The sequence below is a fragment of the Strongylocentrotus purpuratus genome, unplaced genomic scaffold, assembly GCF_000002235.5.
Source record: "Strongylocentrotus purpuratus isolate Spur 01 unplaced genomic scaffold, Spur_5.0 spur5_scaffold_9, whole genome shotgun sequence".
Lineage (NCBI taxonomy): Eukaryota > Metazoa > Echinodermata > Echinoidea > Camarodonta > Strongylocentrotidae > Strongylocentrotus > Strongylocentrotus purpuratus.
The window spans coordinates 13,239,858-13,311,946 of record NW_022145615.1 but is presented as its reverse complement, the minus strand read 5'-3'; the positions used below and the strand labels follow the sequence as shown (position 1 = coordinate 13,311,946).

At 37.9% G+C, this 72,089-nt stretch overlaps 1 protein-coding gene and 4 non-coding genes across 5 annotated transcripts; all 5 read right to left on the bottom strand.

The window, feature by feature from the left end:
• Positions 1-32,013: 32,013 nt before the first annotated feature.
• On the bottom strand, positions 32,014-32,086 carry TRNAT-AGU. Its single transcript has one exon. It is a non-coding gene; the product is annotated as a tRNA-Thr (tRNA).
• Positions 32,087-32,467: 381 nt separating this feature from the next.
• TRNAT-AGU lies at positions 32,468-32,540 on the bottom strand. Its single transcript has one exon. It is a non-coding gene; the product is annotated as a tRNA-Thr (tRNA).
• A 2,270-nt stretch (positions 32,541-34,810) lies between these two features.
• On the bottom strand, positions 34,811-34,883 carry TRNAT-AGU. The gene has a single exon. It is a non-coding gene; the product is annotated as a tRNA-Thr (tRNA).
• A 739-nt stretch (positions 34,884-35,622) lies between these two features.
• On the bottom strand, positions 35,623-35,695 carry TRNAT-AGU. The gene has a single exon. It is a non-coding gene; the product is annotated as a tRNA-Thr (tRNA).
• Positions 35,696-39,504: 3,809 nt separating this feature from the next.
• Positions 39,505-67,255, bottom strand: LOC592801 (translation elongation factor 2). Its single transcript, XM_030977275.1, has 15 exons — positions 67,142-67,255; positions 62,542-62,756; positions 61,917-62,104; positions 60,711-60,919; positions 59,216-59,449; positions 58,137-58,250; positions 53,513-53,651; positions 53,105-53,300; positions 49,265-49,403; positions 48,474-48,701; positions 47,115-47,258; positions 44,967-45,176; positions 43,021-43,203; positions 41,790-41,922; positions 39,505-40,770 (listed from the first exon to the last, which is right to left on the bottom strand). The coding sequence occupies exons 1-15, from the start codon at positions 67,142-67,144 to the stop codon at positions 40,577-40,579; spliced, it is 2,529 nt and encodes an 842-aa protein (XP_030833135.1). The 5' UTR covers positions 67,145-67,255; the 3' UTR covers positions 39,505-40,576.
• Positions 67,256-72,089: the final 4,834 nt, after the last annotated feature.

Genomic DNA, 72,089 nt, shown 5'->3' with positions numbered 1-72,089 from the left:
ATTGTCTTTGACAAAAAACATAAATCGATAGGAATATGAAGAATGAATTGAGCGAGTTTATCTAAAATGAAGTGAATCCTGTCTCTCTCTCTCTCTCTCTCTCTCTCCCTCCCCATCTCTCTCTCTCTCTCTCTCTCTCTCACTCTCCCTCTCTCCCTCTCTCTCTCTCTCTCTCTTTCTCTCTCTCTCTCTCTCTCCCTCCCCATCTCTCTCTCTCACTCTCCCTCTCCCTCTCTCTCTCTCTCTCTCTATTTCTCTCTCTCTCTCTCTCTCTCTCTCCCCCTCCCCATCTCTCTCTCTCACTCTCCCTCTCTCTCTCTCTCTCTGTCACTCTTCCTTCATGATCTATAATGCATATAGGAAACAACGTATTATACTTTTCAAATATATAAGGTAGTACGTACTCATCACTAAGCAGGTGACGATGCCACAAATGACCCTCAAATCTAGCTTCTGTTCGTTGCCCTGTGTTTCATATTATGAAGGAAAAACTCATATTACATGTACGCGTTAAAAACTCGTTAAATCATCATTATCATTAATCATGAATGTGAAAATAAGTGAAATTATTCGTCCTGAAAATTAAACGCTTTTTTTGCAGATTACCTCGCCCATGGAATTGCGGGGGGGGGGGGACCTGGAGAGAAAAAAGAGGGGAATGGGAGAGAGGTCAATATCTGGACCTATACGGTACAACACTGGGATACGAAAGTTGCATTCACTTTTCTTACCGTATATGAAACTCTGAATTACAATATCAAATGGAGGTTATGATAATTATATAGCGCACCAAAAATAATTACAACAAACACATGTAATCTAATGGTTGCAAATGATCAAGCTTTATGAAAGCTTCAAAAAACAAAAATCAGAATTGAAATCAGTCAATGCGTTGTGATTTTATACCATTTTTTTGATATCGCAAAATTACCAGAAATGGTCAAATTGTCAAAAATGGCATAATTCGACAAAGTTGACAACTTAATTCATCACTTTCTTGGACACAAATAATAAATTAAATTATCAGACACTAAATTATCATCTTTGTGGTAAAAAATACAAAAAAGAAAATTCATATATCTATTACCGTTTTGAAAACAGAAGCCAACAAAATAAGTCATTTTTGCCATTTTTGCGAATCTGCAGATATAAAAATGTTGTGAAAATAACTAAGTCCGCCTAATTAATATGCGCATATGTAATCAAATCAAAACCGAACATGATACATCAGTAAAACCTATGTATATCAGACAGGTATGGAAATATATTTCATTTGAAATAAAATAAAATCATGAATATTCATCAAATATGCAAATTAGGTCATTTCAGCTAATTATATATTCGCGCACTCATTATGCAAATTAGGAAAGTCAAACTTATCATTTTGGGGGCATTTTAAAAATCATATATTCATAGATCATATTTACACCAAATATTTACCTTAAATTCCTAATATTTTTGCAATGCCAATACAATATGGCGTTGGAAATTACTTGGATCACCGTCACAGCTATTTCCTCATATGTTTCACAAATTATTCAGAAAAATCGATCATAAATTATATGATAAGAATTTGCAGACTTTCAGCTACATCACAGTATATTTTTCATTTTAAAAAAATGTCAGATTTGAGGATTTATGACGATTTTCCGAGAAACCACTCAACAGGCCACAACATTCCACAGGGACTAAATTTCAGGAAAAAAAAACAAAATTTGGTGATCTTAGTACAGTTGTGGCTACCTTGAGTGTAAATAACAAATTGATTCAATGAGTGAAACAAATATGAGGATATTGCATTTTTGTATAGGGGAGTTTTATACATTGAGGTGCATTTTTTTTCACCACGCAGAATAGCAGCGCGAGTCAATGGGCGATCAGCGGGCCATGTCACACATGGCTGAAAAGACAATATTCTAATTCAATAATTAACATATTTCCCACATGCCTATAACAATGAAACTACACAGAATTGTATATTTGTGAAATAAAAATTTTAAAATATTGTTTAGTTTTTTTTTAATACATTTTCCATAATTGCTATTTCTACCAACTGACTGCTGTTGTGTGTGTGTGTGTGTGTGTGTGTTCGCAGGGCAGACTGTTTGCACAGGCAGTGTGATCACCCTATTATTAATAATAATGAATAATCAAAAATTCACTGCTTTTTTATCAATAAATGCTCACCATTTTGTTCCGTTACTGGAGGCTCCTTAATATGTTACCAAAGAAGCGTCCTTCGCCGAAGTCAACAACGTACAAAACAACCCCTATCACAGCAATATCTTTTCTGTCTCTCTATCTATATACTTCCGTCATCTCAGGGGGGAAGAAAGCGATGAAAATTTCCAGCGATGATTAAGAGGTATGATACGCGCACTAGAAAGCGGAATATATGAATAGGTTGTCCTGGAGATGCTACAATTCGGCGCTGGAGATCCAGACTATCATCTATTGAATTGATCGTCATTAGTTTGATTGATCCTTATGGGCTTTGTTCCCAGAGCCGTGATGCAACTGATATCGATGTCTTTGTTCTGGATAATAAACTCCAGCATTGGTAAAGCTACAGGCGGGACAGAAGGGTATGTGCCCCCCCCCCCCCCTACATGCGAATACATGTACATTTCGTATGGGAAGTAGCAGAGAAATCATAAGTCCACGCGCATGCGCACATGGGATTTTTGCTCTCTCGAGTACGGAAAAAAATTCGCCCCCCGCCTGCATCGAACGGTGTCGGTGCCAACAAGTAAAGAAGGAAAGGAAAAATAGAATATAGATAAAAGAGAGGAAAGCGGGAATGATGAGGGGGAAAAGATCATAGAACCTCCTTCCGCATTTCATCTTAATCAGTGGCCTCCTTTTGAATTCCATTTTATTTCAACGAGTATGACCGGTTCACCCCCCCCCCCCCAACAACAACAAAATAATGATATGTGTGCCCCCTCAGTTGATACACTCACTGTACGCCGCTGAGCATCATCCTGTGTCGAATCGAAATTAGTTGTTAGCTATTTATATCAAAGAGTATCTCTTTGATGTAGCTTTCATTGATATTAAGGATCTCTTTGGTTATATTAGCTAATTAGGAAAAGGGGTATCCATATCATTGTATTGTTTTATTAGGAAGGGACAACCATGCATGGGTGACCATTGCCTGTATAACCAACGATTCGTGAGTGAAGTTGCTATCCGTATGACGATTGATTTAGGAAATTAGCAAGAGTGGCACTATATTATCGGAAGAGAAATCAATTTCTCTCTGTACACTCATCGTCCACTCACCGCACTGTATAGAACATCAGCCCTTGGGCATCTGTTTTAATCTATTTTCAAGTTTGAGTCTTTCTAGAAATGGTTTGATTTGTTGACGTACCATTAACCTTGTACTGCGAGAATTATTGGCTTGACGTTGGCGTGGTTATCAATAAACAAGCAAGTTATGGTAACGAATGCAGGCATACTAAAGCTTTCTGTTTTGCACTCATCGGCAAAAATAAAATATATACCGCGTTCAATTCGATTTGTGATTTGTGAAGAAGAAATAGAAGAAGAATTTTCATCTATTTTCTTTGATACAAGGTTTCATGATTCCATTAGTTTAAATGATTGTATAATATAGATTATAGTCAGGTTAATGTTCCATTTATTGACGCATAAAAAAATTGATAAAATAATACAATTTTTTATATTGAGTGATTAAAAAAATCCATTATTCATGTAGCACGATGAGTGGGCGGATGAGGTTGTGACGAAATTTTGAGGAGAAATTTTCCTTTTTCACTCACGCTATCCTCTAAGCTGATTCCTTCCTCTCACTGGCTTCCCCAGCAATTTTGAACAGCGCCATCAAACACATTATGCAATTTCAATACCTCATTTCGTATGATGGACACTGAACTCTACACTATGAAATGGGGCACTGTACTGTTGAAAGGTGCCTTATGCCTGGATTACATTTTAGCCTGCGATTAGTCTACGGGGCTCGTATCTTGCCCGTATCTCCTTTTCCGTGCGGCCTCCGTATGGAAGCAGGAGGTGGCCGTGAGATTTTAGTACGGATTCACGGGCTCCGCGGGGCCCTGCGGCCTCTACGATTTTGTTTCGTAGAAAATAGTCCGTAGACATGTTGTAGGTGTCATTGCACAATTCCCGCACGGGCATCGCGCGGAGGACTCGCGCTGATCGTGCAGCAAACGCACGATTCGGGATCCGTACGATTTCCGTGCGGTATATTCAACCTCCAATTCCTCCCCGTACATCTATACATTATTCCTTAGCAGATAATACCAGCATGGTATACTACATAGCAGTTGCAGGTTAGTTGGATTGTTTGTTTAACCTGACAGCTTTGCTTCTAAGTAACATCCAGGGGACCGACGGCTTTACGTCCTCTCCAAGGGACTTAGTAATGAGGATAAATACCTTGCCAAAGAGCACTTTGGTTTCCAACACGGGACGTCCCGGTTGCGAGACCACTGCTCTACCACTGAGCCATCGCGCCTCATCAGTAATTCGGAACAACTGAGCGTTGTAGTTCACGTGTATGTGCCTTGAAGGGATTTGTCTGGGTAATTTATGAGTTATGATTAAGTGTTTCTTGAACATCAACCTATGAAACTCCTCCTCACATCAACGCTACTGAGAAGATAATGAGATTGGATACGACTGTTGAATATGCAGTGTCTGTTACAATAACGTCTCTGATTGTTACTACTGTCTGAACGTCAGGAGTGGAAATCTATTCCTGAGGGAGTCAGACTAGAGATCCCTTCTTTTTGGAGTGGAAATACACGCTAAAAGAGTGGAATTAACTCTAAAATCTATTATTCAACCACTGAATATAGTTGATTCCACTATGATTTGGAAGAGAATTAACTCCAAAGGAACATGAAAAAAAGTGGTCCCTAATATGATTCCCAAAAGGGCAGATTGACAACTACTATTACTACTACAACCACTACTACTGCTAGTACTACTACTACTACTACTACTACCATACTCATACTACTACTACTACTACTACTACTACTACTACTACTACTACTACTACTACTGCTGCTGCTGCTACTGTTGCTTATACTATTATTACTACTACTACTACTACTACTACTACTACTACTACTACTACTACAACTACTACTTCTACTACTTCTACTTTCACGATTATTGCTACTTCTTTTACTACTACTTCTACTACAGTACTACTACTACTACTAATAATAATAATGATATTAATACTACTCTTATACTACTAATAATAATACTTATACTTCTACTACTACTACTACTACTACTACTACTACTACTACTACTACTACTACTACTACTATTTCCGATATATTGCTACTATAATAACTACTACTAATACTTTACCTACGTATATTTCTGCTCATGCTGCAAATATTAAGTACAGTTTTCATGTTTTATCGAAATCACCATCCTCATCAATATTTTCTTTTCAAAATCTCGTCAGACTTCTAGATGGTTAAATGTTTGCCCATGTTTTAAGCGGTAACGATTTCCAGAATTATTTATATCTGTATATTGATCCCTTTGACCTGATATAATAATAATAATGCATATTAAGTTCAACACAGCACCTGCTTAGATGTCATAAATATTCACTGAGCCGCATTATACCCCTTGAAAAATCTTTATCATACGTTCTTAGTCATCGTCATATTGCAATAACTATATACACAACAGCTTTTCGAAGCCTTAGAACCCTATTCCATAATTCAGAATTATCCTATTAATGTGTAGAAACAGGTTGTACTTAGTTTTCTTTAACGTTTATTTGGCTCGTAAACGATGGTCCATCTGTTTGTGATTTTTAGTCAACACCATCATGCTCCTAATCATGCCGTACTTTATAATATATAAGGAAATAAACAATAAGCAACAAGTTATTGATTGGCGCAAATGAATAATAACATTTATTTCGTATTCGTAGATGGCACATGAAAAAGATGCTGTGTGGACCTTGTTTGCTAGAGTAATTTTATGAGCGCCTGTCATCTCAAAAAAAATTACATCCTACATAATTCAAACCACTTTTGAATTTTTGATAATTAATCTTTTCAGATCCACAGTAATATGATGTTTGTTCGAAGACATGTGTATAATACCGACCGGTGTGTTGGCTCAGTCAGTAGAGCGTCCGCCTCACAACCGGGAGGTCGTGGGTTCGAACCCCGGCCGCGTCATACCAAAAGACGTTAAAAGACGGGAGTTGCTACTACCTTGTTTGGCGTTCAACAATAAGGGGATAGAGCAACGTCGATATGGCGCTGCTCAGTGGCTGCCGGGCTCACGATCAATAGGGCAAAAAGAATTTCCATTTTCGGTTTAATAAAATTTGGAGTGGACTACAATATTATTATTATTATTAAAAAATTTAAATTGCACAGAATTATAATCAATCATTTGTTAATTTCCTTTAGCTACTCCATAAAGAGTTTTCCATTAACGATAAAAGGTTTGACACACCATTTCACCACGCAGCTTCCCTGTATGTTTACGTACAAACATTGATATGTTTACTTTGAGAAACTGCTTTGTTTTTATCAAAGGACGGATAGAATGGTAGACCCGAAATTCACAAACCTAAACAACAACAAAATCATTTTCCCAAATCTCTGGGTAGAACGCGTACGATTCGAGAAATGACACATGGTATCTATTATTGAAAAGTAGGACAACGATTTGAATGGAGCAGGTGGGAAGTGTGTTTTTATTGTGTCAATCTTCATGATCTTTGTAGCATCCCAATCGTAACGTTAACGAGGCTCAATTGCCATGGTAACAAATCTTAGGGACATGCGTGATTTCCAGGCGAGTCCTGCCCTAGTGCCTTCGAACAATATTCCATCCGGCAATACACAGGGGCACTCTAATTTTATCACGAATCAATTTCAATCTCATTAGTTAATAATCCCATCCACACGTATACGTGAATCAAAACCAGTCCTAGATATAAGGTTTAGTATTGGATACATAAAATATTGAAAATAATTGAGCGCAGGTGAATTTCGTTTAAAAGCAAAAATTTTTATACTGGGTAAAAATGTGCCACGGAGTTTAATAAGGGTATTTTTTTCTTTACCCAACTTGATTATTGGTCAATATTTTGCCAATTTTGAAGTAATTATTCTATATTTTGACCCTTAATGAACAATATGTTACTCAAGCTGGGCAAAGAAAATCCCCAAAATTAGTGGGATACCTGATTGCCCTCGTGTTGGGCATTTTATTACCCAATATATTTAAGAGTGTATAACGTGTATTTCGCTAGTTCGAGGTGGTCGGTATAACAATGAAGTTTAGTAACTACATGGCATAACTGGCCCATGTATGCATGCTGTCGTTTTAAGGACTGCTCGTGTTTAAGCTTTGACATTACATTTGAATTTACATATAAAAAACAGAAAATGAATTTACTAAGGTCAACATTTAGCCATGGAGCTAAGGTCTCTTGCCCGAATATGAACTTTCGATTTACTAATGGAGAAGTGGACTTCTCAGTAGTAAAAATGTAAGTTTGTGATCAAATTTATATTACGTAATATTTGAATATCAAGGATAATTAAGATTTACATACTACAAATTACCAATAGATCACCTTCGCGTCCCAATTGCCCGAATATTGGTTATTCTGCGGGTAGTGCTTTGCACATTGCCGTCGCAGAATTAACTGTTTAAAAGATATTTTCTGTGAACATTATGAACACGTATAAATTTCAATGATTTTGCCAGATTAATTTTGTCCCGACAGCTTTCCAGCTCTGTAACTTTTTATCGTAGTTACTTACAAAGTGGAATAGATTAATAAATGTTTGTTTGTCTCTGATACAATATACTCGCCATACAATCAATAATGGTTGAATTCAAAGCATATATGAATAGCATACTAATAAAATTAGTCGTCCGTGTACGCTGTGATTCATTCTTTCTATTTCCTCATTAACAATTAGTTTGTGACCTGCTAATTTCTAAGTTTGGAAACGTTGCCAAAATCTCTTGCACTTGTTCATGCAGCAGTCCTTCTTATCAACAATCGAAATGATAGCTAGCTAGTCTGTCAGTAGTCTTTATATATCTGAAGTGTTATAAAGGACTACTTCACACAATGATGCATACACAAAACATAGAATGCTAATCTGTCAAAATGGGGTATATTTGCTTGGCAGCTAGGCTATGAATGTGTATTTTTAAATAGCAAATGGTACATTCAGATCAGAAAACAATTCTCCAAGTCTTAACATTGTTTGTTAATGTTTACGATTGATTTTGAATTAAGTACCTTGTAGAATTCGCATTTTATTTCCTAGTAAAACCGGTGACCCCCTCCCTCCCCTCCCTCCCCCGCCCTAAATGGTGCCCCATTAATGACTAGACCAAAGTCTTGCCACTGACAAAGGCGGTATATGCCTCGGAAAACAGGTGTCAAATCCTTGCTTTATTCTTCGGTTTACCTCAAGACAATGAACAGCAAATAAGAATTATTGTAAAGGTTTGACGAATATTTGTCTTTTCCTGTCGTTCTCAAATAAAACATCGATCATAAGGCCGAGTAAAACTTATTTCTTGTTTCTCGTCCTGATTTTTTCGAAGATTAGGAGGAGGGGTTTCTTATTATTTGATATCTCATATTTTTTTCCTGTACACTCTAAGAAAAAGGGGTGCAAAAAAGGGTGCAAAATAAGAGTGCGCACCCTTTACATAAAAATGAACCCTATTGAAGGAAGAGGGGTTCAAAAAAGGGTGCAATGTAACAATTTGCACCCTTCCCACAAAAATGAACCCTATCGACCAAAAAAGGGTGCAAAATAAAAGTTTGCATATGCATGCATATTCATGATTACTTTCCACGTGTTCACATAAAAAATACATTTTTCATGATTTGTTAAGCAAATTATGACAATGTACATCAATTTTGTGATTTGTATTTTCCTTCGACAATCATTAATCAATAGATTATTTTGTCTGATCATGTTACAATTGCAATCACGTTTTAGCAATAGATATATTGATTATATGATTACTAACCAAGAAACATCATGCATGTTTAATATGTATTTGTGTACGAGCATATTCCACGAATATTCCTCGATGATGGATGCAGGATTGCACCTTTTAAAGGGTGCAGGATTGAACCCCTAAAGGTGCTGCTATTGCATCAGTTTCCACCCCTACTGGAGCAGGATTGAACCATTAAGGGTACTAACATGTCTCCTGAAAGGTGCAACCTGACACCCTCTCAAAGGGTGCAGGATTGAACCCTTAAAGGTGCTGCTAGTGTTGCATCGGTTTGCACCCCTTTAGGTGCATACTTGCACCATTTTTTCTTAGTGTGTACATACAAGTGTAATTGGGTCAATTTCAACAACGAATTATTATTTGCACTTAATTTTTCATTTCAGGGGTCGTATCAAGGTGGAATTGCAATATATTAATGGATTTTGTTACTTATAACTGTCGAGATGTCTTCAGATTCTTCATTTCACAACCAAAATAAGAAAACATGAAGATGGAGGGGACGAGAAACTAGAAATTACTTTTATTAGGCTTAAAAGCAAACGATGATGAGAGTCTCTCATGATCGTTGACCATGGACCACACCCCCTATTGCTAGACCACCCCTCTTTAAACCTGTCCCTAATTATATAAAAGATAAGAAGGTATAAAGCCGGTTGGTGCAGCCACGGGATCCATACTAGCTGAGCGGCAGTGAGTCATGGGTAAACTGCTCAGGTGTGTTATCGAAACCAGGCTCTAATTAAAAGAAAAATGAAACAACTAACGGGTAACCATCATCAAAGTGATCCTACCACTTCCCGAGCCCTTCCCATCTAGCTTAAACTAAACGAGACTGTTCGTGGTCACTTGATTATTATTAAGATGTCCGGTGGAGGTGACGCTTTCCCAGTTCTTTCCTTTTATCAATTTGATTTACTTTTTAATATTTGTGAAAGTCGGCACTTGTGGTTGAATAGCGGATAAATCAATTTTAAATGCTCGAAAGCAAACCCCCAAAGAGCTGTCACGCAAAACTATGATTATTGAATGTATTAAAATAGATTTTGCCATATTGTTACTATACGTTTTCTTGCTCCCTACGTTGTATTCTAGCAGTAATGTGCAGAAATCAGTCAAATTTAACGGAATATTAGTAAGAATAGCCTCCCTACACGCGTTTCCTTTTATCTGTCGATGCAATTTTATGCCAAACTTACCTTGCCTAATAAATCACGTTTGATACAAAAATCAATATTAAGCAAAGAGAAGAAAGAAATTTTCCGTTTTGGGCATAAAATTGCTCTAAAGTTGATCGGATGGATATTTGTCTATTATGTTTAACTAGAGATCTGTACTTTGCTCTATTACCTGTTTGTGTGTTGTGTTTTATTTTTTTTGTTTTGTTTTTTAAACGACGCTACGCCGAACTCTGAAATGAATCTCATCAGCGTTGCTTATTCATATTTCAAAGCACAGGGCGCCATTCGTCTCCCAGTTATACGTGGTGTTCGTCAATTCAATTTGTGACAAACGGGCCTTCGTTTCCGCCACCTTCAATTACAGGCTACACAAACCTGTCAAGTTAACATGTATCAAGGGTATAGTGACAGAGACAGGGAGTGAGAAGAGGGCGAGAGGAAGAGAGGGAGAGAGAGAGAGAGAGAGAGAGAGAGAGAGAGAGGATAGAGGGGAGAGAGATGTGGAGGGAGGGGTAGGTAGAGGTAGAGAGTATGAGAAAGTATGAGAGAGAGAGAGAGAGAGAGAGAGAGAGAGAGAGAGAGAGAGGGGGAGGGAGATAGATGTGGAGGGAGGGATAGGAGAGAGAGAAAGAGGGAGAGAAAAAAAGAGAGAGAGGGAGAGAGATGTGGAGGGAGGGGTAGGTAGAGAGTATGATAAAGTATGAGAGAGAGAGGGGGAGAGCGTATGAGAATTATGAGAGAGAGAGAGAGAGAGAGATAAGAGGGGAGGGGATAGAGGAGAGTGGGGGCTGAAAGCGTAAAACATTTCGTCGTATAAGATGGTGACGTTGTGACCCGAATAAGAGCTATTTATGGAAAATAACATGTACACAGGCCATGACAGATAACCTTATTTTTCGCATTATCTATACTAACACTTCGCAATGTACACATAAGGTGAATAATAAAGATATACTCATTTTGAATTTAGTAGTTTTTAGACTTAATCATATTGGTTTACTATCATGTTTTTTTTTAAAGATCGCTATTATCATTTGTTTAGTTCTTCTTCAGGTTTCTTCTAGTAGACGATTGGGAAGACATTAACAGTCTAACACAAAGCAAACAGAACGAAACTAATTTAATTAATACAAATAATCATTAACAACTAATAGAGGGGAACGCTTAGGTAATAAGTGCCTGTGAGCACTTTGCTATATTGGTGAATGATTTTGACTCTGATAATCGAAGTCCTGGTATGGGTTATTTTCATTTTTGGTGATTACCTCCTTTAAATCTTTGTATGTGGCGGTTTATTCACATTGCTGTCCCTCTCGACAGAGGTGTATTACGGGTTAACCGGGAAAAGTTGGCGTAATGATAATTGCAGGGATAAATAGTTTTATACTGGTACAATATCTTGGGTAAATAAGATTATATTTTTATGTTATCATTTTTATCGAAAGCATGAATAAAATATTATCCTGTTACGCTTATTAACGGGACAACTTGTACAATAGGCCTAAGTGTTAACTTGGCGATTTGGTCAACCACACATAGCACGTTGCCAAATGATTTTCACTTTGAAATAAAATAATTTAATGAAAATGAATAAAAACATAATTATAATTCTTCCAAGAATTCTTCCATTCATTGAATCCATACATCACTGATATTATGATGATGGGAAAAATTAATAAATAGTGAAATCATTCAAAAGTTTCTTATATCCCGGTCACCACCCTTCTATTTTCAACATTTTAAGTCAGCCAAATTCCAGCCAACAATCTCATTATCACATCAAGAAATATTATGAAATTGATTAAGATGGTTTCATTCAAAAGCTAAATAAACAGGACCATCTTTACATCCCTTCTTATCATTGTTGCCATTCTGTTTGTAATGACAGAAGAAATAAATTAGATAATTATCACCATGGGGAGGGGATTGGAAAGGGCGAGACATGAGGGACCTATCGTTGTTGTCAGACTTACATTGATATAACGGCTATTAACACTTGGCATGATCGTCTACTCCCAGGGCTGTGCTTGTCTCCTTGTGCATAAATTATGTGCGTGCGCTGATGATTAAAAAGGCGCACGCGCGGCGGCCCTGTGGATCTCTCAGGATAGAAGCATTGTGGAGTGTTAGTCGACAACTTGACTCGGTTATGAGTGATGCGAATGAATCAGAAGGGCGCGGACGAACAGAGACCTACTTAACACCAATCATATTCATCATTGTGAGTTCATACCAGGTTTATTCATCATAACGCAAGCAACACAAAGTCTTCACTTGCCTTGAATCAGAATTTTTCATTGTGATTCAGTTTCTTTTCAAAATGGCTCCGTTACGACAAATCCACAGATGCACCTTGATATTTATTTTGGAATTAGTCATGTGTATTTTTGTGAGGTCTGTGCGGCATCCAGGTTCGGCTCCTGATGGAGAGAGTACAGCAGGCAGCTTTGGACAATCAATAACATTAATTTGTAACATGAATGGTAGAACAAACGGACAGCAAATAATGTGGTTTTATGTGGACAGTGAAAGCTACATCAGTAGAAATGATCGGTTGTTCCCGACGCTAGATGAGGATAGATTGAATCGGTATTCAGCGTGGATCGAACCTGATTTTAATCAATACATGTTGCGTATTGATGGATTATTGATACGCGATGGCGGGAAGTACGTGTGTGGATATAATGATCAAATAAATACAAAATTTGTGCCTGTTTGGGAATCAACTCTGGTTGTTTTCCACCCACCTGAGGATAACACATTAGCTTGTGATGTAACATATCTTGATTCTAATCCGGGAGAAGACAGAGAGATGGAAGTTTCGTGTAGTTGGAATATAGAATTACTGAATGTGGATGTTGCGATGTACCAAGGTAGAACAATCCTACCTCCAGATATGGAACTCAATGGCAGGATGATTCGCAGAATGAAAGGGGCTCGATTTACAAGACTGAATAATTTTCGGTGTTTGATGGTCCATCCTGATCAGAACCGGCAATCCGCTCAATGTACCCTCCCACAGAGAGAGCCACGCCCTGCCGTACACATACAACCACTGATTAAAGCTGTACCTGAGGGAACCACTACTGAATTCGAATGCCAAACACAGAACCAAAGAAGGACTAACATTATTTGGACCCCTAATTGTTCGGATTCCCCTAATTTGGACGTTTGTAAACGTATCACCTTGGTTAACGGAGGTATAAAGATGAGAATAGCCAATCCGCAGCTAGGTGATGATGGGATGTTGATACAGTGCTCAGTGCTTTCACCTAACGGGTTAATGGCGGCCGGTGTGGCTCAGATAAACGTAGACGCAGTGCCTTCGACGGCTGCGGACGCTGGGTTGAAAGGTGGGCAGGGTAGGGGCACTGACCGGGTATGGACAAACCCACGTGAAAGGAGTGGTACTATTCCAGTAGTGACAACCCTTGAGGCAGAGCCATTCACTCCAACACAAGCCACCATACCTGAGGCCGAGTACTCCAACCAATCGGTTTACGCCACCATCATACCAGTTGTTGTCGTCGTAGTTCTCTTGTTATTAATTGGCTATACTTGCCTATCCAAGCTACAGACTTTATACAAGAGAAGGAAAAGGAAAGAGCATAGTGATTGCCTGGATGATCGCCTGTTTGATCAAGATGGTTCGTTGCTGTCAAAGGACAGGATGATGGATGCTGTTCGCTCCATTCCTAAGCTCCTCTACAAGGCTCGTCGATCAAGTTCAAAGCGTGGTAAGACAGCTGCACAGCGCCCTCCTCTACCAGTCAACACAGCTTGGGCGTCCAGAGGGTCCATTCCTCGGGCCATATCTCCAATCGCAATCACGCCAGATCTCTTCCGTACTACTCCCATGATGCCAACCTCCATCACATCCGCACCTGTCGTACCCCCTACCAAACCCTACCCCAGACTAGGACCAAGAGAGGAAGCACCATACCAGAACACTGGACCTCTGCGACAAACAGAGGTCCCCAGGATTGATCCTAAGCTTATCCTGATTACACCAAGTAAAAGGTACGACTTTGTCCGAATCTCTAATGATATTGCTCGGGGTTATACGAACTTGAGACCAGACGCAGTGCCCGCGAGGAGATGTTCCTTCGCTGAGGATGATTTTGGATATCTTGTGAAAAGTCCAAGGCGTACCAAGCGAAGAGATGTAATATGACTACAATCTTTTTCAGTAGTGTCAGACATATTGTCGGAGACAGTAACGAACCAAAAACCTTGATGTAAATTTGAGCGGGGAAGACTCGGGCTTGATGGCCAGATTAATATATTTCTCCTATATGTTATTAAGATCTCAAATGCTGTACGTCGTTTGTGTTGCAGAAATCCTTACCCATCCTCCCGCGCCTTCTCATTCTCTCTCTCTCTCTCTCTCTCTTTCTCCCTCCATATCTCGGAATGTATCTAATTTTCTTTATCTATTAATCTGCATCTATTGCTGTAGCTTTTGACGTATTAATCTTTCTCTCTCCTTAATTTGTATTTCATCTTATTTCTCTCCCACCCCTCTCTCTCTCTCTCTCTCTCTCTCTCTCTCTCTCTCTCTATTTCTCTTTCTTTCTCTCTTATCTTAACCTCTTTCTATTTTTTCTATTTGCGCCCACTCCCTTCTCTCTCTCTCTCTCTCTCTCTCTCTCTCTCGTTAATGTGTGTGTCTCTCTCACTCTGTCTCATTCGATCATTCGAGGATATTAAAGTGAGACAGGGTACAACTTTCAATACATTGTATTGTATAACATGTTTAAGGATATGTTTCAATCATTTTACCAAAAACAAACCAGTTTAATATCTCTACTTTGAATGCTATTGTATGATCGGAGGTCAGTTCTTTTATAACCGTCTCTTAAGTGTTCTTGGCTTATCATGAAATGTATGACTTTTTATTCACTGCAGTAGCTCGACTTTGTTCTGATTTCCATGATTATCTTTCATGAACATTGTAAGAATTTAGGATCATAATGATAATCATGTTCGCATGGTTAATGTGTGTCTAGTCCATGTGAGTTGCAACAATGGGAGCCTAATGATGTTAATTATAATTAATTATGATATTGATAATAATGACCATGTTTATATTGGACACCTATCCATCCCAGTGGATTCTCGAGGCACCTTACCTCCAAAGTAGTATTGTTACCTTGGCTTGAGCCCAGCTAAGTTAAAGCGCAAAACGTATTCAAAGAATAAGTACCTACTAAGTAACCATTTACTGCGCCTGGGTGGAGAGTGGCAAATGTAGATTATCTTGTCAAAGGCCATTAGTGCCACGGCGGGAGACGAAGTACGCAGCTGATACCAACTGTATATCTTTCAATACAATGGATATTGCACATGTTCGGCCCGCGACTACGACTAGATTTTACAAGAAATGGTAGCAAAACTTGATAACAACATTCGACAAAATTGTACTTCCTGATTAGAGTTCCATTGGATTGGTTAATAGTAAAGAGACTTGTTGCATAATTTAAACAAAGCAGCAACAAAAACAAGAACTAGAAAGGGCCAGACAATACCATCGTGGAATCGAGTAAAGAAGGACCTCGTGAAATTATACATTGAATAAGTGAAGGGTAAAGAGATTTTAGCATTTAGCACATTTTAAACAAAATATTGTTGATAACAAATAAATCAAACTAAATATGTAATTGCTATATCAGTTCATGTTAGAAAGTTAGAAAGTTAACGGATAAGAGGGGAGAGGCTTGGCCTTATCCCAGACGGGGAAGCTCGTAATACCCCGTAATTTCGATAGTACACTTCACATGACCACTTGGGACTTCAATCAGGAAGAATTTTACTTTTGAATATTATTCCTATCTCATGTTCTGTGACTTACTTCAAATCCAGCCATAAAGTCGAAACGTGTGCGGTGATGGTCATAACGAGTGGTGCAATGGCATAACTGCAAGGACATTACCATGACGTGTGTCTATCAATTTTAGATTTAAAAGAGGGGGGTTGTAAGGCTTTAAACAATAACGTTTCGATCTATTCATCATCATTAAGAGCTACAGTATAGGCGCATCCAGACATTGGTCCATGTTAATTGGTCATTTTGCAAAAAATCGTGTCTGAGGTTGCAAGACTATACTAAACCTTTACTCGTCTCTCGTGAGTGACCAGTCCAATGGCGAAGTCTAATTAGTAGAGGAAATCTCAGCTTACAACTTAATTCTATCTGCTAGCTTTAATCAGTCTTACATCTCCAAGATCAAAAGATCTTTTCATGGTGAATAATATTCACAGTTATTTTCAGTCTGCTACCAGAAACCTCGACATCAACCTTTTGTTTTTTCATCAATGATTTTCATAAAAATCAGTTGGGGTTGAAACACAGAAATTAAACGGTTGGAAGCATGGTTATTTTCACCAGTCATTCTTCATAATCGATATGGTTGAAAGTGTGCACAGCGAGGAGTCAAGATACAGTGGCGGGTTTGTTTTGGGGGGCACAACCGGCCTATACTCCCCCCACACCCCCACACCCCATTGTTGAAACCCAGTTGGCACACAGTCGCACTGATACTTCTCCCCTGATTGTATAATTTTGGGGAATTATGCCCCCCCCCCCCCTTCTTATTGACTGAACTTCACACTTAAATTGTACCTTAATTGTATTGTGTTTTTATTTTTATTGTGCCCCCTTTTCTTCAAAATCCTACATCCGCCCTTAGCAAGTTGTATAAAATTCTGATGGGAAGGAAACGTAATTATGCTGTAGTTACGTTTATTTCCATTATGATTTATCTTTCATCGTGTGCTCAAACAAGTTGATCCAGATTTCTTTGGGATATACAATAGGGTATAAGATGTCTCCTGAGGTAATTTCTCGAAAGTATTTGCGTTCGTATTGGTTAGAATCTGGTCATGATTACTTCAAAGTACCTAAACTACATACAAATTTCGAGACATGGTATGCTAGTAAGTTTTTGCTATTCTAAAAGAAATTATAGCATTTGGGCTAAGAGGGTAATTATGGCTATCCGTAAAGTAGACCCTGGACACACCAACGAGACCGACAACAAATCGACAACAGCGCAAACAAAGAGATTACATTACCTCGAAAGGCCGGGACTCGCTCAGTTTCGAGTCAACGTGGGAGGAGTCGGTTCAGAGGTGTGACCGAGGCTCACCAGACTTTGACATCATGTCGTACATACAGTGCGTCCCAGAAAAAACGAAACCGAGAACTATCGATGTTTTATCATAACTTAATCACAATTATAATTAATAAATAACACATATTTGGAAAGCTTAGATCCTCCTCTTTCAGTTGATGCAACTCATATGATTCATATCTCACGCATGAGTAATTAAAAGCAATTTGAAGAGAGGAAACCAAAAAGTCATTTGGCGGGCGGTATCTGAATTTCAAGGAGGAAATCACAATTATAAAAAGTTCAATTTCTTCTCTTTCATATGGCACCTCAATCAGGTAAAATGAGCCAGGAATAACAAAGTTCTGTTTATTTAAAGTAATGCTTGCATTTCCATAATTTTATCAAACGAGTTCGTTTTCACTGTCTGCCTGCCGTAGCAACTAACAGAGTTGACAAAAGATTTAACTCCGTTTTGTTGAAGATCTGCCATGCATCAGGTCTTTCGTCTTCTTTGTGCATGGCTGATCGTCAACGAAACGGAGTTAAGTCTTTTGTCAACTCTGTTAGTTGCTACGGCAGGCAGCCAGTGAAAACGAACTCGTTTGATCAAATTATGGAAATTTAATCACTTCAAATGAAAGAGGAGACTCTAAGCTTTCCAAATATGTGTCATTTATTGATCATAATTGTCATTAAGTTATGATAAAACATCGATAGTTCTCGGTTTCATTTTTTCTGGGACGCACTGTATAATTCGTCGTAAATAGAATACACCATGATCCTTGAAGGAAATTCGTTAATTAATGAGTTTACCTGTAAGCTACAATAAACGCGATCTGAGCTCTAAACCACTCGAGTAGGGAATTTATAGCTTCTGAACAAGAATTAGGCCTATATCTAAATTGTGAACAGGATGATTTTGCCTGTTATAATTTACTCTATGTTGTAAAATAAAGAGTAACATAATTATTATGAAATGATAAGAAAGTTAACATTGTGTGCTATGCTGTGTAGCCAAAGTACTATTTTTGTAAATAATAAGTAAGTGATATGATACTAATATGGAGGTGGTTTCGTGGCACATCAGTTTAGTTCCAATACAAGGGTTGAGGGTTCAAAACCCAATCAGGCACAAGCGTTCTTTGGAAATACATTCATCTGCATTTCCCATTCTCCAGGTGTAAAAGGGGAGGCTGCCTGGCAATTGTTTAGATAATAATAATAATTACAAGACCCACAAGAAGAATAGCATTGATGCTGGTGAGGCTTCCCTGTTTAAACAAATAATTATTATTAATTAATATTGTGAAATACAAGCCTGAACCATGGGTAGTCAATTACGTATGGGAAACTAAGGTAAAGTAAAGATACAAAACTGTGCTATAAATACTTATAAACTGTGAGATGAATGAAATACTTCCTGGCAATTCATCATCGATTCCATTGAAGCAACTGGGACATGGTTACGTAATGAAAGCATTGAGGAGTTCTTGGAGAGAATTTGAGGTCAATATTTTTGTCACTTTCGGACCTTCCGTATCTGCCATCTCTCACTCATCCACGGGAGGCAAATAGGGTGCACCAAATTTCTTTGACTTCTTTTTTCTTCTTTGTATCCGTACTCTGAGATCGGGTTGATATCGTGCCAATGACTCTTGATTTTAATGACGGGGTTCCAATTTCTTAGTAATTATTAACCAGTATTAAACCGATTAAACCAGTAAACTCTTTTTTTTAAGAGCTGAACTTAACTCTAAAAAGTGGAGTCACTTTTTTTTGTAATTATGAGACACGTTGTGTATTTTGATGTCAAGACCGAGCAGAACTGTATGTTTGAACTTAAGTTACGAAAGTCTTCAAACCGTCCTTTCCGCACGAGTAGCTAGGATACGGATAAGAGGATAAGACTTAAACTTGTGTTACTAACACTGAAATTAAACTTTGAACTTCGATATAGCATTGATTTGTCCCTCTTAATTAATTTTAAGACACTATAGTATGTGCATTCTATGAAGAATTTGGTCGTGTTTGTTTTGTGATATGTACATAACCATTGTTTAAAAATTAAAGAACATTTGCTGTTTCACTAACAAGTTTATTTAACGTATTATTATGGTATTGTATTGTGCTTCGGGTTGAAGTAGCAGAAATCATCCACGCTGAATTGGGTGATTGATGATTAGTGATGATGACGATGATGATGATAACGATGATAAAAATTATGATGGTAGTGGTGGTGATGATGATGATGATGATGATAAAGGAGATGCCGGGGTTTGTATTCATCAGAAGGAGGAAGTGAATATGGATGATCAAATTGTCGTTGGTGATGAAATTGATGATGATAGAGACAACTCCTGCTGTTGACGATAACAATGACGCTAGATTTGATTGCCATGATAAGATTGATGATGATGCTGATGATGATGATGATGATGAGGATGATACCGGGGTTTGCATTCATTAGAAGGAGGAGAAAATTAAAAGGAGGTGAATATTTATGATCAAATTATCGTTGGTGATGAAGTTGATGACGATAGAGACAAGCTGCTTCTGTTGACGATCAAAATGACGATATTTTTGCTTGATTGATGATAATGATGATGATAATGATGATGTTGATGATGGAGATGATCATGATGGTGATGATGATGATTATGACGATGATGATGAAGATGATGATGTCGGTGATAGTGATGGCGATGATGGTGGTGGTGGTTATTTGCTGATGGTGGTGATGATAGTGATGATGATGATATGATGATGATGGTGGTGATAATGAAAATGATGATAATGATTATAAGACGATGATGATGATGATGATGATGATGATGATGATGACGATGAAAATGATGATAATGATTATAAGACGATGATGATGATGATGATGATGATTATGATGATGATGGTGATGATGATGATGATGATGGTGATGATGATGGTGATGATGATGATGATGATGGTGATGATGATGAGGATGATGATGAGGATGATGATGAGGATGATGATAAGACGATGACGACCATGACTCCTATGATAACGATGAAACAGTTGATGGTGATTCTAATGATTCCCCAAAGCCAAAAAACCTGATCTGTTAGAAAGCGTTACATGTACATGTACAAGAATTTGCGACCGGGTTATCATCACACACAAATTAGTTGAGTTCCGACGGGGCATGATACAGCACACTGTCAGTGGGCTGAGGCCCAGATGATAGGATGAAGCCTCAAGATGTTCTTGGCCAAGACCTTGATTATTTCATCAGGAACACCTTAGACAAACATGACTTTTCCCCCTTTTAACACTAATATCAACATAATCAGGGCAGGACAGGTATATGGATTAGTCTCAATGACGATGCACAAGACTGGATCTCTATATATGTCTCTCCGTCTGTCTGCTTGCTCTCTCTATCCCTGTCTCTCTCTATCGCTCTCTCTCTCTATCTCCCTCTCTCTCTCTCTCTCTCTCTCTCTCTCTTTCTCTCTCTCTCTCTCCTTTTTCCAATTCAATTTGTTTATTTCAATTCCAGCAAATACATTAAGAAAACATACTAGGTAAATATATGAAAGATATACATCCATATACGAGTTTTATAAAAGATATGTAAATAGTTTGATACAGTTCAATATCTTTTTAACGGTATTATAGGAATTAGGATGACCTTAAAAAAAAAACGGGGTTTTGTCGAGATGGCCAACAGGAACAAAGTATAAATGAAGTATATTGCAAGACATATTTTACATTACACTAAAACGACCGCATGTCTTTTTTCCCCCAATATTTAATCATCCAAATACATCATCTTACAAATCCAATTCATTTATTTGATATTTGAAATCAGAGATGGCCAGTAAATATACCGCATAGCATTAAAAAAACAAAAAATACTGGGAAATCCTGAAAAAAAAAAATTACATTTACACTAAACACAAAACCTTAGGATGTTGAAATTCTGATTACTGATTTAATATTGTTAAACACCAGAAAGCAAAGAAAAGGTGTTTTAATTTAAGGTAGGGGACCATACTTTTGCATGAAATGATGAATGGTAACGCCTTGGCAGTCAGGCTTTGTTGAAGCTATGGCAAGTACTATCTCTGACGTGGGCAGTGCGAATTACAGTAAGTTTTGATTACTTTAAATTTAAACGTATCCCCCTTTATGATTAATGTGGCCCTGCACATGATTTGAATTATTATAAGAAATATGTAAAGTGTACAAACCCTATAAATATTCAAGTACTACGGTATTTGAACTAAATATTATTATATTTCAGTAGATGAATTGTCCCTTGTTACAATAATATTGTCTACATAATTGTGTATGATTGTAAGTTTTGACGAAATAGAAGTCCTTAAAAATCTTCTTTTTTCGTACATTGCCATTTCTATGACAATTGGTCTGTATACATGTTTGTTGGAATACATGCAATTCAATTTATTTCATCCAGCAATATATACTAGCATGATGTTGAGGATAGGGCGAAGGAGATTTATATGATGATGATGGTCGTGGTGATGAGGAGGAAGAGGAGGAGGATGATTATGACAATTTGTTTATTTCACCTGTTTGATATAAAGCATTTTTCTCTTGTAATATTAATTTACTACTAACATACTAAATTGATCCCTCTCTCTCTCTCTCTCTCTCTTTCTCCTTTTCTCCTTTCGTTCCTTCCCTCCCTCTACTACTTTCCTTCCCTTCTTTCCTTCTTTCTTCCATCCTTTCTTTCCTCCTTCCTTCGCACCCCTGCTTCCCTCCTTCCTTCCCCCCTCTCCCTCCCACCCTCTACTATTTTCCTTCCCTCCTTCCCTCCCTCCATCACTCCTCCCTACCTTCCCGCTCCCACCCCACCACTCATGTTTTCCCATAAATTTCTTCCATCGTTCGCTACGGCAAAATAAAATATGTATCTTGCTCTACTTCCAAAGCGAAATTCCCTATGTCGACGAACTTTGATTAGTACACGGAAATGGTCACTCTCACGGACACAAATAGGGTCTATCCGGTTTTGCATATTACAGATTATAATGAACCTAACTGTTCCTAACCACTTCCCCCCGAGGGTGTTCTAATTAAGTATCACTATCTCGTTACAGCTCGTTGTAAATATTCCGATCCCCTAATCTGCACTTTAATTGATATTGCACAAACCATTTCACGAGCAGGACGACAATATTCATGTTGCGTCTTCACTGGACCGGAAGTAAGGTGACTGCTGGGATATCCGCGCAATGGGTCATGGGTAATCACTTGTTGAGCGAAGGTTAGCGATACCTACGAGGAAGATGAGTGAAATGAAGTCCCTTGGCTATTTAACGGATATCGCTCCGATATTGCTAAAGTTCACTATTCCTTTTAAATCCTTATTTTGTGCGTACATTTTGTGGAGGTAGCCTATTTATTTTTAGAAGTCCTGACCCTTTTCTCCCATTCCCATAATAACTGACACAGTTTCATTACTTGTAATGTTACCGTTTTCCTTTCAGGTACAGTTATTAATAGGTTTGTTACTTCGGTATAATGTTCATTCTAAGGTTATATTTTGAACAGCGTACAAATAAAAACGTGTCATTAAAAGCATGATTACAAGGTCCTCTTTCGAAACGATTTTTAGCTTAGAGGTATGGTATTGCTCTCAAAATATCAGTATCCCTCTTGAAGACCAGTTTACAGTTCTTCTCTTTAGCGTATGAGCAATGCTTAGTCTGAAGAGAAACTTCGAAATGAAATGAAGTGCGCTTGCTTAGATGCTCGGCAGCAACACTTTTTTCTTTCTTTTTTCTAGAAGTTTATGATAATTCCTCTCTCAACGATCAAATTCCACGAAATAACTCCTTCCTCGAGAGAAGAAATAAATAAACAAGATCATTTATATAATTCTTTCTTGTTATTCGATTTAATTATCCCATTTGATTTTTAAAACCTTACTAGAGTACATTTCTTATGGTCAGCAAAAGAAATCCATAGCGACAGTAATATACCACAAACTAGTACTCTGATTATATATTATATTGTTGCTTTTACTCTGTTAATTTTTCAGAAATAACAATAAAAACATTTTTGTTAAACTATTTAAAAAAAAATAGTACTCTGATTTCCTACAAAAATAATTAGCCTATGTCTATTTGAGGACGCAAGTTTTTGTTTTTTTGTTTGTTTTTGTTTGTGTTTTTGATTGTTTACTTGTTTTTTGGTTTGTTGGTTGGTTTGATTGGTTGGTTGGTGGGTTGTTGGTTTATTTGTTTTGTTTGTTATTTGTTGTTGTATTTTTTTCTATTTGTTTTCTTTTTTGTTGAATTACCATTTCGTTATGATATGGAAAGCACGGAAAGAGACAGGTCACACTCGAGAGAGTTGAAGTATCGTGTTATCTGCCATTCCTACCAAAAGATAGGATTCTCTCTACTAAGAGCAATTCAAAAAAAAATGTCCATACCCGAAACAGTCTTGATCAAAGTCCATGCATCGTAAGAAAAGATGCAGTTTCTCTTCTGCTGATCATCTGACCTTGTCCTACATGTATAATAGTGACACGAGTTTTTGTTTCACGAAGCTGCTTTCAGAAATAACCTTAAATTGTCAGCGTCTAGACCTTCAAATCGTTGTTATATACCTTGACAAGAATCGTATATAGTCTTCGGGGACATGGGGACAAGTCGACCAAGGAAGATCCTGATTTCTTTGTTAAATACCTTGACAAGAATCGTATAGTCTTCGGGGACATCGGGACGACCAAGTAGGAAGATCCTGATTTCCATTCTCAAACGAACTTGACCCCTTAGTTTCTTCCTAAATTTACACCCCTTTTGGGAACTTGACGACCGGTTTCAAGTTCGCGTTAAGAATAACACTTCTGTTAATAGACGGAGTTAATTTTGTCTGTGTTTGTTCTTGGACACTCATGAGTAATAGTCGAGATTGTCTGACGCGTGTTCTATATAGTGCTGAGTAATTACATTAATAACAATTACAACATGAATGAGCACATATCCATCTTGTCCATAAACTTGCATGTGAAGACAACTAAACTTTCATTTTATTATTGTAGAAAACAATATATAGTATTATACTAGAAGAACTCAGCTGTCATCCTCAATTCGTAAATAAACGAGACATGATCGTATGGTTAATGACAAGGACATATCCAGGATGAACGAGGAATATTTTTTGTTGGGAGGGTTGCAATTTCGTAAATTACTGACAAGCAAAAATAAAAGTTATCAGATTATTGGTTCTTTTCTTTTTCTTTTGTTAATATTTGTTTTTACTATAAAGGAGGAACGGGCCGGCTTTTTGCCCCCCCCCCCCCAAGATATAATTATATTTTACTAAAGGCGTCATTAGAGGGACATTTGGAGTGAAAAAATGAGTCATTAAGTAGACATTGTGATTAGGAGGACAATTTGGTGTCCTCTTAACGTTTTTTACGTTTTATTTCTCATGGAAGGCCCAATTTTGTTATATATCTCTCTCTATATATGTAATTTTACTAAAGGCGTCATTGGAAGGACATTGGGAGTGAAAAAATGAGTAATTGAGTAGACATTAGGGTTAGGGTTAGGTTTAGGGTTAGGTTTAGGGTTAGGGTTTAGGTTTAGGGTTAGGGTTAGTGTTAGGGTTAGGGTGAGGATGTGTATGATGTCCACTTAATGTACCATATAGGGTTATATATATATATATATATATATATATATATATATATATATCTTTATATAATCTGGTTACCGTTGGGATTGTATTGTGAATTGTGATAGTAAATACCTTGACAGTCAGAAGAGGTTCCAGAGTTATTTATAGAGAGTGTTTTATCGTCCCTAGAATATAAAAAAATACCTGCAGTGATCATTTTGGCATTTTTTTTCAAATTTCAAATTAATAAAGAGTCGTTTTATTTGGATGCTCTCCGAACACGATGGCAACCACTTTAAAAAAAACTACCTTTCGAAATGTGATAACATGCCAATTATATATCAATTATGTAATCCGAACGTTGCTTCTATGGGACTTACAATAGGGTATTAAAAGTGCCCTTGGGTTAATTTTTTAAATATATTGTTTTCAAGTTGATGCGATAATGCTCCTGACTCATAAATCAAGGATGGCCATATTGTGGTGTATATTTGATGACTGCTGTAGACTCTCATACGACTGATGACAGGCCCTGTGTTCGATCTTTACTTGGTGCTTACATCCTTGGACAAGGTGATTTATCCACATTTTAGTGCACCTCTTGAGTAAATTGAATTAAATGCATGGGTGCCTAACCAATATTGAAGTTATGATGATTGCAGGCTAAGCCCCTGGAAGCAGTATTAATACAGTGATGAGGCAACCATGAGTAAACAATATGATAACATGTCACATCATCATCATCACAATCTATCTATTTCTTTTTGCCCTCTCCTCCTCAGCATCATATTGTAGTCGTTGGAAGTCATAGAATAAACTTTTGAATGATCTAGCTTTTGATCAGTTAATGCATGGATGAATTGAGTTGAAATGTAAAAGGTATTGACTGATGGGGAAAAATAAAAAATGTCACTTTGATTATTATAAGCTTGGCTTGTTAGAACTCTTGTGAGTAATGTGCCGCGGGATTCCATATCCTCAAACTGCTGGCGAACAGAGCAACAAGACCAAGCTCTGTAATTATTAGGATCTCTGTCCAGTAGTGCCGTGTTTGTGCCATCGAACTGGATCGACCAAATCAATTGATTCATAATATATATATGCAATATTGTTCCCGTAACATGAGATTAATTTTAATAGTTTCATACTATTTAATTAATGTAATGTTAACTGTTATTGTATAATTGTTTTAAATGGGGGCACGCTACAAGAGTCCTATCTCGCACCCCGGGGCAACGTGTCTGACACGGCCGGTTGTAGCAACTACTCCGAAGATCAAGATTACATTAATCTTGATCTAAGGAGACACGAACGAACGAATGATCTTCTTTTCTGAAATCAACTAATTTATTGGGAGAACGTTGAGTTCTGTCACTTATAAGGCTGTTTGGTTTCTGAAATCGGATCACTTAATTGGATAGGACACGGATTTCTGGCAAATGTGAAATAATCTGACCTCAAGAGTATTTTTGGCAAGTGATGAATGATAATCTCGATTGATTGATGATTTAACAACTAAACCAATTGTTCATGCGTGATTTACGGTATAGCAGCATAGTCATATAACTATTTTTTCAGGAAAGTGCATCCCACCACCCCCCCCCCCCCTCCCCTTCGACTATGCCACGGTGTCACATTAATTAAAATGTGATTATATTGTGTTATTAAGCACTTCAAAATCACGATGTTCGATTATAACAGAGTTGACAAAAGACTAAACTCCGTTTCGTTGACGATCAGCCATGCATCAAGTCTTTCGTCTTCTTTGTACATGGCTGATCGTCAACGAAACGGAGTTAAGTCTGTATAAGTCTGCATATATAATGTACATCATGTTGATTTTATTTAGTTACCAACATTAATACATTTCATACAATGAGTTTACATAATTTATACAAGAAACGAAACGATTGGTTAGTAAAAGGGGCCAAATAATAGCCCATGTGATAGTCGAGCCTAACCCCTCAAACAGCTAAACAAAGTATTTTGGTACAAATAAGTTTAGAAAACGTAACAAAACAAAAAATAATGAATTTACGTTTACAATCGATACTTTAAAAAATAAGAATAATCAATAATATCTTACAATATACAAACTAATAATGCAAAATATAATTCGTGTACATAATTTTGCAAATTATTTAACTTGATATTTCATTCATGACTCGTTCAAAGGATGACATGTAACAGAATTCCGAAACCTTTTTCTAGACCTTGTCAATCTGACATTAATAGGTAATCTTTTCCAAAATTCACTGCCCACAAAAGACAATGACATTGACCTTGTGTCGTTCTTAATTTTGGAATACGTAATTATTGTACACCTTTTCTTTGTCTTGTGGAATAGCTATGTTCTATAATAGGTTCATGGTGTAGCACGGTAGCAGCCCGATTGACGAAGACCAAATTTGTTACACTCTAAAAAAAAACTGCTCAATTTGAGTCAAATTGTTACTCTTTTGAGTAGTCAAAAGGGAACCACCCGACTTTTGAGTAAACTTTACTCAGCATGTGTTGAGTAACAAATCTACTCATCTGTTGAGTAAAAATATTACTCAATAAAAGACTAAATCTCTACTCAGGTTGAATGAGTCAACCTTTACTCAATATTTACTCCTTTGTTGAGCGGTTCCCTTTTTTACTCAGTACTGGGTAGAAACGTAATCAACTCATGTCGAGTAAAAAACCACTCATGAGTTGAGCCAAATTTTACTCAATTAACGAGTACATGTTTTGACTCAAATTGTTTGAGCAATTTTTTGCTCAAATATTGAGTATGATGTTATCTGGGTAACGCTTAGTTGCTCAATCAATATTGAGTAAAAACATGTATTAAGTTAAGTACATGTTTTTACTCAATACTGATTAAAACAAAGGTGGATTCAACTAGGGTTTTAACAGCTAATACACAACCGTAGTTTACTCAAAATTGACACAAACGAAGTTCTTACTCAATGTTGAGTCATTGATTTACTCTTTATCGAAGGTAACAAATTACTCGGGTGACGAGTACCACTAAAATTAAGGTCTTACTCCAGCTTGAGTACTGAATTGCTCATTTTGTTACTCAACTTGTTTTACTCGGCACAATTTACTCGCTGACATTTAGAGTGTACGAAGTGTCAATGAGAATGGCACCCATCTATCTGGGCGGAGTGTCGCCTTTCGACCCCTTTCGACCCCGGCAAAGCGCCAGCTAGATTAACGAGGTACGCAGCAGGCATGTTAACAAGTTGCAATTCCTGTCAATTTCCGTCAAAGCATAGTCGTAATTAGGAGTTCGATACGTCTTTAATCGTTCTGCTGATTAGCTTCTACTTACAATCATTATAGATGCGTCACTATATATTCGTGCCTATGATTCGTCATCATTACATGGGGCTCCACTGGAAAACTGTTCACAAAGGCACCACTTTCTGTTTTGAAAATTGTGGACGGATTATAATATAAAGAATAATGTTACGTTTTGTGTTTATTTACCTTTGAATTCGTTTGAATATTTCCGTTTACCCTTTGAATTTTGTTTTCCTTCTTCTTATCAAAATCTAAACGCAAAATGAGTATGAATGGGAAAATAGTTCAAATCATTTTATGGCGTGTCGTTTTATATTCTTTAATGGATTTTTGTACTTTTCAAACCTGGAAAGGATTCCAGCGTGGTCAAGAGAAAGTTTGCACAGAAAGCATGCGTGAGGATTCAAATGGAGGATGAAATGAAGCTTTTGAAGAAAGAGAAGAATGAAATGCCCCGTATTCTACTAAACAAGCTAAACTCGACCCTGGGTCTAATGAAAACTTAGACCTCAGACTAACTGCCTTTGTTAAACGTTATTTTTAATAAAAGCTTAAAGCTATAGTCGGGTTAAAAGCCCCACTGCACTACTTATAGCTACGTGCAACCTCAATATAGCAAACAATGCCTAATCGTTGTCTGTTGGTACCCCATGATCCCCTTTTTCTTATGTTGATTGAGAGCTGATTTGATGCCAGTGACCTTGCAGGGAGGTCTAATCGCCCTAATCGGCCAACTAGTACAGACTGGCTTTAAAATTTAGGAGAAGACGGGCCTTGATCAATAATTTGAGCTAGGGTCATGAACCCAGTGACTGTCGAATCATTCTCGCCATACCATCGACAACTTCACAGGCGAAATAGTATACAAATCTTATTTAATCCATTGTCCTAGATGTTGGGAACGTAGCGTAGCGCGTTCAACCGATCAATAATTTTACGATTGAGGTACATTTCCGCTAAAATTCATAAGATTTTGAGTCCCAGGATTAGTGGTCTATGCTTATTTGAAGTATATGGAATACGGGCGGGTCCGGTCGGTTGGTCTCCTGGCTAAGCCTTCAAAAATAGTTCTTTTTTTCACAAAAGAAGAACATTACCTGCATACATTTTCCACATTGACCACATACATGTAGGTCATAATCCTGACCGTGCATTCTATAGGAGTATAGGGAACAATCTGCCACCGGACATTCGGGATGCTCCTAACCTCCGAATAATCAAGAGTCTCTTGAAAACACACCTCTAATTACCATCCAGTCATTTTAATTCAATTTGATAATTATGTTTGCAATAGCGTAGAATATCCAGTAAAAATGTTTTGCTTTGCTTTATTATATTTTGCTCTGTTCTGTAGCCTAATACTTTGTTGTCGTCATATTTTGTTGTATTTTTCTTAATTCATTTGGTTATTATCACAGACCTATAGAAGTGTTGTGGTCTAATGCAGGGGATTATCACCCGACTGTAGATCGCAAGGTACGGGGTTCGAGTCCCGCCGCGGCACTAATGTTCTTTGGCAAAGACGTTAGTCAACATTTGCCACTCTACACCCATGTGTTCAATGGGTACCCGGTAGTAAAATGTAAAATGTAAAATGGCGACTGGCGGGAATGCTCCCCAGAGAGTGGAGAATGTGTTCTTTTTTGTGTGTGTGTGTAATCATTTTGTTTTATTCCCCCAAATGTGTAATACAAACAAGAACATACAATTTAATAAAATATTAGTTGCTTATACATAAACATAATTAAACAAAAACTTATTTGCAGTATATATAACTGAGCAACAAAATGAAACTCAGAGTACAAAAACATAATTTATAAGTCAATTGTACATGTCATTCACTTAAATATAAAAATATATAAAAACAGGAGGTTATTGACTGGTACAAAGTCCTGCTCCCCCCCCCCCTCACACACCCACACATACACCCACACATACACACACACTACTCACTCAATGGATGTCTGCTAACATTCTCAACTCAAGAACAAATTACTAAATAAGTAGGTTTGTTTAACCAGGCTGCACAATACATTGTTTGCGGGTGAGCCTGAATCCGATGACCGGGTTATAATATGTACTGCACCTAGAGACAAAATAGTAGGCGCATTATAAATGTGAGCTCTTATTATTATCATTAATGTATTTTGGTAATTTATTATTTATTTTCTTATACGTTTGTATATTGTATTAATTTTCCCCATTCAATTGCAGTATAATGTCTCAATAAATATTTTTATATTTGCATTTGTAATTTTCTTTCAAAATAAAGTTATCAACATGATACACTGATTTATAAAGCGCACATGGACTTAATGATCATATAATGTCCTATAGATAATCTACTTATTATTATTATTATTATCATTATCAATATTTTTATCATTGTTGATGTTTTTGTCATTGTTATTATTATTGTTATTATTATTATGATATATATATATTTATATATCAAAAAATATTTTTTAAAGATAATGATAATAATGATGATGATACTACTGATAATATTGATAATGAAATTATTAAAAATAGCAATGATAAGAATAATTAGAGTAATAATATTTATAATAAAAATAACGTGTCAGGACAATTACACCCGGGACAATAACCCCCGGGAAAGTACCCCCTTAGGACAACCACCCCGCGGGGACAATTACCCCCAGAAAAATCCCCCCTAGGACAATTAACAGCCCCTTCCCCACCGCCCCACCCCTGAAAATTATCCCTTTGGAAAATCACATCCTAGGACAATTATCCTCACCCCTGAAAATTACCCCACCCCTTCCTGAAAATTACCCTATTGGACAATAACTCCCCCCCCCCCACCCCCAAGGAAAACCAAGGACAGCCACCTCGAGGACAATTACCCCCAATCGACCTCTGTTCTTAAAGGGGAAGTCCTTGGTTGTCGTTCTATATTATACTCCGGGGGTAATTTTCCTGGGGGGGGGTAATTTTCCAGTTGGTGATTTGCCGGGGGTGATTGTCCAGGGGGTAATTGTCCTAGAACCTGATAATAGTAATAAATATAATAATAATAGTAAGGATGATGATGCTGCTGGTGATGGTAATGATGATGATGAAATGATAACGATATATATGCATGGTTATCTTATTTAGCAATTACGATATCGACCTATAATTCTACCGTTCAGTTATTTTTTACTTGTGAGATTGTTCTCGCTCCGTAATCATTTTATTGTTTTGTTGTTTTACCATTCCAGCTAATGAAGACATGGATAGTTGTACAAACAAGTAAATATACATGGACTAGCTATGATAAGCTTCCCCTGCTTCATCTTAAGCCGGCTGGCGTCTTATTTTTTCTAACCACAGCGAGCCCAGATTCCAGTATGAACTCATTTTCATACATAACAAGCTACGAGAGCTTGGAAAGAGGTCACAAACAATTAGACTTTTATTATTTATTGCTTCGCCTCACTATTCATAAAGGCAAAAAAATTGAGCTAATACTGAGACTCAAAACCTCAAGTCAACTCCAAAGTTCTATTAGTATAACGTTGTCCTTACCGAGTTGAGCTAACGATGGTTTGATGAAAGGTATAATTACTATCACCCTATTAACAACCCTACCGGATTCCATATGCACATGCGATGGTTTCTTTCGCGAGCTCGATCTGGGCTCGCTAGGGTACGAAAATATAAGACGCAGCCGGCTGAGTATAGAGCAAACTTGATGGGAAATTACAATTAAGTATCAAGTAAATGCTATAAACCCCTAAAAAAGGCACTGCCCGGATTTGAACCGGGGATCTCCTGTTTACTAGACAGGCGCTTCACCAACTAAGCCACAGCGCCGTTCACGGACTAACCAAGTTCTTTGTCAAACTCTATCCAGGTAACAATTTAGAACCAAAATCTTGATTTGTGTATTTACTTTTATGTTAAAACTGACATGACATCCTCCGGTGGAGATGCCAAGTCAATTGCTACAAACAAAATCCTGTCGTTTCTGTTAATTTTTACTTGTTTGATTTTTCTCACTCCGTATAAATCATTTGGTTTTTGTATTACCAATCAAGTTAATGAAGACATGGATAGTGTACAAATAAGTACATGAATTAGCTATAATGAGCTTCCCCCTGCTTCATCTTAAGCCGGCTGAGTATAGAGCAAACTTGACGGGAATTGCAATCAATCAAGTAAATGCTATAAACCCTATAAATTGATTTAAAAAAAAGGCACTGCCCGGATTTGAACCGGGGATCTCCTGTTTACTAGACAGGCGCTTTACCAACTAAGCCACAGCGCCGTTCACGCAGGTTCTTTGTCAAACTCTATCCAGGTAACAATTCGAAAAGTGGAAATCTTAATAGGATTTTTACTTTTATGTTAGAACTGACATGACAGTCTCCCTCAAGTGGAGACGCCCAGTCAATTGCTACAAATTAAATCCTGCCGTTTCAGTTATTTTTTTACTTGTAGGATTGTTCTCGCTCCGTAACCATTAGATTGTTTTTGCATTACCAATCAAACTAATGAAGACACGGATATTTGAACAAACAAGTAAATATACATGTACTAGCTAGGTATTATGATAAGCTTCCCCTGTTTCATCTTAAGCCGGCTGAGTATAGAGCCAACTTGACGGGAAATTGCAATCAAGTAGATGCTATTAATGCTATTAATGGCTAACCCACGGATCTCCCGTCTAATTCCTCATAATCCAGGCAAGGCGTGACAATGAATCTGGGATGTCTTAACCGTTCTTCATCGGTGCATGCATGCTCCGACGTTATTTTGCTCCGGCAAGAAAAGACCAGTTCACTAACATATACTAATTGTATATACACACTTTTAAAACAAAGGTGTTTTTTGACAACCTGAAAGCTTGTCCGAGGCATGCCCGACATAGCAACAAGATATATATATATATATATATATATACTATGCAGACCAGGCGCGTACGCAGGATTTTTTCAAGGGGGGGTTAAAATTTGAAAATCACGCCGAAAATTTCGCAACGACTCAGCCAGCCGCTGAATAAGCGGAGGAGGGGGGGGGGGGGGAGGGGTAAGACATTTTTTTGTTCTTGGTCCCAAAAATACCGAGTAATTTAATTCGTTCGTCAATAACAGGTAAATTAAATCACTCGTCACAAGGTCCCCAGGAAAGAAACACACATAAATATGAATATATGAATATGTTAGTAAACCGAGCTGTATTTCGTCATAGGTCTCAGGATAGATTTAGGGTTGCAATTGGGTTTTAATTTTAAAAGGGTTAGAATTATAGTTATAGTGATCATTGTAATGGGGTTTTATGTTAGGTTTAGGTTTGAGGGTAATGGTTCATGCCTCAGTCACACCAGAGAGATCGACTCTATCTTGACAGAAGACCGAACAAAAATATACATTACACCGAATGGCAAAGAATAGGGCGGATCGGAGTCGGCATGGTAGGTGTGAAGTCGGTTTTGAAGGTGTGACTGAGGTTTTAATGTAGTAGTGTTGGGTCCAGGGTTGAAGTTAAGAATTCGGTACGTGAAGGAAGTTACAATTTTCGCATACGCATGTGTCGTACATCTTTCATCATCACTATCTCATTCATTCATATATCCATCTTCATCACAGTATAGTGGTTGCTGCAACTTCGAATTTGAAATCAGGGGTGCATATATTATATTCAAATTGTATCTAGAGTCTCCTCGTGTATTAAACCTGTGCATGATGTTCTTAATTTAATGATTAGAACAAACATTTTGAACTATGCCGAGGTATACCGAGTTATGCCGGTAGCATCACACTTTGAGGTTGTATTGTTGTTGTTTTAAGGAGGTGAACCAGTTTATCTCTTGAAATGCGAAACTACCAGTCCTATTTTCTTCAGCCGGGTAATTTTATAAACATCGTGATCGGGGCGACCTCTATGTATGAGTAGATAGCGATACAAAGATAACTTCTCGCAATCGCTAAATTAGTGAATATTCGGAGAAGAACACCAAAATATACTGAATGGAGGAATATTATGTTAGTGGTGTCATGGAAATGATTGGGTTTTTACAATTTGGTTAACGATATATTTTTTGTAATGGTCTAACTATAAGCAAATAAGAGTTGAGCTAGAGAAAAGCCAATGTTGAATTCCAATGAGAACGAGTAAAATTTTATTCGTACAATGCAATGCCACAAATAAATCTGAATTGATAAATAACGTTTAATTTTTTGTTAGAACTAAGGAATTCAATCTAAAGTCTCCGTCGTATCACTTTTTAAATCTCTCTTTCCTATCAAAGTTTGACCTAAAACCATAAACTTAAAAAATAAAAAAATGGTTCAAATCCTTGGCATGATACAGGGGAGTTTATCCTAGAATAATGCCTACAAACGTTGATAAAAGAGATACTGCAAGTTTTCGTAAACGTGTACTTACCTCACGGAGAGATAAGACGTGTAAAAGGAGAAGAGAGAGTTCACATAAATCTACTGAAAGTTTCCGTGACGGTTCAATTAGAGAGTTCACATAAATCTACTGAAACTTTCCGTGACGGTTCAATTCTTTAAACCCCCTAAATTGATAAAAAGGCACTGCCCGGATTTGAACCGGGGATCTCCTGTTTACTAGACAGGCGCTTTACCAACTAAGCCACAGCGCCGCACACGCACAATGTAAGTTTTTTTTTTGGTCTCGAAATTTGAAAATTTGACATTTTGCTCCGTTGGGGGGGGGGTAAGGTCAGCTTTTTTAGGTCAACCATGGGAATTTGTTTTTTTTTTTTTTTTTTTTAAATTAAATTAAAAAAACAAAAAAAATCCAAAAGGGGGAGGTTTTAGAGAAATTTAGGGGGGGGGTTTACACACAACAAATTACCAAATGGGGGGGGGGGGGGTTTTACCCCCCCAAACACCCCCCCCCCCCCCCCCTGTGTACGCGCCTGCGTACAATGCAATGCCACAAATAAATCTGAATTGATAAATAACGTTTAATTTTTTTTTAGAACTAAGGAATTCAATCTAAAGTCTCCGTCGTATCAATTTTTAAATCTCTCTTTCCTATCAAAGTTTGACCTAAAACCATGAACTTAAAACAACAAAAAATGGTTCAAATCCTTGGCATGATACAGGGGAGTTTATCCTAGAATAATGCCTACAAACGTTGATAAAAGAGATACTGCAAGTTTTCGTAAACGTGTACTTACCTCACGGAGAGATAAGACGTGTAAAAGGAGAAGAGAGAGTTCACATAAATCTACTGAAAGTTTCCGTGACGGTTCAATTAGAGAGTTCACATAAATCTACTGAAAGTTTCCGTGACGGTTCAATTAGAGAGTTCACATAAATCTACTGAAACTTTCCGTGACGGTTCAATTCTTTAAACCCCCTAAATTGATAAAAAGGCACTGCCCGGATTTGAACCGGGGATCTCCTGTTTACTAGACAGGCGCTTTACCAACTAAGCCACAGCGCCGCACACGCACAATGTAAGTTCTTTATCAAACTCTTTCCAGGTAACAATTTCGAACCAATATTCAATTCAATTTAATTCAATTCATTTTATTAAACCATTTAAAATCAAAAACAGTATACAAATCATGCGTGTATGAACATTATTGATACAGTGTAAATGGCCAGGGTGCCCCAGTATCAGTAGAGAGATATACATAGAATAAACATGAGATACAAACAAACTTAGTTTTTAAAATGACAAACATTAAACCATTAAGCACTAAACATACAGGTAAAGGGAAATATGAAAAGGCGAAATAAGAAAAACGTAGGGAGGAGAGATCAAATTACATGTTTATTTGGCATAGGTAGTTATTTTTGAACGTTTGAGTTTGGTTTTAAATGAAGTAACATTAGTGCTGGAGATTACATCAGAAGGGAGGGAATTCCATATTCGAGGACCAGCAGATTTAAATGCAATAAGAGTTTATTGATTAAGTGCTAATGGAATTTGAGTGGGAACGGGTATCATTTATTAATGGTAATCTTTATTACACTGAAATAGATTTATTATATTATAAATTATGTTTCACGTAATATATCAAAAAATTGTCAATGTGTTTAATCTTGCAATTATTGGGCGTGACGGAGCTAAGTAAGGGGAATTCGAACATAACTATGCGTATAAGGCCTTTTTTTTTTTGCAGTATTTTACTGAAAAAACAAAAGGGGAAATCTTGATTCGTGTATTTTCTTTTTTTACATGATGACAGCCTCCAGTGGAGACGCCCAGTCAATAATTGCTACAAATTAAATCCTGTCATTTTGTCTCCTCAAAGGAGTTTAAGAGAAACCGCGAGGGCACAATGCATTTGCTTTGGTTTGAGGATATGAGAACACATGAAACGACGATCGCGGTATAGATTGTTTCTAGTACCGCTGCCCTACCGCAGCCCAAATCTCCCACACCCAAAACCGACTGCAACCAATCGGTTTAAGACCAGGGGTGTTTCACAAAGATCCTAAGTCGAACTTAACTCTAAGTTAGACTTAAGCATTATGGAGAGCCATTTGTAGCCTTAAAATAAAATATATTAAAAAGCGAAAATTCAAGTATTTTAGACTTTTATATAAATTCCACATCAAGAACATGAAATCCCCATAGGTAATAGAAAATAGCAATGATTTGAATCAACATGTTATGCCTTTTAAAACTTTTTTCTAAAATCTTTACAAAATATTTGTATAGATGCAAAGAGCTTTCCATAATTGTCAAGTCCAACTTAGGATCTGAAACACCCCCCATGCAGGTTTCTTCGTCTATTTCTAGTTTGCATGATTACTGATTAGTACTTATGTGTTTAACTTATTCACACAGGTAACCTTCAATGTGAACCCCCCCCCCCCCCCCCACCCCCAGTGATATTTAGGGCACACGTATGCATGTTCCTCCTTTTGAAAACACCCCCGAAGTCCGGTGTGTAAAGTCAATACGGGCCGGATTTTTGTGTACTACGAGCCGGACTTTGGTGCGTGAAAAGTACCCCTTCACCGGACATTTTGGGAACACGCATGCGGTACAGTATCTACTCTTTTGGTGGTTGCATGCACGTACACGAATAAGAAGATTTCTCTTTCAACCCCTCGTTCTGACTTAGCATGATGGGCCGGGGTCAAAGGGTCATATTCAAGTGTGGTAGAAAAGACGAGGGTCAGTTTTAATTTCAATACTCAAATCATTATTAAAGTCAACGTTTTACTTGGCGTTTAGCTTGGTGAAGTAGATCACATTTAGGATTGTACTTTGTACGCAAACTTTCAGTCATGAAACTTTTAAGTTTTAGGATGTGAAATATAGCCGGTCCAACTATGCGCATCTAGTCTGCAAGCACAAACCCTGGTCAGTCGTAAAAGTGAGTCTGCATTATAAGACTACCATAGGCCATGTACTATAGCTGCTCCTGACACAACCAGTAGGTAGCTGGGCTAGAATTCTCCCAAGGCACAATGATTTTTAGATTAAGTGTCAAATTAGGGTCTGTGCCTGCAGACTAATGCGCATCCGTCATTTACTTTCGTAAATGTAATCACATTTAATGCATACGTCTTTCTGAAGTGCCTCGATCGTTACACGTTACTAACGTTGACTTGTACATGTAGTATCTTACTATGACTCAAGAAAATAAACGGTGGTTTTGTTTACACTCTGAAGCTGTTGAACATTATATATTCAGGTTTTCTCTCGCGCTGTACGTCAGCTAAATGAGATTAGTTTCATCTCTCCTTGTGGTTTTCCTACCACGAGATGGCGCTGCACTTATTTAGTCAGAATGTAAATTAAATACATTACATGGTGTTAGGTATAGGGCAAGATGTCAAAGTATGCAATTTGTATTACATTTTTCTATACCGGTATAAATAATCCATTCAATACTTGTACTTTCTCTCTTTCTCTCGTTCTCACTTCTTCACAACTAATAAATAATTATAATATATTTCGATAGTCAAAATGAAGATTAACTACATTACATGTCATGGTGTTAGGTAGGGCAAGACATTTTGTCCAACTTTAAGGTACTTTGTCCCATTTGCAGGCCCGAAAAATGAAAAGTGTAAATTTCAACGGCATTTTAAAGATACTAATAAAGAACTTCCCTCGATATGAAAGGCCTTCAAAATGTCTCGTTTAGTAGGAAAATAAAAAGCATTAGTTGTTGAATCGTCTTGAGTGATTGCAATCAATTTAGTAATAGTCCGATTTTCAGACCCTTGTACCGAATGGTCGTACGTTTTTCTCCTATGCAAAGATTCAATAAATTTAATTTTGGCCATTTAAAGAAGTAGGTTATTGATGTAGACAAATTCTAATGTACCTTTACACTTTTACAGATAATTTTAAGTATATTATCACCAAAGAAAAAAAGGGTCAGTCAAATACTCAATATTGTCTGACAGTGAAGTCCAGAAAGTAAACGGGTTTCCTTGCATAAATTGAATAATAGGACTCTGCCGTTTAAATTTCACAGATAGGACAACGCGACATATTCATAATTCCTGCAAAGTTCTACAGAATTTGATGTTGATTGCAAATGGGACATAGTATCTTTAATATCAACCAAAAGTATGCAGTTTGCATTACATTTTTCTATACCAGTAATCCATTCAATACATACTGTACTTCTTCTCTCTCTCTCCTCTCTCCCTTTCGTTCTCACTTTTTCACAACTAATACATTATTATATTATACTTCGTTAGTCAAAATGCAAATTAGACACATTACATGGTGCTAAGTAGGGCGAGACACTATGAACATCACGGACAAAGAAAGCGGACAAAATATACAGTTTCTCAGGTACACAAAGGAACATCCCTTCACTGCTATTATGTAAATAGGTGAATATGCATGTGGCACCTGTTCCACACATGTTTACATAATAGCAGTGAAGGGATGTTCCTTTGTCTACCTGAGGAACTGTATATTTTGTCTGCTTTCTTTGTCATTCATATTCATAGTGACATGTTTGTCCTACTTCATATCAACCAAAATATGCAATTTGCATTACATTTTTCTATACCGGTAATAATCCATCCGATACATACTGTACTTTTTCTCTCTCGTTTTCCCCCAACCTCAAAGCACAAGGGGGGGGGGGGGGGGAGAATATGACATCACTTGAAGACATTCGGTGTGAGAATCAAAAGCTCACTATTCCGGTGGTTCAGACCTACTACATTCCTGCCTTGCCTTGTCTCAAATCTTTGGTCCACATAAACAACATTCCACGCTCTGCCTGCCACTCATCCACACCATTTAAGCAAGTCTAAAAACAATTTCTAAGGTTGGTAAATATCTGGTGTTTATTTCTGTAGCATTCTTCTTCTTCTTTCCCACGATGACATGACATGGAATGAAACATTCAACTTTATTCGACTTCGTACCTTGACAATGAAGCCAAACCGTCTCTGAGGCTCAAATCAAAAAGGGGAGGGTATGTTAGGTTGGAGTCGCAGACAGACAGACAGACCAATGTCTGATTTGATTTCAACTCAATAAACATGGCAAATTGATAACTATGAAATGAGTCAAATCCTTTGTGGGATTGCAGTAAATATTCAGAATACATTAAATAGTCACATTACATATCTAATATAAATGCACGGCATACATGAACTCTGCCCAAGAAGACTTGACTATCCTAAGGATTTTAGGTCAATGGTGTAATAGGCTTACTGGCCCATTGGCATGCATCATGCATGCTTACATGTATGAACTGATAAAAGTTATCTAAAATATTGATCATTTTCATAAAGAAATACTTTTCAAAAAATGGTAGTTTGTAGCAAATGCCTTTTTCTTCTGCATTTGTGCTTTTCTTTCCAGAGCAAATATTGCAGTTATTAAATAAGTTAAACATCAATTGTATTTTAACCCTGATTCATATACTATACCATGTGTATTTTCACTTTGGAAAAACATAGCATCACATCTGGTAATTTCTTAATATACTTAATATATATATCCAACGAAAATACCTAGACTCATGGCACATATTTATTTGTTTAATCACAAAAAGAACAAATAGATCAAACAAACTAGAAGTATAGATTTGATTATTCATTCACAGAAAGTGATTTTCAATTTGACGATCTTACAGCATCACTACAATTCTTCTGGTCTGAAATGTCCTTTGATACATTATTTTCTACATGAAATTGAAAACGGAGTAATTCTTAATAAAATTCCATAAATCCTGATTGTCAACGAATGCTTCTGCTAAAGAGGGTTGGTATAGCACTGAAAACAAGGGATTGTTGTTTAAGCTGGGGGTAAAGGAAAATCTGAGAATAACATCTGCTCTTCGAAATGCCATGAAAATAAAAGATTGTTGCCCTGCAGCTGCCTTTACATCTTGTCGAGGTACTTTTCGAGATGGGGAACTTCTTCACTGAGAGCCTTGCGTTTCCTGATGCCAGTCACAATTATGCCGGACTTGGTAGTGGGGTCAATGGGATCATCGCCCATCACTTGCCAATGGTCAAACACGCACTGTGGGAAGGCTTGACCACCGGTGTTGGAGCGAAGATCAGCAGTGAACCCTATTAAAACAAATCACAATCACACATGCACCATCATCATTCATGCATACTTAGTTGTGTATTTAAATTAGATGAATGCAACTACAATTCCCATATAAACCCCCTCCTTCATTCAATCAATTGATGAATCCTTGACCCCTTAAATTAAAGGCCAACAAAATGACAAGTTTAAATTCCAACAGCATTTCAAAGATAATACTCATTTAGAACTTCCCTCAAAACAAAAGGGCTTGAAAATATCTTTTAGTGGGAAAATAACAAGCATTAGTTGTGAAATCGACTTTAGTGATTGCAATAATGGCCATTACAAGAAGTGGGTTATTGATGTAAACAAATGCTCATGTACTTTTGCAGCCCATTTTATGTATGTTATTACCAAAGAAGAAAAAAAGGTCAGTCAATCACTGAATAGTGTATGACAGAAAAGTATAGAAAGTAAACAGGTTTCCTTGCATAATTTGAATAATAGGACACTGCAAACTTTTAAATTTCACAGATAGGACATAAATGACATAGTCATAATTCCTGCAAAGTTCTACAAAATTTAAAGTTGGCTGCAAATGGGACATAGTACAATTAACCCTTTCTAACCTGGGCTATTTTGAAACTGCATAGCCCAAGGGGGGATTCTAAGCCGCCCCCCCCCCCCCCCCCAAGTAGTAGATCATTCCAGTATTTTGAGCATACATATGTTGATGTTTTTTTAATGTTATGTGAACGCAATACATCGTGTAATGTCATAACTCATATTCATTCTTATTTTGACATCATCCAGAGTTCATATAGCCCTAATAATAATTATGTAATATGTATCAGAATTGTCTCATTATACCAAATAAGCATTGTCCTTTTAAAAGATTTTACCTTCATCCTATATAAACGCAAACATTGAAATTGATATGAATTCATTTAATTATGGAATCAATTCCTTTTGAATCACCATCTTGCTTTTTTGAATGTTTCGTTCAAAGTGGCATAATCGCAGCCTGATACATGATCATGGAGGATTTTATACTTACCAAAGGACTCATTGACTGGCAAATAGGCCTTGACAAAGAACATGGGAGTTCCTATCTTTTGATTCTCTTCAAAGACATGGCCACGACGTCTATTCAGAACTCCATAGATTCCACCAACTGCACTCTCGGGACACTAAAGACAAACAAATATTGAACAGTCATTCCCTTAAAAGTGAAGTAAGCATCGCACACATGACCATGTGTTTATTGTCTTGTAACCATTCTCTCTCATTGGTAGTCATTGGTGTTTTTTAGTATTATTTTTGTAGATTAAAAAAGAAGATGAATGTGACTTTGTCTCTTATATTCCTCTGCCTATATGTCCGTTCGCTAGCCCAGTTTGGTCAAAATCAGTTCAAATTTTATGGAGCTATTAACCCTGGGTGTGCCGGTTTCGAGGGTCTAGAGGTAGTTGTGGAAGCAGAAGGCCTTACACAAGACTATTAGCAAACTTCGGGAGAGGGAGGGAACAGATGGAAAGTAAAAAGTTTATCTAAAAAAGATCTAGATTACAACGCTTCTGTCTTCGAGGCATGATAACAGGCAAACTACCTCTGTGGGTATGCAATTAAGGTGTACCGTACAGCATGCCTACAGTTTTGCATCAAATCGCAGAGCTACATGTAGAGTGACGAGTGTATGTGCTGCACGTATTGCATGCGAGCACGGCGCAGCAAAAAAAGTTGCGACACAGTCCATTGCCCATTTCAGCACTGGAAGAGTTGTGGGGATAAACAGCTGTGGCACTTGCTGGACTGGTACAAATTGTTATGCAGGCAATTTCAGTCAAGAATTTTCAGTGGGGATGCCACAATCCTGTATTCATCATTCATTTTCTTACCAATTGCGAGATGTCCGGCTCTGCAAATTAAATGTCTGGTGAATCCTTATTCATCTAAAGCAAGGCATGAAAAAATGGCAACTCGCCCCCCCCCCCCCCCCCCCCCTCCTAATTTTAAACCAGATTTACATCGATTTCAGGGACTACCCACTTTTGGAAGAAAAACACAAGATTGACCAGCAGGGGCCCGTTTTACACAGCCTTTTTTTCAATGACAAATGACAAAAACCAAACAAAGTGACAAATCTGCTGACAACCAATCAGAAGCAAGGATTTCAGTAGCTTATAACAAAAACTGTCATTGTCATTAATGACAAGTTTTGTGAAATGCCCCCCAGTGAGGGCAGTCTGTCATGTAGAGAGACCGAAAGGCAAGAGGTCTGAGTTTACCTGGATCTCCACGAGATAGACAGGCTCCATGACCCTGGGCGTGGCAGTAAGTTGACATGCCAGTAAGCAACGACGGGTGGTTGGGATGATCTGCCCACCACCACGGTGTATGGCATCTGTATGAAGGGTCACATCATAGATGTTGTACCTTACACCACGCAAGTTCTCTTCAGAAAGCACACCCTGCAATAAAAGGATACAACACATTAAACAAAATTCACAGCCACATTACTTCTTTGACGCATCATGCAAACATCTTAAATTTTGAAGCAGATACAAGATCACAGAAGGTCAAACGAACTCTTCCTTTAACAAAAATTTAATACGAAGTGGATTCTATAGCCTTCAACACTTAGAGATTACCCCTCGATAAATTGAAGAAAACCTATGGCAGAAGATAGGTCATTTGTATACAGCTAGTATGAATAAAACCAACCCCAAGATTTCACACTGCATTCTATCGAGTATGAAGAAATAACATACCATTAAATTTGTGTAGTGCATAATTATATTAATCTATTTCTGTAAGTGTTTTGCATTACCAAAGTGGTTAACATAATATACATATTGAAGAAAATATAACACTACTGCATGGAGAGGTAAGTCTTCAAAGCTTTCCAAAATGTATTGAGAGAAGATACATTTCCAATAGAGTGGTGAAGTGTGAAGTCATCAAAAATCTATTTTGGGAATTTCTCAATTTTTTCTTCATTTTACGAAAGAGCATCAAAAATAATGTCCAAATGTTGAAAACCAATTGAATATGGTAAGTACGGGCTAAGATATGATCATCTGAATAAATAGATGTCCTAAAGGAACTCAGTGTTATATTGCTCTGGTTCATAACATTACGAGCCAGAGCAATATAACACTGAGTTCCTACAGAAAATCTTTTTATTCAGATGGTCATATCTCAGCCCATACTTAACCCTATTTAACCCGGGCTATTTTGAAACTGCATAGGGGGGGGGGGGGGGGGGGGGGGGGGGGGGGGGCTAGGCCCCCCCCCCCCCCCCCCCTCTTTGATCTAGGCCATGAAACGCCTGATCGTCACGAAAATTTGCATACATATCAAGAGAAGTGTATAGAATACAATGGTGATTTCAATTTTTTGAAAAATTCACTCATTTGCATATTTATGGTAATTTATGCAAATAAGGTCATAAAATTCACATTTTTGCCCATAAATCAGACATTCATATTTAAGCATTCTTTCTCACTACATATTTGTTAGACCATTTGGAATAATAATACAACACACAAAATTTAAAAACCAGGGTTATTCCTTATGTTATCTATTGTTTTGATAATTTCTTATGTATTTCTCTGTTTTTTTAACTTACGTATTATATTGTTTTTGTTGTTTTATTTCATTTCCAACTATAATTCAACTATTTTGACCCCAAAATAAACACCTAAACACCTATAAACAAGACCAAATAACTAATGTTTTATCTCTTTATTTGAAAAATGAGATTTCCATGTTTTGTACACAAATCACAAAAATGAGCAATTTTCGGGCTGACATGCAAAGACAAAACGACACGTGACTTTGTAATGGTAGGTCCGATTTTCGAAAAAATTTCTTTCAAAAGATGCGCAAGACTCTAAAGAAAAAAGTAAAACAAATTTCAGTGCAAGAATTTCTTGCGTTAAAAAATTATCGCGAAAAATTTAAGCCATTATTTTTTATGCTCTTTCGGAAAATAAAGAAAAATTAAGAAATTCCCAAAATAGATTTTTATGATGTCACAGCTTCGGTACTCTATATAACCTTCATCCCTCACCCTTCCCCCTCTGTCCCTTATCCTTCCTCCTCCTCCCAGGCTCCCCCTTGCCTCCTTCATGATCCTTCCATTGCTCTTTCCCTCGCTATTCTTCCCCTCACTGCTCTCCCAAGAATAGAACATTAAATGTGGTCAAGAGATAAAATGGCTTTCACTGACCTCCTTCGAAGCCCACTGGAATCCTGCAATGACGCTGTCTTTGATCTCGTTCAGGTACTGCACTCCCTTGGCACAGTCGACCAACAAGTTGGGACCGGTTCCCTCTGGCCCAAAGCACCAGATCTTACGGGATTCTTGGGCCTCAAAGTTATATTTGTCAATCAAATAACGGCTACGGAGTTTGAAATCTTGCTTGGAACTGACTTCTCCCTGTAAAGCAAATAATATTGGAAAAGGTAACATGTGATACAAAAAGAACTTTTTATTTGAGATTGGTTCCACTACATTCTGACTGTAACTACCATTAAAGGGCAATCCTACCCTCATAATATGATGATTTGTATGAAAGCAGAAAAATAACAGAAACAAATAGACCAATAGTAAGGAATTATGAATGCTTGAAATATGAGATCACTAAAAGTCTATGCGAATCTCAAATTGGTAGTTTGGTTAGTGGATTGTGACGTAGGACGAGGGTAACTCTACCATTTACCGTCTACAAAAATATCACCAATTTATGTTTTTTTGTTAGTTCCTTCTCCCTTGGTGTACTACTTAAAATATATTGTAGATTACATTACTATAGGTCCTCTAATAAGAATAGACCCTCCTGAGCCCTGTATCTAGGAAAAATATTAATTTTAGTCATTTGATACATTGGAATAGATGGGAAAGACACTACCGCTTAATCTAATTTGAAGTGCCCATACGTATAGTGATTACAACTTTTTAAAAATAATGACTTTCTTATATTAAGTCAGATTTAATTGAAACTTTCATCAGTTTGCTTCTCTAATTGTTCTGCTTTTGTTTAGAGTAGTTGTCTATTTGGGTTGGATTTCCCTTTCATATTACAGATTTCAGTCTTCATTCACATTTCCAAAAATATGACTAGTCGCTACTTACAATTAAAAAAGTATGCTCGTCAAATTCTAATGCATTGTACCATTATACATTACAGTCACTGGGCACTAGGCCAAAGTCGAGATGGTTTTCCTTTCAACCGGGGCCCCTAATGACTGATAAATTAATATGAGTGGTTTCCTTCTATAACATTTAGGTTACTTGTGCATTCACAATCATAATTGCAATTGGTAATTTATGATCGCAATCACACACAAAAAAACACTCGGGACATTCACTTTTTTTTAAAGCCAAATGGTCTCTTCAGGAAATCCCCATCTGTGAAAATCTTTAAATAAATACTGAAAGCACATCATTTCAATTAACTGAAAATCTAAGCATATCAGGAGCTCTTGTAGCGCAGTAGAATATCGTCGGTGGGGTGACAAAACCTTGTATCTCAAAAATCATGAATTTTCAGGAGAGCAAAAAAAATTCCTGTCTCAAAAAATTTAGTGCTGTGACACCGTCCTTTCTTTTTAAAACTGGAATATTTATCCAACTTTTAATGTCATTGTTGAAATACAGTAAAATAATTGTTTTTATATTTGAAAGTGAGTTACAAGGTTTTTGCTTTTATCTACATTGAGATACGAGTTTTTAGTTTTTATTCAAATTGAGATACAAGTTCTTACTTTCAACTCTGAATGAGTTACGAGGATTTGGTTGAATAAGTTACGAGGATTTGAATACACTAACTTCGATACTGTTAGGCCGTGTGTGAGTTACAAGAAGAAGGAATAACGTATCTTATGTTACGAGGTTTAGTTTAAGGGTGTTTGTGTGGAATTTGTGAAAAACCGAGACAGGAGGCGTTCCATGGATTTATCAGGTGGTAAATTAGGTACAAAATTATGCAAAAAAATCAAAATCTAAAAAAATTGAGATACAAGGTTTTGTCACCCCTGGACGATATGTACTTAATGTTGGGTAGTTTCTGCGCTCTATAAATGTATTATTATTATTTTATTATTATTACAGGATCCCAGCTACAGATAAACTAATATATTTTATAGAATGAACTGAAATATATTTTCCCCTTACAATTTGACAACATATGGCACATTTTCAAAACTTCTCGAACTGAAAATCTGAAACAGCAAAACTGGATAGGTACAGTACTTTTTTAAAGAGGGTACTATTGCCTAAAATATTCACTACGCAGGCGAGATAAAAACCATTGTTCACTCTTGGACTAAAAAATATTCAGGATGATATACAACAGCGGTATTGTATAATACTTACATTGTCAATATCTTCGGCCAGGCCGTCTGGCAATGGTGCTGCTCTCATGAAGAGACGATTGTGCTTGTTGGGTGACTTGGATAGACACATTCGGTCTGATTCCGCAGTGACACCTTCACGGTAAGACACGACTGGGTCGGATTTCTGCCAAAGAAAGGAGGATGGTTAAAGATAAAGACCAGTTATGGTCATGCGATTGCATTGTGAAAGAAACGTTGAGGAGTCGATCAGAAAAGGTTGATCATCTAGCATTGTATTGGTATTGGTGTGTATTGGTGTGTACTGCAAGGTTCTGGAATCGTCAAAATGATAAGAAATTTGACCCAGTCTTGATAAAGTTACAAGCACTGTACACAGAAAGATGTATATGGGACTACCCCCACACGTGCGCAATACATGTGTTATATCTATCAGGTCCAAATAGATATAATAATTTACCAAATATATCAATTAGTAGGCGGTTTCTCAGCAAAATTTGTATGATCACGTTTTAGTCAAAACATTCTTTCACATGATTGGTAACAAGAGCTTTCATTTCATTTTTTGAGAGGGGGGGGGGGGGCATTTTCAAAACTGGTCTTTACCTTGAACACATATGTTTAAAAAATCTTTTCATTTTGTATATAGGAATGTATAATGATAATAAAAATATTCCCCTATTACGTAGGGCTCAAAAAATCGATACAAGGATGTGTCTAAGTGCTTTAGAGATATATTATCAAAATTATAAAATGTTGTATCTAACACTACAAGGATTGGACAGGTTTTAGCGTCAGAAGGAGGTGGGGATGGAGGGGGGGGGGGGGGCGGCCATGCCTATCCCCAAAGGCAAAGGAACATATAACATATATCGCAGCAAAATTTTGCATGAAGCTTCAAACTTATGCATGGACCTGACCAGTAACTTATTTTCATTATTTATCAAAATTTATGCAAATTACATTCAGAAATAATGATTCACTAAAGGAAAAAGAAAATTACAGTTTTCTACACATGTTGTACTCTAAACATTTAAAATTTTGGGGCTGCCAAAGGGGTCACACAAGGAAATGTGACTCTGTAACAGTATGCATGATTCTTACGTATTTCATGTCAACAATTTTCGAAACCATGTGATAAAATGTCATCGCATCCCAAAATTATCGCTCGTGCCATCTTATCAGGGTTGTGAACGGGAAAAAGAACTTGTATTTGTAACTGAAATTAAATTACAGACTCCTTCAACAAAAAGACTTAGCTATGGGAGACGTAGTAAATGAAGGAGATATAAAGCAGACAGGTATTTTAGACTAACACAAAACAAGGTGTGCTATGGGAGATATAGGGAATAAAGAAGAAATAAAGCAGAGTGGTTGTTACCTTGAGAGGAATACCAGCATGATCTTCCTCCAGATCCTTGAGGCAGATCTCAAGATGAAGCTCGCCAGCTCCAGCCACGATGTGCTCTCCAGACTCTTCAATGGTACACTGTACCATAGGGTCAGACTTGGCCAGACGCTTCAGTCCTTCGACAAGCTTGGGCAACTGAGAGGGATCCTTCGCCTCCACAGCTACACGTACCACAGGACTCACAGAGAACTTCATGGTCTGTCAAACATTGCACAAGATAAATGCAATCAGTACATCAAATCTTTAAAAACTGACATTTTCTCTAGCATTCTCTGACCATTTCCCCCAGAGTGAATGTGAATTTTCACATGTATCTTGTTACTTGTATGAAATGTAGTTCAACCCCATTCTAAACTGGGCTTTTTTAATTGAAAGCTTATCCCTACAGACGGGTGAGGGATCATTAAAGCCCCTCTAAAATGTTGTGAGCCCCAAAATTTGATGGCAAAATTTTGCTTAAATTTATCATAAGGTGAAGGAGGATGTCATTTAAGACACATTTCTGCAAGGATTTTCAAAACAAAAGTGTTAGAAGTCGAATATTGATGAAAGAATACAAAATTTAGGTTTTCTGCGTACAAAAAAAAAAAATCCATATTTGTCTTCAAACACATTTTTTCTACTCTCTCTTTTAACCAACACTTTGATTAAGGAACTTTAGCAGCTTTAATCAATTTTTTTGCGCACTATGATGTTGAATGTACAGGATTTTCTTTAAGTGTTGGGACACTAATTTCAAGGATCTAGAAAACGTGTCATACCTTGATGTTGTGGGCATATTCATAGGTGGTGATGGTTCCGGTCTTCACTAAGAACTGATCAACGCCAACCAGACCACAGATGTTACCGCATGGTACATCTTCAATAGCCTCTTGGTAGCGACCCATCATGAGAATAGTCCTGTTACACAATAGAAACAAAGAGATTTAATTCATATAAAAATAACAGTAACCATAGTTGCCACTTGCCACTACTATATGAACAAATATCACGTTTTTTAAAGATACTATGTCCCTTTTGCAGACAACCTCAAATTCTGTAGAACTTTGCAGGAATTATGAATATGTCATGCATGTCCTATTTGTGAAATTTAAATGTTAGTGCTGTCCTAATATTTAAATTATGCAAGGAAACCCGTTTACTTGCTAGACTTCACTGTCAGACACTATTGAGTGACTGACAGGCTTTTTTCTTCTTTGGTAGTAACATACATAATACTAGAAATTTAATTCGTCATGGGGACGAATTAGGTGGTCTGTCTTCAAGTCTTATGAGAGATTATAATATTTACTATATTGAGAAAGGGAGAAGTTATATAGACATGTAAACAATGATGATCATGATGATCATGATGATGATGATCTTGATAGTAATGGTAATGACGATGATGATGATCATGATGATCATGATGATGTTGATGATTATCATCAACAGACCACGATGACATCAGACTGAACAAAATTAGAGAACATTTAGATAGCGTATAGTCTCAGCTACAACATACTCAAAAATCAACAAAAACCAAGTCGAAATAACGGCGATATTGCTCGCAAAAGACAAGAATGTAGAATCCAGATTTGAGAAAAAGTCATCTCCCATAAGGATTACACGCCAAAAGTAATGGATCTAGTGATAATAGGGTAATAATAAAGTAAATATGGTTTTTTATTACATTATTTGCGATTGTACGTGTTTTAATATTCAAAGGAGATGGTAGAGTGAAAGGTCAAAAAGAAAAAAAAGTGAAGAAAAAAAATTGTTGGAGACGCCCGGACTCGAACCAGGGACCTCGAGGTCGGAAGTCAAGTGCGTTACCAATATACCAAAACATTTCCCATAGAGATTACACGTAAACGGAAAATGGAATTATCAAATCCCACTTTGTAAGTGAAATATGAGCATGATCCCGGCATCTGATCGAAAAATAAAGGACACATTTGTGATAGCTTATTTTCTCAGCTACAACATACTCAAAGCTCAGCGTAAACAAAGATAAAACGACGGAGATATTGCTTGCGAAAGACGAGAATGTAGAATCCAGTTTTGAGAAAAAGTCATGTCCCATAGAGAATACACGCAAAATGTGAAAAATTGACATGCCTCCTTTAATCGCAAAAAAACGCCATGATACCTTTGTCAAAATGAAATTTTGTGGGAACTGCATTTGTAGAGAATATTCTCAGGTAGAACATATCAAAATTTGAAAGAAAATTGATCAATATTTACAGAGATACAATCAATTTTCCAAAAATCTGCTGACGTCATAATATGCAAATTAAAATTATGAGTTTGGAGGCCATTATGATGACGTCATGAGTTAATTGAGGGTCAAATGACACATGAAATCATATCTCCAACTCATGCTTTTTCGAACCATGATATAAAAGTTGGGGTCAATTGACTTTCTGAAGAGGTATTTTGATTTTTAAAATGGGATGTTTTTGATCTAATTTGCATTATATTGCCCATAGCAGCATGCGCAGATTTTGAACTTTGACGCGCGCTCATGGCCTTATGAAAGGTCAAGGGTTACTGAAATTAATGTAAATTGTCATTTACGGTAAGAGGAATCTAAATCATGTAAAAAAATTGAATTTGACCTTTTCCGCGCGTTGTGAGCGCGCGCAACGCGCGCGGGGACACGTATGGACGGAAAATTTTGAAATGCTTAAAATGACCTGATTCGTACTCTCCTTTAATAGTTTAAGGATTTTGAGCATTTTTAAATTTTGACGCACGCGTACGCGCGCGTCGTGACCTCTATGTGACCTTTGATGACATGACCTGTTGACCCTTGACCTGAAATATATGTGATATGAATATGAATGACCTTTGCTGATGCATCATGAAGATATGATGGATAATCAGGGCTCAAATTAATTTTTTGTCCATGGGGGCTCTTCCCCCCCCCCAAAAAAAAGAGCCCCCGTGAGCCTTCTCACGGGGGCTCTTTTAGTACTGACGGGGGCTCTTTTTGTATACAAAAGTCCATTGAATTGGTACCTATGATACTCCTCAATTATTTGCTATTTCATCATTATCATTTCAATCAGCATTTTCCCTCTTACAAATTTACAAGCTACATAGCTGTTACTGGCCTGTGTATATAATATATACGCATACAACACTGATCTTTATGATGTCTTTAACGTGACATATCTTCTTCTCCCCTTGCAAACGAGAAAGAAAACAAGGTCATTAAAAGGGATTAAGCGACAAATAATGATTGTGATTCAAATTGATACGAATATTTGTTTGAATAAGCACTGCTATTCACCCGAATCTTCTTTGTAAAAACAACTTTTACAAATCTCAGCCATGCTTACTGAGTTGAGACGTTCCATTCAATACACTTCTCCTAATCTGAAAGTGATCTTACAACACAGTGGCAGATTTGCAGGGCTGAGATTTGTAAAAGTCGTTTTTACAAAGAATATTCTGGTGAAAACATTGCTTATTCGACAAAAAAAATCCTTGCATCAATTTGAATCACAATGATTATTTGTCACATGATCCTTTTATTAAATAACCTTGTTTTCTTTTTTTGTTTGCAGTGTTTGCACTGCGAGCTGAATCGGTAATAACTAGGCCTACTCATAAAACGAGAAATCTTGCACGCTAATCTAAGTTCCATTTCATTGGTTTAAGGTTTAAAAATTGAAACTCAATATTGTGTTAAAGTTATAACAGAAAAGATAATCTTTGTTCTATAATTCCACGGGGGCGATTTTTAATTTTGCAATCGCCCCCGTGAGCAACCTGACGGGGGCGATTATGTAGCTCACGGGGGCGAATCGCCCACCGCCCCCGTGTATTTTGAGCATTTCACAAAATGGCGCCTGGATGACGTCACGATGACCTGATGACCTTGAAAAGGTTACTGTCACGTCTCATGACAATGACCAATGACTGTGTCAAAATTGAAAGAAATTAACACAACCGATCTTGAGTTAACCGATGAACAAAAAACGGGGAGAAATAAAAAATAAATAATAATAATAATAATAGTAATAATAAAGAAAGAAAATTCTGACGAAAACAATAGGTGATCTGTCATCGACAGACCACCTAATGAGCTGTAAAGGATTTGCCTACATCCATAATCCACTTCTTGTGATGGCCAAGATTAAACTGATTGAATCTTTGCGCAGCATAAAACGTATGACCATTCGGTACAATTGTCTGAAAATCAAGACTATTACTTTTGGGCTCTATAGCCCTAAAGTCGATTTGACAACTAATAGTCGTTATTTTCCCACTTGAAGACATTTTCAAGCCCCACCTTTTTTAGGGAAGTTTTAAATTAGTATTATCTTTCACATGCAGTTGGAATTTAACTTTTTCATTTTTTTGGCCTGCAAATGGGACAGTACCTTTAAATGTAAGAAAAGATGTTTTAATCCCTTTTTACATGATTTAATCTTATCTGGTTCTAAAATTTGTTGCCAGGTTAATGACAAAACATACCATCAATGCAAAATGTAAGATTTCAGCACATTTTCTTCCAGTTTACACGCAACAAAAAAATTTGGGGGGGTTTCCAAGAAGATGGAATTTTAATTCTAGCCTTTCAAATTGGCAGAGGGAGATTTTTGACCTACCGCTGGATGTTCTTTAGGTACAAGTCCTCCTTCTTGCCTGGTATGAAGTTGGGTCCCATGATGCGACATTTCTGGCCAGTGCCGATGGTGCCAGAAAAGACACGACCGAAAGCGAAGAAGCGACCTTTGTCTGTGGTCGGCACCATCTTGGAGACGTACATACAGAGAGGAGCCTTGGGGTCACAGGTCTTGATTCCTGTAAGAAAATAATCACTGAAATAGTTGATCCCATTGCTCCTTCAAAATTTAACAAAAGTATGAAACCTAATGACAACAATTTTTTTGCACTTACTTCAATTCTGGCTTTGGAAATGAACATGAACATGTTTGCTAAGCAAATACACTATTCAAGTCCTTGGATAAACATCCCAGACATTTCATTTGAAAAAGTTAGAAGAGAAAATGTACCCATAGCTACAGGATCATCAAGAGGTCCTTCGTAGAGCATCTCCATACGGTACTTCTGGGCAGTGGCGGGTGACGGCAGATGGATAGTGATCATCTGGAGCATAGTTTCACCAGCTGGCAGCCAGTTGCGCATGATGACCTATATCAAAACAAATTCAGGTATTGATTTAGGGGGCTTGAAAAAACATGTTTAGTAATAATCATTATTGGTAATGATAATTATCTGGAAATTCCAAGATGTTTCGATCTGGTAGCAAATAATATATCCAAGCATAAAATCACAACAAGTTAACGCAAAGCGTAGCATCCCCTCGATGGGTATAAATGGCCTATATACGTCAGAACAAGTTACCTCCATTGGACTATACTATTATATTACTAGGCAAGGAACTTAACCACATTTTCACATACATAATTAGGTGTTTTTGCATATTTAATGAGCTACGACCTTTCACCTTTGACCTACATACTCGGAAATCGAACTTACAGTATTGCTTGGAATAAAGTTGACAGCCTACCGCCATGTAACGCGCGTGATCAAATTACCGCGGGAACTTATTGAGTACCGCCACTCAAATGGTTCACGCGGTACTCTCACGGTAATGTCACACGGTAATGTCACGCGGTAATGTACCGCAGTCGGGAGTCCGTAGTCTCATAAAACACAAGATTCTTGTATGTATAGTCTATCCTTAACACATAAATAAAAATGTGTGTTAATGTGAGAGAGAGATGTACGAGGATTTTTTTTATTTTTTATTTGTAATAAATGGAAATTGCTGATTGACTGACTTGATTCCACAAGTTCGCACGTACTGCACATGATGGTTGTTCACCAGACTAGAAAGCGAGGGCTTGGTAGGCTTAGCCAACCAGGCATTGTTTGCTGAAAAAATGTTCTTGGATCATGAGAAATAACGAATTTTGGTAGGATTTCACAATACCATTATTATTTCAGAATAATTGTTGAATATTTGAATCACGAAGAGCCTTTATTTCAAGAGTTAAAAGCAGCCACAAATACACTGAACATTATAATGGTCTAATAAACGTTAACTACCACAGCGTGTTGCCTAGTAACCAACGTCAAGAAACAAACGAATGAATGTAGGTCAGTTCATTCATCGATACGCGAGGGCCTCGCAAGGCACGCAAGTTTGATAATTACATAGGACATGAGTTGTTTATAAAATATCCCCATACCGCTTTGCTCATTCTGGTTTGAAAATACAAACGACCCAACTAAGCATAAACACGCAGCATGCAATTTTTTAGCTACAAATTTATCAATTATTGCATACTTACTGATTCTATGACGTGATCCCACTTTTAGAATATCCATGTTTAACTATAAATCCGAAAATCCAATGGTATAAAAGCTAAAAGTCTAGTTTCGGACACAGGAATTCTATTTTTAAAGCTTATATTCTAAGCAAATAAATGTCCCTTAATTTGGTACCTACGGCAAGCATATGTTATTTATGTTATTTATAAGTTTTTCAATTACATAGTATATCACAAAAAAATACTGGCTACTCGAAATCCTTGATTGAAATGTCGAAAACATCTGCCTCTCTTTGCATAGAAAATCATTCACGGCGCTGGTCCACTATATATGACATCACGTCCGGGACAGAGTATATTCACATACCCGGATGTTCCATTGAAGGCATGTGCAGAGAGATACGATTTTCTGCTTATTTTTGTTTCAAAGGCTGAAAAGTCTAATAAATCATAATTCTTTGTGCAATTCTTTACCTTCTCCTAATGTTTCATAGTATTAATATCAATTCCCCTTTTAAAAATTATGACATATACATGCCAACGATGTGCTATTAGTTGATATTTTCATCATATAATTTTTGTTTTGGTGTTGAAATCGGCCCAGGCTCGGAGTGAGTACAGTAGCTGTCTGGTAAGGACCGTACCCACGCACAGTTCATTACCATACAGCGATCTCCTGATGGTTTCTTCTTCCTATTTCCCATGTCTTTCGCCTTCCTTGGCCCTGAAGATCCTTTATCTTCTTTCATGCTGTGCATTAATTGTGCGATCTACCAATTCTGACACCGGTAGTCAGGAGTAAGTCTTTGTTAGTTGTTTTTCTTAGCTGGTAACATCACTTTCATTCTCTCGCAATTGCCGATAAACATATAACTAGCGCACATACATTCCATCACAAGCAAGCCACGCCTAGAGCAGCGGCCTGGTCTTACCTCCCGATTCTGCTCGCTTCACGAACGTTCGTGCAAGAGCCGCATCACTCGCGGATGAATATTTCGTTCGATCACTAGACGTTGTCAAAATATTATAGAGGAAGCGCGCTTGTACGATCTTGTTCAAGTTTGATATTTTACAACATAAAATGTTTAACTGGTACCGTATCCTTTTTTGAGGCAGTCATACACATATATGATAAGTACTATCATAGTTCTAGGCCTATTCGTTTTACAAAACTGCTCCTGTACCTTATCTGATGACAAGATAATGTATCCGCCTATTCATACGTGCATGATTTAACCTCGTTTCCCAAGCAGTAAACTCGTCTTAAATCTCTACCAAATAGGTGAATATGAGGATATAAAAAGAAATCAGCGACTGGAAAATGTTGCTTCCTTATTCTTCATTCAAATGAAAACAGAAAATCCATCAAATATACTAATTAACAACAACAAATCTAAGCTCTGACAGGATAGCATTTACGTAGGGATACCACTGCCATTCACTCTCACTGAGCCCATGAGTGACCCATAAGACCCAAAAAACAAACATTTTTCAGGGCAATGTGACAAGGGAAATCGGCTCTAACATAACCGGCAAGATCGGGCAGCCACATTTGGTAGCAAATTAAAGCTTAGACATCAGACAAAATGGTGGTATTAAAATTTTAGCGGAACTCCCCGGAAATCTAAACATTTCCTCTGGATTTATAAAAAAATGGATAATAAGTCCATTTTTCAGTGAATTACCTTACAATATATCATGAAGATTGTGTTTATATTAATTTTAACCCACTCATGCAACGAAATGAACTATCACAAATATGTGAGAGCAATTTAATAATAATCCGGTTTTTTATATAGCGCTCAATTCACCGATCCAACGATGTGCCTAAGCGCTTTACAGATATATTATTACCCCGGTCATCGGATTCAGGCTTACCCGCACACAATGTGTGCACATTTTCCACTCCCTGGGGAGCATTCCAGCCAGTCGCCATTTTACAGGCGCACACTTGCTCGTTCAACCACATGAACGTTCGCATCCTACCGGGTACCCATTTAACACCTGGGTGGAGAGTAGCAAGTGCAGGTAAATATCTTGCCAAAGGATATTAGTGCCGTGTCGGGATTCGAACCCTCGACCTTCGTATCTACAGTCAAGCGCCTTAAACCACTCGACCACGACACTCCCTATATCATATCAATAACTTAAGAACTTCATGTTATATTGAAAGATTTATAAAATAAGTTACTTTTGCACTAAAACTGTAGGATTTTGCTGTTTGAAAGAGTAAATGTATATCCTTATTCAGAGCTGCCAACCTCCAGAACAGAAAATCAGTAATCACAAGGCTCAAAATCAGTAATTTGGGGTATAAATCAGTAATTTCTTATGCGGCGCTATGAATCTAAAAAAACGGCACGCCAACACTGCACGGACGCATGATTATCTGAAATTTTTGGTGATTTTACTCACACAAAGATGTTAAATATTGAATTTCAGGTCATCACAACACAGTTTATCATGAAACATGGCTTCTATTCACAGCACTCGCTACGATAAATCATATTTAATTTATTTAAAAAAAAAAAAAAAAAAAAAAAAAAAAAAAAAAAAAAAAACATTTTTTTTAAAAATCCGTAATTTGAGACAACATTCCGTAATGGTCGTTAATTTCCGTACCAATTACGGGAAATCCGTACTAGTTGGCAGCTCTGCTTATTGTGCATATCGGATTGAAAATATTTTACTGAGGTATTCCTCAAAGTATTACCTTTCAACTGGGCAAGAACAAATTTGGAAAAAAAAAAATCACCAAAAATGAGTTTTGGCGCACTTTGGTTCCTCCCTGGCCCACTGTGCGCCGGTTCCAAGATTTTTTCTGACTTGTTTTTCAATACAGATCGATCAATCAATCTTATTTACTGGGTGTAAGCCTCAAATATGTAAAAATAATACTAAAGTTATGGATCGGAAACCAGATTCGCATATTTAATGAGCTTTGACCTACATACTCGGAAAACACTTTTAAAACACAGCCCTAGACCTTAGATTGTGAACCTTGACAGCATCAAAAAACATGGAGGTCCCTATGTTACCTATCTTGCACCTATGTTGCTTCACTATTATTAACATCAGGGGTGATAGTGAGCACTAAAAAAAAATATAGGTCAGTTTTTTCCCCCCTCAACCACATCTCCCCCCCCCCCCCCCTTTTGAGTAAGAAAATTGGGGAAAAATAGGGGAAAAATAGAGAAAATAAGGTTAAAAATTGGGAAAACCAGGATAAAATCAGGAAGAAAGGAAAAAAAAAAAATTGGAAGAAAAAAGAAGAGAAAAACCGATTTAAATCTGGTTTTTATCAGGCCTGTAACATGAGGAAGAAATGGCTACAACTGACCTTGATAAGAGGCTTGCCCTCGAGATCTTTTTCCTCACTTTTGAGATTCACTTTCAGCTTCTCAAGCAGTTTTTCAGTCTCGGGCTTCTTGAAGTTCATGACTGCATCAAACATCTACATGTACAAAACAAAACACATTTCACGTATGAAACAACCGTAATGAGGTCATGCAAAAAGCTCCCAACCTCCTCTATTTATCTGCCCCTGTAATATCCTTATAATACAAAGTTGGTGAAAATATCCTGCTCAACATTGACTTCTTCACAGACTGGCATTCAAGGAATACAGAATCTAGGCATCTCATTGAAGGAAAATGGATTTGGCAATACCTTATTACATCTATTAGTGGATACCGTGCGCAGTCTCTACATTTATCTGTATCTGCCATTAGGCACTCATGTACACAGAGCTGCCAACCTTGTGCGACCAAAAAAAGGAATCATGATGGCAAAAAAAAAGAATTTCAAGCAAAAAAAGGAATTCATAAATTCATAAAATCGAAACTTACAACCACGCGCGACACAATTCTAATGCAGAAATGTTCATTCATCGTGCTGTTTTTTTCCATACAAGCAGGAATTTTTTTTGGTGGTTATTTTGGTATTATTGGCATTTCATTCTTTTTGAGAATATTTTTCTTTTCAAGTATGTTTTAAATTTAGTTTTCTGTTGAATTTGTGATCAAATCACCATTTTAGGGCAGTTGTTGGACGTGCGTTACGTAAAAAAAACAAAAACAAACAAGAGTAATTCTGGTAAAAACGGAATGGTTGGCAGCTCTGTGTACACGCATGCGTACTGGTGCTGCCAATGACAAGACTGTTGTGAACAAAGAAATCTAAATTTGGCAACATACTTCATTATTACTACATTATCTCCCTTCCAGGGTTTTTTTCCCTCTCTTGTTTCGTGTTTATTCTCATAAGACAAATCTTGAATCTAGAACTCTTCAGTATCTAAAATTGAAAAATGGATTGGGTTTGGATTTATGTCTCCAAATTACACTGATGAAATTCATCCAGCTAAGAAGTCTCATGTTTTTGAAAGGAATATATCATTTTTTAAGCCCTCAACCGTACCTTGTAGATAGGGTCCAAGACAAACTGGTTGAAACCACGAACATAGCCTTCACCTCCAACCTTGTTCCATTTCTTCTCTTTGGGGTTGAAGAATTGGTCACCCCAGAGTCTCTTCATGAGCTTGGCTGGCTCGATCTTAAACTTGGAAGCGTAGATCTCAGCAAACTGCTTCAGTGTGAAGGCCCAGCCATGGAGCCCAGATCCAAATCCAACGGTTCCCCTTGATGGTGCAACCTGTTACATAAGCAAACAAGCCATTGAAAATTGAATAAACCATAGTATATTTTGTTAAGGGCAGGCAACATCAAAGTGTCAACCTTCACAAGAAAAAAATAGAAAGTTTCTGAAGGTATGCATAAGGATCCGGATATTTTGTATAGTACTTCTACACAGAATGTAGCAGAAAAGAATTTGCTTCTCCTCTGATCATCCTTATCCTAACATAATTAATCAAAGGTTAATTAATACAATGCAAAAAAATGTGCAAGGGTTTGATGGTGTGACCTCTTTATAAGCTTTCATTTTATGCCCAATTGAAGAAAATGGGTACATGTAATGTGTTAAACGATTAAGTTACAGAAACACATTCAGCATTTTCTAGTCACGTACCAACCCAGTACAAACATATGGCAACCTGCAATATCGTTGCGGAACAAAGCAGATGGTCTTTAACCCTCTTTTAACTGGGCTATTTCAGACCAGGTTTTTAATGGGGGGGGGGGGGGGGTCGATTTGCATACATGTCAAGTGAAGTGTATTGAATACTATGGTAATTTCATTTTTTGAAAAATTCACTCATTTGCATATTTCTGGTAATTTATGCAAATAAGGTCATAAAATTTACATTTTTGCCCATAAATCATAGATTATTCATATTTAAGCATTCTTTTTCACTACATATATTTGTTAGACCATTTGGAATAATAATAAAACACAAAAATTGAAAGAGCCAGGTTATTCCTTATGTTATCTCTTGTTTTGATAATTTCTTATGTATTTCACTGTTTTTTAAACTTATGTATTTTATTGTTTTTGTTGTTTTATTTCATTAATAACTACAATTCAACTATTTTGACCCCAAAACAAACACCTAAACTTCAAACAAGACTAAATAACCAATGTTTTATCTCTTTTTAGGAAAAATGACATTTCCATATGTTTTGTACACAAATCACAAAAATGAGCGATTTTCGGGCTGACATGCAAAGAAAAAAGTTCATGCGACTTTGTAACTATATGTCCGATTTTCGAAAAAATTGTTTTAAAAGATGCGTAAGACTTGAAAGCAAAAAGTCATGAAAGGATTTTTTTTTATATCTGCCGCGGTTTCGTAGTAGTCGCAAAATTTCTACAGGGGAGGGGGTCAAGTTGACCCCCCCCCCCCCCCAAGTTAACATAGGGTTAAAGCTAAAATTTCCAGTCCTTTAGTTGTTGTTTTCTACTCTTCTTTTCATTCTTTTTTCATGATGCATTGCTTAGATCAACTTATACCAACCTGGATGTTACCCATAGGTCCATCCTCGTCAGCATAGGTGGCAACAATCACATTGATACTCTCAACGATCCTCTGGAAGGTTTGGTAGAGATCTTCCATCTCCAGCTGAAGCTCCAGAAGAGCACGGTCCATCTTGTTCATGAACACAACTGGCTTGATGCGCTCAGCAATGGCTTGTCGGAGGACAGTCTCTGTCTGCACACAGACACCTACATGTGGAAAACAGACAAAACTCTTGTGGAATGCACTGGCACTACTTGAGCAAAACTGGAAACCATAATGACTTGTCCGTATTTAATAGAACTGCTAAATTTGGAACATTTCTTATTTGAAAAAAATTCAAGATTTCTACTAGTGATTTTTTTTTTAATGTATTTTCTATTTAAATTGAAAATTTCATTTACATATTTCTTTTTGCTGCTGGTATTTGTTTTATTCTTACCAAAAAGGGCCTTATGGAATTTTTGGTGATATGTGCTACCCTCTGTAAATATCAGAAATAAAATAAATTTAAAACTAGATGGACCTTCAACCGCGCGCAGTCGAAAATGATGCCTCCGCCATGGAGCAATTTTACAAGCGAAAACAATAGCGAGCTATTTTTGCATACTTAATGAGCCCTGTGACCTTGATATTTGACGTTGTTACCCCAAAATCTAATCAGTTCATTGGCTCTGCAAGGTACATACATGATCCAAGTTTGGCTGGAATCCATCAATGGGTTCTTGAGATAACACGATCACAAGCTATTTTTACACACATAATGAGTCCTGTGACCTTTGACCTTGGATCTTGCGACCCCAAAATCTAATCAGTTCATTGGCTCTGCAAGATACATACATGACCCAAATTTGGCGGGAATCCATCAATTTGTTCTTGAGATAACACGATCACAAGCTATTTTTACACACATAATGAGTCCTGTGACCTTTGACCTTGGATCTTGCGACCCCAAAATCTAATCAGTTCATTGGCTCTGCAAGATACATACATGACCCAAATTTGGCGGGAATCCATCAATTTGTTCTTGAGATACGCGATCACGAGAACGGGAAGTACGGAAATACAGACGTACGGACATACAGACGTACGTACGGACGGACGGACAGCCCGAAAACATAATGCCTCCGGCTACTTTGTAGCAGAGGCATAAAAATAAATACTAAACCTAATCTACAAAACTGACAAGTTTCCCAAATTCCTTACCACTGACACAATCCACAACAACCAAAGCTCCATCAGTTACACGCAGAGCAGCTGTCACCTCAGACGAAAAGTCAACATGGCCTGGGGAATCGATGAGGTTGATCAAGAAACCACGCTCGTTCACGTCCTTTTCCTGTTCGATGAATGTCATGTCCTTGTCACTCAGCTCGTAGTACATGGAGATGGCTCTGAAGAAAAAGACAAAAAAAGGAGACATTTTCAGCATTTGATAATTGATGGCCAGCAATATCAACAAGAGGTCCGCGGAGCTTACACTCACATGAGCCGATGAAAGTAATGGCCTCACATTAAGGTACCTAGCTCCCATCTCCTTCAGACCAGGAACAGTAGGGCGTTTTAGGGGTGTTGCTCCCAAGTTTGTGGGCACACATTTTTTTTCTCATTGTCATTCAATCTCCTCATCATTATTTCATTGATCAGCGATCAAAATCTATCGCTCAATTTTAGAAAAAAATGCAGGGATAGGCCCTCGATTCGATTCTTAAATATAAGGTGAGGGTAAAGAACCTTTTTGTTTGCAGTATTGGCCAAAAATGTTGAATAGGGTCAGGAGTCTCAGGACACAAAAAGAGAATCCCTGCTACAGCTACATGTTGATACTTACGTCGACTTGATGGTAATACAGCGCTCCTGCTCATCTTTCCTGGTGTCGGTGAAGCGTGCCTCTCCTGCCTTGGATTGAGCAATGATACCGGCCTTGCTCACCAAGGAGTCGGTCAGGGTAGACTTGCCATGGTCGACATGAGCGATGACAGACATGTTCCTGATGTTCGTCTTCTTGTCCATGATCGCACGGATCTGATCTGTAGTGAAGTTCACCTAATAAAAGAAGGCAGTCATAAAATAGGGGGAAAAAGTTCAGTTGAAAGTTCACAAATCAACTGACCTCTGAATATTGGTCTCGAGTAAGGGAGGGGGTTTTCACACAAATATTACATGAAAATTAAGAGTCACCATGGCAATTTTAATTTTCCTTTCCATTGTCTTGGCAGTTTCAGCATGGCCATGGTGCTTTCACCCTGACCTTACAACATAGAGAGATATCTGGTGGACTGGCAAAAACAAAACAAAATGACGTAACTTTGAATTCGGAACAGAAATAAATAATGACGCAAACTACAAATGTATATCAGTGCACTTTGGCTTCAAGACAGCCAGAGGTCATAGTTTTGGAATGTTAATCACATTTTTAGTTCAATCGTTAGGAACACGTGAAAGATTTGTTTACATCCCTCTTTACGCAGGGGTGCGGGTGCCAATTAAGACTAGGTGACATCAACATCATATTTAATATCATCACCTAGCCCTAATTGGCTAGGTCAGGCATGGTTAATCATGATTACATAAAATAGCTTGTGCACAGTTTTTCAGTTATAATCATTTTGCCTTTGGCGTAGACAAGAAGGGATGAGATTTAGATGACGTCATGCGCAGCGAGAGTTTACACCACCGCTGCAAGAGTTTTATCATGGATGTCGACTTTGACCCTTAATTTCCTAAAAATGGACCATTAAACGGATTATTTCAGTCAAGTTGGTAAGTGGAACCGAGATACCTAAACCTAATTTACAATATAACTAGATGGAATTTTGACTGCGCGCAGTCGAAAATGATGCCTCCGCCATAGAGCTATTTAAACAAGTTTGGAGTTTAAATCTCCAGTGGTTCTTGAGATATCATGATAACTATCTCAATGTATGGAATTTCATAAGTTGACCTCTGTGACCCTTGACCTTTGACCTACGTGCTCCAAAATCTAATCAGATTGTCTTCCTATGGTGATACACACTATCATTAAGTTTGAAGTTTAAATCTCCAGTGGTTCTTGAGATATTATGATATGGTGATACATACTATCATTAAGTTTGAAGTGAAAATTCTCCAGTGGTTCTTGAGATATCGCGATAACGATCTCAATGTATGGAATTTCATAAGTTGACCTCTGTGACCCTTGACCTTTGACCTACGTGCTCCAAAATCTAATCAGATTGTCTTCCTATGGTGATACACACTATCATTAAGTTTGAAGTTTAAATCTCCAGTGGTTCTTGAGATATTATGATAACAATCTCAATGTATGGAATTTCATAAGTTGACCTCTGTGACCCTTGACCTTTGACCTACGTGCTCCAAAATCTAATCAGATCGTCTTCCTATGGTGATACATACTATCCTTAAGTTTGAAGTTTTTACATCTCCAGTGGTTCTTGAGATATCATGATAACAATCTCAATGTATGGAATTTCATAAGTTGACCTCTATGACCCTTGACCTTTAACCTACGTGCTCCAAAATGTAATCAGATTGTTTTCCTATAGTGATACACACTATCACTAAGTTTGAAGTTTAAATCTCCAGTGGTTCTTGAGATATCATGATAACAATCTCAATGTATGGAATTTCATAAGTTGACCTCTGTGACCCTTGACCTTTGACATACGTGCTCCAAAATCTAATCAGATCGTCTTCCTATGGTGATACATACTATCCTTAAGTTTGAAGTTTAAATCTCAAATGGTTCTTGAGATATCGCGCTAACAAACTCAATACAAGGAATTTCATAAGTTGACCTCTGTGACCTGTGACCTTTGACCTACGTACTCCAAAATCTAATCAGATCGTCTTCCTATGGTGATAAATACTATTCCCGAGTCTTAAGTTTAAATCTTAAATGGTTCTTAAGATATTGTGATAACGGTCAAACGGGACGGACGTACGGACGTACGGACGGACGTACGGACGTACGGACGGACAACCCGAAAACATGATGCCTCCGGCACCACCTTCGGTGGCGGAGGCATAAAAAGCAGCGGATATGCATGCTGTGAAAGGAGTAATTTGGGGATAAGTTTTGCAAGTTTGGTGTATTGATTTACACACCTCACCTACACATTTGCCGGTATAGTCCGTTTCTGTCTCTAAAGAGAGAGCCGACCCTACCCAAATAAGAGGCTTAACGAACGAAAGAGACGGAAAATTCGATCTATAGCGGGCAGAGCAGGTATCCCACGCCGGAGCTCCCCGGTGTTCGCCCTGTCGAAAACTAGCTCTGCATTGATCGGAAATTGGAATCTGAATTAGACAGAGATATCGTGCGTGCGTTGCGGTGTCCGTCAGACTTCTTGTATGGTTTATGGTATCGCGCATACAAGAAGTCTGCATAATTTTGGACTGATAGCTTCAGTGTGAGGTGCAGGACTAAGGCGTAGAGACGGTACTGAGCGACGACGTCTACATCGACGCCCTAAACGAAGGTTTCCCGATGTCGGATGTAATCCAAATTCAGGTGGAAAATGCAATAGAGTAAAGGAGCCGGTAATCGGCCAATTCCAGTTTTCGGCCGATTGGTTGGATGCAAGGTAAAATCACTATAAAATACATCGCATAATAGCATAACACATATCCCACACATACCATACCATGCCAGTGTCACTGAAGAACCACATTTGCAATGGAAAATATATCCTAAAATATCATATTTTAGCGATGTAATCGCCGGTCCCGCTACCCAAATCTGAAAAATCGAGTATCTTACGCGTGTCTGTAAGAAATATAGGTACCATAAAATGAGCTTTATTTCAAGTATTTTTCAGATTTAGAGCCCGATTTTGTGCTAGTCGCAAGCTCAAAAGTATCTCATCGCATGTATTAAATCAATGCAGCCGCACACCGCGACGCACACACGATATCTCTGTCTAATTCAGATTCCAACTTCCGATCACCGCTGTGCCTGTCTTCGGCCAGGCGAGCACCAGGGAGCTCGGGCGTGGGATACCTGCTCCGCCCACTTGTGCTGTACATCAGCGCGGAAACGCACGGCGCGCGCGAGCGCTTCCTATTGACTTTGTACATGCGGCCGTAAACTGAAACGCTCGGCCGATAACTGGCTCCAAAACAGTGAAAATTGAAATGAATATTGTCATGGCAATTCGTGATTTTTTTCTGGGATTCTTTTTTTTGTTTAAATAATAATAATATTTGCTTCATGATTTGAACTAGACCGAATTTTCCGTCTCTTTCGTTCGTTAGCCTCTTATTGGGGTAGGGTCGGCTCTCTCTTTAGAGACGGAAGCCGTTTATACACATGTCCTTGCTAACGCCACGGCCAGTTCTGGTCGTAGCGTTTTGCCCCCAAAATCCCCCAAAATGTCATTTTACCTCGAGCATGTTATATTGTAAATTAGGCCTAGGCTATAATAAATCAGTTCCACTTACCAACTTGACTGAAATAATCAGTTTAATAGTCCCTTTTTAGGAAATTATGGGTCAAAATCGGAATCCATGTTGAAAAAGATTTTCAAAATGGATTTCGATTTTGACCCATAATTTCCTAAAAAGGGACTATCAAACTGATTATTTTAGTCAAGTTGGTAAGTGGAACTGATTTATTATAGCCTAGGCCTAATTTACAATATAACATGCTCGAGGTAAAATGACATTTTGGGGGATTTTGGGGGCAAAACGCTACGACCAGAACTGGCCGTGGCGTTAGCAAGGACATGTGTATAAACGGCTTCCGTCTCTAAAGAGAGAGCCGACCCTACCCCAATAAGAGGCTAACGAACGAAAGAGACGGAAAATTCGGTCTAGATTTGAACAAGAAATGATAATAAATAGGAAGTAAAGAGTCCTAAAAATAGGATTTTGTCTTAAGTGGCCGAAAACGGGCTCCTTTACTCTATATGATTATGATTAAAATTAGTAAAAAATTGGGCTAAAAATTCCTTTGCTACGAATGGATATTAAACTGCTGAAAAAAATGGATACGGAACTACACTAGCGCCCTGATTACCCCCTCCTTTACTCTATGCAGATCATCTCAGAAAATAAACATCCTTCTTCACCCCATTTCAATAGAACCCATTTTGGGGGCATCATAAATGTAAAGAGCAACGTTAAGATCATAGAAAGACAACAAATCTAAAATGATTTGTCATCAAAATGGACACTGGCATTACATCATAGATCTACATGTCATTGTACATATTACCAGCTGCATACATGTCGACGACATTATCCCACATACTATACTGTACACGTTCATTCATTCAATCATTCACTTCACAATTCAGAGTCGACGTAGTAAATTAAAAACGAATATTTCATCATTTCTTCTGTCGCAAACGAAGAATTTACAGTCTAGTCCTCATCTTAGGTATATAAATACTATAGATTTTTAAAGATTTTGTATCGATGGAACTTACCATTTTGGATATTTGCTCTGTTTCTCCCACCAGATGTCTACAAAAATGTTACTCGGTTTACGCCGGTAACTGAAAAGGGTGCAACGTAGCGAGTGTGCGTTGTTCATACGCGAACGGGCACGGGGCGAGCGAGATATACAGTACAGTACATGCGTACAGTACACGTGAACTGTTTGGTAGCCTACGTACGTACGTGTGTGGGAGTGCGATGTGTAAATTGACTCTAGTATCTTTTCATTAACGTACTACACAATACATAGACCGTTATTAATTCACAAAATAGATGACAAAAACGACAAGTGACAAGTATAAGATTGCGCAACTTCCGTGACACACAGACGTCATAACCGCGAGATGATGTCGCAATATCCTTTGTTGTTGTATATTATGTCGCATAATGTCGTAATAATTTTTCGACATTAAAACAAAATAACAGACTCATATCATTCCAATTCAAAATATTTGATGACCTAGTTTATACAAATGAAATAATTATAAATAATTTATGTTGCTTTTGCCAGAAAGTGACCGAGTATACACTTTGGGAAGAAAATTGTGACACTTTTTAATTTGGTAAAAGAACGTAGACTGGAAAGGGGTTCATATTAAAATAGAATGGTCAACAGTGAGTGAAAAAGTTGTATGAAATAAAAAATAAAAAATAAAAAAAAGTTTTTAACAGCAAAAATAAAATTGAAGCCCCTATACTCCTCAAGATATGAAGGAAAAGTATTAGAAAATAAACAAGAAGACCTAAAGTTAGCTGAATAGAGAGGAAATTACGTAATCATTTTGGGAAATGGGACAATCTTCTTTGATGGGGGGGGGAACCGACCGAACACCCCCCCCCCCCCCAGTGGCGGATCCAGCCGGCGGCAAGAGGGGGGGGGGGCCAAATCTTGAGAAAATATTTAGCGGCGAATCAGCCAGCCGGTGAACGGCGAATAAGCGGGGGGGGGGGGGGGGGGGGGGGTGTAAGAGCATTTTTTTTTCTTGGTCCAGTTTTTGAGGGATTTTTTTTTCGCCGACTCAGCCGGTCGGTGACTAAGCGGGGGGATGCTGTAGAGGAGGACCACTAATTTCGTGGGGGGGGGGCATTTGGGGGGGGGGGGGGTCGGGGGCCACTTTTTTTTTTTTTTTTTTTAAAGGTAAAATTTACGTTAGTATCTATAGTATCCTTATTATTAGGGCTAGGGGGGGCCGGGCCGGTAAAAACGGCCCGTGGATCCGCGCCTGCCCCCCCCCCCCCTATATCCGCCCCTGGACATGGTACCTTTACAAAATATGATAGAATATAACATTGCTCAACATTCGTGTCACACAGACGTCAAAATTGTGAGATGATGTCGTTGTTGTATGCATGTCGCAGTTGATCCGTTTATTTTCGACACTAAAACGAAATGGCAGCTAAACTCATATAATTCCAATTCAAAATACTTTATAACCTAGTTTATAGAATTAGGCCCACATAATGAGTATATTAAATAATTTATGTTACTTTTGTCAGAAAGTGGACCGTCCGTAGGGATTTTCACAACTTTCGGGTGTTCGCCATGCAAACACCATAATAATTATTAGTGATATTTTTGTTTAAAAATACCGGGGACCCAAATTTAGGTGTTTTTTGTGAACAAAATTACCCGTTAGAGCGGCACATGGGCCCGTATGTCTGAATATGTGAGTACCCCCCCCCCCCCCCCCTCCCGGCCCCGGAGTGGAGGAAACATGATTATGAACATTTATTCTTTCCATGTGGAAAAAAAAAATCTGTTGGGAAAAGACAGTGGCACTTTTTAATTTGGTAATATCAATTTCAATGATTTCATGACTCTATCAAAATACACCGAAGAAAAAACAAGCAATAGAATTTGCCTTATGTAAACAAAGGTATAACCAACGCTTGCCCGCGTATGCCATTCATTCTGTTGGAGAAATCCACTCAGTGGGCGAGCGTCGGCCGAAACCTTATCCGCAATCGCATGGGCATGTGCTTTGATTTTGGGTTCGCTCATGATCACGCATATACACATAACATCCAGGCGCGGATCCAGGAGGGGGCGAACGGCCCCCCCCCCCCCCGCAAAAGAGAGAGAGAGAGAGAGAGAGAGAGAGAGAGAGAGAGAGAGAGAGAGAGAGAGAGAGAGAGAGGAAAAGAAGGGAAAGAGGAGAGAAGGGGAAAGAAAGAAGAGAAAGAAGAAAAGAAAAGGGTGAAAAGAAGGGGAGAACAGATGCGATTTCTTTTTTCTTTTTTCTTTTCAATTTCATTTTATTGTTCATATTTCGCATTTTACAATCTTAATTTACAACACATTAATGCACTCAGGTTCAGGTAATTTAGTGTAGACACAAAGGAAATACATCAAATGAAGTTATATACTTGCCTTTGACTAGTTCACGACAAACCATTTACTTATAAAACATTTAAATTACTATACCACGCAATTGCTATTGGTGATTTGTTTACGATACACACGTAGGACTTAATATAGAATTATAAAGTCAAATTTAAAAAAATGTATATATAAAAAAAATATAAAAGTATTTGCATATACAGCAAACATTGACTGTGACTTTTTATCCGCTGTGACGACTTCGAGAGTGACTGCAACCCGGCCCCCCCACTCAGTGTTATTTAGGGTACGCATATGCTCGTACCCTCTTTTTGAAAGCACCCCCTATCTGAGGACTGCCAACATTTCCGAACCCCCCTTTCGCGGGCTTTTCGGGGGCTTTTCCTGCCTTGGAGACCCCCCCTAAATCAGGAAAAATGCTCAATGTACCCCCCTAAATTTAGAATAATTTCTCAGGAGTCCAAAGAGATGAGAGAAAAAAAGAAAAACACCCCCTTTTTAAAGAAATCTCCGGGTGAAAAGTCAAATACACCCCTTTTTTTACAATTCTCGGGCCGGACTTTGTCGCACGAAAAGTACCCCTTTACCGGACATTTTGGCAACACGCATGCGGTCATTCCGACCTCTGAGTGGGGGGGGGCCGGGGACTGCAACTAGTACTACAATACTTATATTTTCTCGAAGTTTCACTTTCCTATAATATCAGGTAAAGAAATCAGAGGTTTAAAATTTTCAGGGAAACTAAATTTCAAACAAGGATTAAGAGCCAACAACGGTACAACGAATCGTCTTCCTTCTCTAAATTTTGATGAAACGCCAAAATTTCCGCGCTTCCGCGAGGTAGGGGAAAACTTCATTTTGACGAGTCGAGAACGGTACAACGAATCGTCTAGTTTCTCTCATAATTTAAGGAAACGTCAAAGCTTCCGCGCTTCGCGCAAGAGGGGGAAGCTGAATTCAGACAAAGAGGTGATTAAGAGTCAAAAACGGTACAACGAATTGTCTGCTTTCTCTATCAATTTAAGGAACCGTCAAAGCTTTGCGTCCTTCGCGCTGGAAGGGGGAAACTGAATTCAGACAAGGATTAAGAGTCGAAAACGGTACAACGAATCGTCTGCTTTCTCTAATAATTTAATGAAACGTTAAAACTTCCGCGCTTCTCACGGGAGGGGAAAACTTCATTCAGACAAGGATTAAGACTCGAGCACGATCGCGAATCGTCTACTTCCTCTAATAATTTAATGAAACGTCAAAACTTCCGCGCTCAGCACGGGAGGGAGGAAAACTGAATTCAGATAAGGATTAAGAGTCGAGAACAGTAGGCCGACACCGAATCGTCTGCTTTTTCTCATAATTTAATGAAACGTCAAAGCTTCCGCGCTTCGCGCGGGAGGGAAAAAACTGAATTCAGACAAGGATTAAGAGTCCAGCACTGTTCAACGAATCGTCTACTTTCTCTAATAATCTAATGAAATGCCATAACTTCCGCGCTTCGCGCGGGAGGGGGAGAACTGAATTCAGATAAGAGGAAGATGAATTCAGATAAGGATTAAGATTCGACATCAGTACACCGGATCGTCTGCTTTTTCTCATAATTTTAAAACGTCAAAGCTTCCGCGATTCGCGCGGGAGGGGGAGAACTGAATTCAGATAAGGATTAACATCGAGAACGGTATATACAGCAAATCCTCTACTTTTTATAATTTAATGAAACGTCAAAGTTTTCGGGCTTCGCGCGGGAGGAGGGGGGGAGGGAACTTCATTCAGACAAGGATTAACAGTCGAGATCGGTACAATAAGACGTCTTCTTTTCCTAATAATAGTACTGAAAAACAAGGAAACGTCTAAGCTTTCGCGCTTCGCGCGGGAGGCCTTACACCGACACTCCCCTAATGAGCGCGCTTCGCGTGCTCTTTTAGTGATTTGCTTGCTCACAACCGACCCTCCCTAAAATGAGATCCTAGCTCCGCGCCTGCATTAAAATATATAGCTATGATGTTGACTAAGTTGACGAAATAATTCGTATATTTATGTCGTCGAGGAAAATGATCATTTGCGCATACGAAAGTACTATAGATAGTCCATAGGAAAAACAATTTAGCCTTCGGCCCAGGGTTTATAGGGTTAAATTTGTAGATATTGGGACATTTAATTTTGTCGGTAATTGGTGGCCTCCCCCCCCCCCCCCCCTCCCCCCTCACTGAAAAAGGTCTAGCGACGCCCCTGGGTCTAGTGGATAAGTCACCTGACTCAGTGGCGGATCCAGGGGGGGGGGCCTTAGAAAAAACCCTTTTTTTAGCTTTTTTGGGGGGATGGCCCCCCCCCCCCTGGAGCTCAAGGGGGGAAAATGTGCTCACTACCCCCCCCCCCCCCTCCCCATATCCATATTATTATCCTTTACTACCTTTTCAGAAAATATTGGAGAATAAAGAACGAACCCTGAAGGCCAACAAAACCGCCACCTCCCCCCCCCCCCCCCCAAAAAAAAAAAAAAAAAAAAAAATTGTTCACAAATTTGCTCTCCCCCATCTCCCTCCTCACTCTCTCATTATAAATCTATTTATATTTTTTTCTCCTCTCTCTCTCTCTCTCTCTCT

Bases quoted from the DNA above. Each gene is read 5' to 3' on its own strand.
- LOC592801 (XM_030977275.1), bottom strand. The intron at 49,404-53,104 runs GTAGGTCAAAAA...ATTGTGTAACAG, and splicing joins TACCTAAAGAACATCCAGCG to GACTATTCTCATGATGGGTC. The intron at 45,177-47,114 runs GTAAGTATTATA...TTTGCTTTACAG, and splicing joins TGGCCGAAGATATTGACAAT to GGAGAAGTCAGTTCCAAGCA.